Raw genomic sequence first — 72,089 nt, 5'->3', positions numbered from 1 at the left:
TAAGTGTCTTGCTTAACCTCGAGTGGGGGAATTACCCCTTAGGTATCGAGTCTTATGTGCTATTTGTGAAATGTGAAAAGCCGTGTACGCGAGGTGACGAGTACGTACTCGGGCTTATATGTGCAAATTTTATTGGTTAAAGTTTTAGGCATTCTTACGTATTAAGTTAGATAATTATTGGCATTAGTAAATCCTTTAATTATTATGCCTTGTTCCTCATTTGTAAGGTTTGTATTTTATATAATAATTTGGTGTTATTGTCACTTGGAGTTTATGTGAATTCCGTGTGTTTGTTGATTTGATATTTTTCTTACAATTAAATTCATGATGGAATCCTTATCTGCAGTATTTATTAAATAAGCTTAAATTGAGGAGTTAATATAATTATCAAGAATTTGGATTAATGAATGTGTTGCCCTATATTGAGTATTTTTCATCTCTATTGATTGTTTTGAGGTTTATTATACATTGTGTGGAGCCTTGGGCTATTTGTTGAGAAATTTATTGATTCTGCTACATACTTGGAATTTGGTTGTGGTCTGTGAAAAATTGTAATATGCATTATTGTATTTTGTTGTGGTTTAAACACTCTCCTTGATGTTATTTATGCTTCCTAACTTGCTTGTTAATGATATACATGTGCTTGGTAAGGAAGAGTATAAAGCACGAAGGGTGATGCCTTGCCATTTGAGAGTGTAAAGCACGAAGGGTGATGACGTGCCATTTGAGAGTGTAAAGCACGAAGAGTGATGCCGTGCCATTGAGAGTGTAAAGCACGAAGGGTGATGCCGTGCTATTTCATTTATATTATCAGGTGAGGATGAGAGTAAAATCACGAAGGGTGATGCCGTGTAATTATTTTTATATTATCATATATTCATGGCACGAAGGGTGTTTCCGTGTAGGCGAGGATGTGGGACATACATTATATTGTGATATCGTTTTGTTGTGTATACATTCATGCCTTTATCTTGAGATGTTATTGTGCACCTATGCTTTCTATATGACTTGTAGTTGTTGTTGCTTTCTGTGTGCCTCCACTTTATTTCTTTTATTGTTATTGGCATTTCTCCCACCTAGTTGGTACTGTTGTATGTATGCACGGTGAGAAAGATATAAATGCACAAAGGGTGTTGCCGTGCCAATTGACTTGATCTACGCACACACACACACACACACACACACACACACACACACACACATATATATATATATATATATATATATATATATATATATATATATATATATATATATATATATATATAGACAAGTGCACGAAGGTATTGTCGTGCCATTTGAGGCGATATGTTGAAGATATTTCTCATGTCAGGAAAGTTAAATGGAGTGTCACATGGTGACTTTTATTTGAAAGAATTATATTAGAAGAATATTTATTTGAAAGAATTATATTAAAAGCATATTTATTTGAAAAAATTATATTAGAAGAATACTTATTTGAAAGAATTATATTAGAGAGATATTTACTTGAAGAAGTATATCTGAAAGATATTTACTTGAAAGAAGTATATTTGAAAGCTATTTACCTGAAAGAATTATATTCGAAAGATATTTATTTGAAAGAATTTTAATGGAGGGATATTTATTTGAAGGAAGTATATTCGAAATATATTTATTGAAACAGATTATATTCTAGAGACTTTTATTGAAAAACTTATAGATAAAAGATGTATATTGAAAGGACTTGGTTAATTGGTTGTACCTGTATTTATTATTCGTTTGATTAATATTTATAGTGTTCTTGTTGCCTTGCTGTTTAAATCACTAGTTGATTGGTGTTGCTATCACTGCAATTTATTTTTTTATCATTTTGTATATCATATTGTACAGGTTATTAGACTAGTGAGTGTCTTGACTGTACCTCGTCTCTACTCTACTGAGGTTAGTCTTGATACTTACTGGGTACCGACCGTGGTGTACTCATACTACACTTCTGCATATTTTTGTGTAGAGCCAGGTATTGGGGATATCAGACTCAGACAAAGTTAGAGTGGGATCGCAAGAATTCAAGGTAGAGCTGCTTGGTCATCGCAGTTCCTTGGAGTCTTTCCATTTTATTTTACTGTTATTTATTATTCAAACAGTATTGATTATTAGATCCTTGAGATCATTTCATATATTCAGTTAGAGTTCGTGACTCAGTACTACCAGTCTTGGGAGGTTGTTATATTCATATTTGTTCCGCTGTTGGTTTTGATTACCTATTTAATTCATACATATAAAAAAATGGCTTCGAAATGTAATGAAAATCGGCTTACCTAGTCTTGAAGACTAGGTGCCATCACGATACCTGTGGTGGGATTTTGGATCGTGACAAGTTGGTATCAAAGCTCTTGGTTCATAGGTTCTACGAGTCACAAACGAGTCTAGTAGAGTCTTGCGGATCGGTATGGAGACGTATGTACTTATCTTCGAGAGGCTACAGGGCTAGTAGGAAACATTTTCACTTCTTTCATTCCCTATCGTGCGGCATTTATTCAGCTTGAAGCATATATCTTATGTTCTTTCGCATCCACTCGTGTATGAAATTGCGCACTCGTTATCAACTATGTGCTAACGGTTCGTGATATTACAGATGGGTTATAAGGGAGCCAGGGTTGCTCAACCATTGTTACAACGTGTCGTCCAGATCGAGGATGCGAAAGTATTGAGAAATCATTCAGTTGTGCACAATGGGGTGCAGCAGGTTTTTGTAATGACCCGACCGGTCATTTCGAGAGTTATGACCCCGTTTTCTCCATTCCTACTTCTTTTTGGTGTTATTCATGAGACACTTAGTCTCATAATTGAAAAAACAAAATTGAGTTAGAAAAGTGGGCTGGATATGGACCTATGTGTAAACGACCTCGGCTTTGAATTTTGATGATTCCAATAGCTCCGTATGGTAATTTTGGGCTTAGGAGCGTGTCCGGAATATTTTTTGGAAAACCGTAGAGGAATTAGGCTTGAAATGCCGAAAGTTTTATTTTTGAGAAAGTTTGACGGGGGGTTGACTTTTGATATCGGGGTCGGAATCCGATTCTGAAAATTGGAATACCTCTGTTATGTCATTTAGGACTTGTGTGCAAAATTTGAGGCCAATCGGACGTGATTTGATAAGTTCCGGAGTTAATTGTAGAAATTAGAAATTTCAAAGTTCATTAGGCTTGAATTGGGGTGTAATTCATGATTTTAGCGTTGTTTGAGGTGATTTGAGGATTTGACTAAGTTCGTATGATATTTTAGGACTTGTTGGTATATTTGGTTGAGGTTCCGAGGGCCTCGGATGAGTTTCGGATGGTTAACGGATCAAAAATTGAACTGGAACAGCTCCTGCAATTTCCTTCTGTTGGAAATTGCTTCTGTCCAGAAATCGAGCCCAGATCGAGCTCAAGGTCGAGGGCCAAGATCGAAGCCTAGATCGAGCTCAGGGTCGAGGGCCACGATCGAAGCCATGATCGAGCCTAGAGTCGAGGGCCACGATCGAAGGCATGATCGAGCCCAGGGTCGAGGGTCACGGTCGAAGGCAGGGTCGAGGACCTCGATCGAAGGCCAAGATCGAGGCAGAACCGAGGTTGTCTGGGCAGAATTATAAAAACAGGGACTTCGTCCCATTTGCCATTTTTGAAAAATTAGAGCTTGAGGAGAGACGATTTTTGATATATTTTCAAGGAAAACTTGAGGTAAGTCCCTTGTGATCATTTCTACTCCATAATATTGAATTATCATCGAATAATCCGACTAGATTACATGATTTAGAGGTGTAAATCGGAGATTGGAGCTTAGAAATTTGGAAATAAGATTTGCAGATTTGAGGGTCGAGTTGAGGTTGGATTTTGGTAAAATTGGTATGGGTAGACTCGTGGTTGAATGGGCTTTCGAATTTTATAACTTTTGTCGGGTTCCGAGACGTGGGCCCCACAGGCGATGTTTGAGCCAATTTCGGATTTTGGTCTAATTTTGAAGCTTTTCTTGTGGAATCCATTCCATTAGCGTATATTGATGGTATTATACTGATTGTGAATAGATTTGGATCATTTGGAGGCAGAGTCCAGAGGCAAGAGCATTGCGGGGTAGAGATTTGACCGGTTTGAGGTAAGTAACGATTGTAAATCTAGTCTTGAGGGTATGAAACCCCGAATTTTGTATCATTCTACTATTTTTAGTGACGAACATGCTAGGTGACGGGTGTGTGGGCATGCACTGTTGGGGATTTGTGACTTGGTCTGCCCCGTAGCAACTGTAAAGTTGCATACTTTGTTGAAACCATTGATACTTATATGTTTTAGAAAGATTTTATGTAAATTGGGCTGAATGCCATGTTTGGGCCTTGCACCAATGCTATTTGGACCCTTAGGGACTGTTTCTTACCATACTCAGTCATGTTTATACTTGTTTACCACATAACTCAATTTTATGACTCTATTTTAATGCATATAAATATTTTGGGATGAATGCCATGTTTTACTGAAATGCCCTAGTGGACTGATTTGTGAGGATGAGTGTGGATCGGGGCTGCCCTCCTACAGCATACTTTATGACTGAGTGAGGCCGAGGGCTTGATTTGTGAGGATGAGTGTGGATCGGGGCTGCCCGCCTGCAGCATACTTTATTATTATCGCACGTGAGTTGTCCGTGCAGATTATAGCGCTTGGGCTGAAAGAGCCCCTCTAGAGTCTGTACACACCCCTAGTGAGCGCAGGTACCTACTGAGTGTGAGTGCCGAGTGCTGAGTGCTGAGTGACTGGGGGCAAGAGTGATTGTGAGGTATGCCCGAGTGGCAAGAGTGATTGTGAGGTATGCCCGAGTGGCACGAGTGACTGTGAGGTTTGCCCGAGGGGCTGTATATGAGTGATGTTTTGCCCGAGGGGCTGTTTATGATTTCATCATTTTTGCTCACCTTTGCATTGAGCCTTTATTTGAAAAACTGTTGGAAAAATGTCTTTAAATGATTTCTACTGGAACTGGGTTTAAAAGAGATATTTGATTCAAATCCTGATTTTTTTTAAAAGCATGTGGTATTTAACTGAGATTTCCTGATATGAACATTATATGCTTTATTATTCGTCACTACTACTCAGTCTTTATTTATTTTTGTTACTTACTGAGTTGGCGTACTCACGTTACTCCCTGAACCTTGTGTGCACCTCCAGGTGTAGCTGGACACGGTAGCAGTTATTGAGTGTTCTGGTTGCAGATTTTCTTGGAGATAGCAAGGTAGCTGTTTGGCGATCGCAACCCCTGCTCTTCTCCCTCTTATCTTCCTCTAGTTGTATTTAGCTATTTTTCGGGCTGAGTTAGCCTTGATATTGTTAGACAGATTATAGTATATGCTCATGACTAGTGACACCCCGATGTCGGGCTTTTCTTTTTCGCACTTCTGTTTTTCTTTGATTTGAACTCTTTAAATGGAGGTTTTATGTTAAATAACCTTGAAATATTCTTTGAAATGAAAATATCGGTTTGTTTTGGAAATGATTCGGCTTTCCTAGTTCCACGATAGGCGCCATCACGACAGGGGTTAGTTTTGGGTTGTGACAGATTGGTATCAGAGCCTAGGTTACATAGGTCTCACGAGTCATGAGCAGGTTTAGTAGAGTCTTACGGATTGGTATGGAGACGTATGTACTTATCTTCAGGAGGCTGCAGAACCTTTAGGAAACTCCACATTCTTGAATTCTTGTCGTGCGAATCTGTTGCTTCTAGTAACTAAACATATGTTCTTTCATTCTCTCACAAATGGTGAGGACTCGTGCTACCGATCAGGAGGGCCAGCTACCAGTACCACCAGCCAGGGCCGTGAGAGGCCGAGGCCGTGGTAGAGGCCATGGTAGGGGCAGAGGTGCAGCCCATACAGCAGTTGGGGCAGTACCTACAGATCTACCGGTTGTCCCAGATCAGGACCAAGTTCCAGTTGTTGATGCACCAGCTCAGGCACCACCTGTGCCTATTGTGATTCCAGGCCTTCAGGAGGCCCTAGCTCAGATTCTGACAGCGTGTACTGGCCTTTCTTAGGCGGTCTCTATTTCGACGGCCGCAACCACTTCTCAGGCTAGGGGAGGCACTTAGACTCCCGTCGCTCGCACACCCGAGCAGGTTATTCAGGGACTTCAGACACCAGAGGCACCACCAGCCCAACCGGTTACTGTTGCTCAGGATTATGTGGTTCCTGTTATGCCTGAGGATGATCAGCGTAGGTTGGAGAGGTTTGGGAGACTTCAGCCACCACCTTTCAGTGGCACAGAGAGAGAGGATGCTCAAGACTTTTTGGACAGGTGTAAGAGGATACTCCGTACTGCTGGTATTTTGGAGACTTGTGGGGTCTCATTCACTACCTTTCAATTTTCTGGGGCAGCATTCAGATGGTGGGAGAGTTACGAGAGGCGTAGGCCTATTGGCGCAACACCCCTTACTTGGCAGTAGTTCTCCATGGTCTTTTTGGAGAAGTTCGTGCCTCGATCCCACAGAGAGGAGCTGTGTAGACAGTTTGAGCGGCTCCGCCAAGGTGATATGTCTGTGACGCAGTATGAGATGTGGTTCTCCGAGTTGGCCCGTCATGCTATCTGGTTGGTTCCCACGGACAGAGAGAGGATCATGAGGTTTATTGATGGCCTCACTTATCAGCTACAATTGCTCATGACCAGGGAGTGGGTTTCGGGTGCTACCTTTGATGAGGTTGTTGATATTGCTCGGCAGATTGAGATGGTTCGCGGTCAGGAGAGGGTTGAGCGGGAGGCCTCGTGGTCAGGGTGGATTCAGCGGTGCTCCTTTTGGGGGTCAGTTCCAGCATGGTAGAGGTCGTCATTTCGGACAGGCTCAGTCAGCTCGGCCATTTCATCGGGGTGCATCATCTGGCCATGGTTCTCACAGTTCTCATCAGGGCCACTCATCACTTAGTGCCCTTCCAGTTTAGAGTTCGTCCCATGCTCCACCTGTTCAGGGCTCTTCCATGCCAGGTTCTTCTACCAGTCATCCTGGTGCTAGGGGTTCCCTTCAGTTTCCGCCGCCAGCACCAGGGAGTTATTTTGAGTGTGGGGAGCTTGGGCATATATGGAGGCAGTGTCCTCACCATCATGGAGGTCTATCTCAGCAGAGGAGTCAGCCTCCGACTACAGCACCAGCTACCTCACTACCCGCCCAGTCAGCTCGGGGTGGAGGTCAGTCAGCTAGGGGTCGCCCTAGAGAGGGAGGCAGATCAGGGGGTGGTCAGGCCCGTTTCTATGCTCTCCCTGCCAGACCAGATGCTATTGCTTTAGATGCTGTGATTACAGGTATTGTCTCAGTTTGCCACAGATATGCCTTAGTATTATTTGACCCTAGGCCTGGATATGCCCCGTGAGTCCTTAGTTTTATCTCTACATGTATCTACTTCTGTGGGCGATACTATTATTGTGGACCGCGTATATCGGTCATGTGTGGTGACTATTGGGGGTCTGGAGACCCGAGTAGATCTATTATTGCTCAGTATGGTTGACTTTGATGTGATATTGGGTATGGATTGGTTATCTCCATGTCATGCTGTTCTAGATTGTCACGCTAAGACGGTGACGTTGGCTATGCCGGGAATTCCGTGGGTTGAGCGGAGCGGTTCTATAGATTATGTACCAAGTAAGGTGATTTCATATTTGAAGGCTCAGTGTATGGTTGAGAAGGGGTGCCTATCTTATTTGGCTTTTGTGAGGGATGTTAGTGCAGAGACTCCTGTCTTTTATTCTACTCTGGTGGTACGTGATTTTTCGGATGTGTTTCCTGCAGACCTACCGGGCATGCCGCCTGACAGGGATATTGACTTTGGTATTGATTTGGTGTCGGGCACTCAACCCATTTCTATTCCACCGTATCGTATGGCACCGGCGGAGTTGAAGGAATTGAAAGAACAACTTCAGGAACTCCTTGATAAGGGGTTTATTCGGCCTAGTGTGTCACCTTGGGGTTCACCGGTTCTATTTGTGAAAAAGAAGGATGGTTCCATGAGAATGTGTATTGATTACAGGCAGTTGAACAAGGTCACAGTCAAGAACAAGTATCCTTTGCCTCGAATTGATGATTTATTCGACCAGCTTCAGGGAGCGAGGGTGTTCTCCAAGATTGATTTAAGGTCCGGTTATTACCAGCTGAAGATTCGGGATTCAGATATTCTCAAGACAGCTTTCAGAACCCGATATGGCCATTATGAGTTCTTGGTGATGTCTTTTGGGCTGACCAATGCCCCGGCAGCGTTCATGCATCTGATAAACAGTGTATTCCAGCCCTATTTGGACTCATTTGTCATTTTATTCATTGACGACATCCTGGTGTACTCTCGTAGCCAGGAAGAGCACGCTCAGCATTTGAGGGTTGTATTACAGATATTGAGGGAGGAGAAGCTTTATGCAAAGTTCTCTAAATGTGAGTTTTGGCTTAGTTCAGTAGCATTCTTGGGGCATGTGGTGTCCAGTGAGGTTATTCAGGTGGATCCGAAGAAGATAGAGGCGGTGTTGAGTTGGCCCAGGCCGTCCTCAGCCACGGAGATTAGGAGCTTTCTTGGTTTGGCGGGTTACTACCGTCGCTTTGTGGGGGGATTTTCATCTATCGCATCACCCTTGACCAAATTGACCCAAAAGGGTGCTCCATTCAGGTGGTCGGATGAATGTGAGGAGAGCTTTCAGAAGCTCAAGACTGCTTTGACCATAGCTCCAGTGTTAGTTTTGCCATCAGCTTCAGGTTCTTACACCGTGTATTGTGATGCCTCGAGGATAGGCATTGGTTGTGTTTTGATGCAGGAGGGTAGGGTGATTGCCTATGCCTCGCGCCAGCTGAAGACCCATGAGAAGAACTATCCTATCCATGATCTTGAGTTAGCAACCATTGTTCACGCCTTGAAGATTTGGCGTCATTATTTGTATGGGGTTCATTGTGAGATCTATAGTGATCACCGGAGTCTACAGTATCTGTTAAAGCAGAAGGATCTTAATTTGCGTCAGCGGAGATGGTTGGAGCTTCTTAAGGACTATGATATCACTATTTTGTACCATCCGGGGAAGGCCAATGTGGTGGCTGATGCTTTGAGTCGCCGGGCAGAGAGTTTGGGGAGTTTAGCATATCTTCCAGTAGCAGAGAGACCTTTGGCATTAGATGTTCAGACCTTAGCATGCCAGTTTGTCAGATTGGATATTTCGGAGCCTAGTCGGGTATTGGCTTGTGTGGTCTCCAGGTCTTCTCTTTATGATCGTATCAGGGAGTGTCAGTATGATGACCCTCACTTGCTCATTCTTCAGGACAGGTTTTGGAGAGGTGATGCTCGGGATGTGACTATTGGTGATGACGGGATGCTGAGAATGCAGGGCCGGATATGTGTGCCTAATGTAGATGGGCTTCGAGAGCTGATTCTTGAGGAGGCCTACAGCTCGCGGTATTCTATCCATCCGGGTGCCGGGAAGATGTACAAGGATTTGAGGCAGCACTATTGGTGGAGGCAGATGAAGAAGGATATAGTTGGGTTTGTGGCTCGGTGTCTAAACTATCAGCAGGTTAAGTATGAGCATCAGAGACCGGGTGGCGTGCTTTAGAGGTTAGATATCCCATAGTGGAAGTGGGAGCGGATCACTATGGACTTTGTAGTTGGGCTCCCATGGACTTCGAGGAAGTTCGACGCTTTTTGGGTTATTGTGGATCGGCTGACCAAGTCCGCGCACTTCATTCCATTTGGTACTACTTACTGTTCAGAGCGGTTGGCTGAAATTTACATCCGAGAGATCGTTCGCCTGCATGGTGTCCCAGTTTCCATCATTTCAGATAGGGGTACTCAGTTCACATCGCAGTTTTGGAGGGTCGTGCAGCGAGAGCTGGGTACTCAGGTTGAGTTAAGCACATCTTTTCACCCTCAGATGGACGGGCAATCCGAGCGCACTATTCAGATATTGGAGGACATGTTGCATGCTTGTGTCATTGACTTTGGGGGTTCATGGGACCAGTTTCTGCCACTCGTGGAGTTTGCATATAACAACAGTTATCAGTCGAGTATTCAGATGGCTCCGTACGAGGCTTTGTATGGGAGGAGGTGTAGATCTCTGGTTGGATGGTTTGAGACAGGTGAGGCTAGGCTCTTAGGTACAAACTTGGTCCAGGATACATTAGATAAGGTGAAATTGATTCAGGAGCGGCTTCGCACGGCGCAGTCTAGGCAGAAGAGCTACGCGGATAGGAAGGTCCATGATATGTCTTTTATGGTTGGGGAGAAGGTTTTGCTAAAGGTATCACCCGTCAAGGGTGTTATGAAGTTTGGGAAGAGAGGCAAGTTGAGTCCCCGGTTCATTGGGCCTTTTGAGGTGCTTCAGAGGATAGGAGAGGTGGCTTATAAGCTTGCCTTGCCACCCAGCTTATCGAGTGTGCATCCAGTGTTTCATGTTTCCATGCTCCAGAAGTATATTGGAGATTCGTCCCATGTTTTGGATTTCAGCATGGTTCAGTTGGAGGGTGATATGACTTATGATGTGGAGCTGGTGGCTATTTTGGATCAGCAGGTTCGAAAGTTGAGGTCAAAGGATATAACTTCAGTGAAGGTGCAATGGAGAGGTCAGCCTGTGGAGGAGGCCACCTGGGAGACCGAGCGGGAGATGCAGAGCAGATATCCACGCCTATTCGAGACTCCAGGTATGTTTCTAGACCCGTTCGAGGACGAATGGATGTTTAAGAGGGGGAGGATGTAACGACCCAGCCGGTTGATTCGAGAGTTATGACCCTGTTTTCCCCATTCCTACTTCTTTTTGGTGTTATTCAGCTATATTATGTTATATCGGGTTAGTGGGTTCGAGTCCGGAAGGAAATCAGAGTTAAATGAGATACTTAGTCTCATAATTGAAAAAAAAATTGAGTTAGAAAAGTGGACTGGATATGGACCTATGTGTAAACGACCTCGAATTTGAATTTTGATGATTCCAATAGCACTGTATGGTGATTTTGGGCTTAGGAGCGTGTCCGGAAAATTTTTATGAAGTCCGTAGAGGAATTAGGCTTGAAATGCCGAAAGTTTTATTTTTGAGAAGTTTGACCTGGGGGTTGACTTTTTGATATCGGGGTCGGAATCCGATTCTGAAAATTGGAATACCTCTGTTATGTCATTTAGGACTTGTGTGCAAAATTTGAGGTCAATTGGACGTGATTTGATAATTTTCAGAGTTGTTTGTAAAAATTAGAAATTTCAAAGTTCATTAGGCTTGAATTGGGGTGTAATTCATGGTTTTAGCGTTGTTTGAGGTGATTTGAGGACTCGACTAAGTTCGTATGATGTTTTAGGACTTGTTGGTATATTTGGTTGAGGTCCCGAGGGCCTCGGGTGAGTTTCGGATGGTTAACGGATCAAAAATTGAACTAGAACAGCTCCTGCAATTTCCTTCTGTTGGAAATTGCTTCTGTCCAGAAATCGAGCCCAGATTTGAGCCCAGATCGAGCTCAAGGTCGAGGGCCAAGATCGAAGCCTAGATCGAGCTCAGGGTCGAGGGCCAAGATCGAAGCCATGATCGAGCCCAGAGTCGAGGGCCACGATCGAAGGCATGATCGAGCCCAGGGTCGAGGGTCACGGTCGAAAGCCGGGTCGAGGACCTCGATTGAAGGCCAAGATCGAGGCGAAACCGAAGTTGTCTGGGCAGAATTATAAAAACAGGGACTTCGTCTCATTTGCCATTTTTGACAAATTGGAGCTTGAGGAGAGGCGATTTTTGATATATTTTCAAGGAAAACTTAAGGTAAGTCCCTTGTGATCATTTCTACTCCATAATATTGAATTATCATCGAATACTACGACTAGATTACACGATTTTGAGGTGTAAATCGGAGATTGGAACTTAGAAATTTGGAATTAAGATTTGTAGATTTGAGGGTCGAGTTGAGGTCGGTTTTGGTAAAATTGGTATGGGTAGACTCGTGGTTGAATGGGCTTACGGATTTTGTAACTTTTGTCAGGTTCCGAGACGTGGGCCCCACAGGCGATGTTTGAGCCAATTTCGGATTTTGGTCTAATTTTGACGCTTTTCTTGTGGAATTCATTCCATTAGCATATATTGATGGTATTATACTGATTGTGAATAGATTTGGATCATTTGGAGGCAGAGTCCAGAGGCAAGAGCATTGCGGGGTAGAGATTTGACCGGTTTGAGGTAAGTAACGATTGTAAATCTAGTCCTGAGGGTATGAAACCCCGGATTTTGTATCATTCTACTATTTTTAGTGACGAACATGCTAGGTGACGGGCGTGTGGGCATGCACTGTTGGGGATTTGTGACTTGGTCTGCCTCGTAGCAACTGTAAAGTTGCATACTTTGTTGAAACCATTGATACTTATATGTTTTAGAAAGATTTTATGTAAATTGGGCTGAATGCCATGTTTGGGCCTTGCGCCAATGCTATTTGGACCCTTAGGGACTGTTTCTTACCATCCTCTCACTGTTTTCGATTGAAAATCTATACTCAGTCATGTTTATACTTGTTTACCGCATAACTCAGGTTTATAACTCTATTTTGATGCATATAAATGTTTTGGGCCGAATGCCCTGTTTTACTGAAATGCCCGAGTGGCCTGATTTGTGAGGATGAGTGTGGATCAGGGCTTCCCACCTGCAGCATACTTTATGACTGAGTGAGGCCGAGGGCCTGATTTGTGAGGATGAGTGTGGATCGGGGCTGCCCGCCTACAGCATACTTTATTATTATCGCACGTGAGTTGTCCATGTAGATTATAGCGCTTGGGCTGAAGGATCCCCTCCGGAGTCTGTACACACCCCCAGTAAGCGCAGGTACCTACTGAGTGCGAGTGCCGAGTGCTGAGTGACTGGGAGGCAAGAGTGATTGTGAGGTATGCCCGAGTGGCAAGAGTGATTTTGAGGTATGCCCGAGTGGCAAGAGTGATTGTGAGGTATGCCCGAGTGGCACGAGTGACTGTGAGGTTTGCCCGAGGGGCTGTATATGAGTGATGTTTTGCCCGAGGGGCTGTTTATGATTTCATCATTTTTGCTCACCTTTGCATTGAGCCTTTGTTTGAAAAACTGTTGGAAAAATGTCTTTAAATGATTTCCACTGGAACTGGGTTTAAACGAGATATTTGATTCAAATCCTGATTTTTTTTAAGAGCATGTGGTATTTTACTGAGATTTCCTGATATGAACGTTATATGTTTTATTGTTCGTCACTACTGCTCAGTCTTTATTTATTTTTGTTACTTACTGAGTTGGCATACTCACGTTACTCCCTGCACCTTGTGTGCACATCCAGGTGTAGCTGGACACAGTAGCGGTTATTGAGTATTCTGGTTGCAGATTTTCTTGGAGATAGCAAGGTAGCTATTTGGCGATCGCAGCCCCTGCTCTTCTCCCTCTTAACTTTCTCTAGTTGTATTTAGCTATTTTCCAGGCTGAGCTAGCCTTGATATTGTTAGACAGATTGTAGTATATGCTCATGACTAGTGACACCCCGATGTCGGGCTTTTCTTTTCCGCACTTCTGTTTTCTTTGATTTGAACTCTTTAAATGGAGGTTTTATGTTAAATAACCTTGAAATTTTCTTTGAAATAAAAATATCGATTTGTTTTAGAAATGAGTTGGCTTTCCTAGTTCCCCGATAGGCGCCATCACGACAGGGGTTAGTTTTGGGTCGTGACAGTTCTGACATCTGGTTGATAAGTATGATTTTAAGAAAGTTTAATTAACTGCCTAATCGTCACAATCGTGGCAGGGTCACGAGGTGGATGTAGATCTGAAATAGTTGGTGGTATTAGAGACTATGTAGTTCGTATGGGATTTCTATTCAGCGAAGGGTACATACGCAGCCAAGGCACTGGAGGAAACGTGTTTAACTGTCACGAGGATGACATGCGCCAAATAAATGGCTTGAGGTGTCTTATGACCGGTGTCCTACGAGCGATGAAAGGTTCTCCGAAACTTGTATATGATTAAGAGTTGAGATTTGTATGGGATGATGCTCGGGCTTCCGGTATTCCTACGTTCTTAATAATTCTACATTTCAGTACCAGCGGGGTCACAGAAACAATTTCAGAATATTCGGGGTGCTACAGTAAGTTCTTTTAATGCACCATCGGCACGGGGTTCTTACAGTGGTAATTCCAGTTATCCGGCAGAGATTCAGTTTGAGCAGCCGTGCCCACAGAGGGGTTGTTACGAGAGTGGTGGTACTAGACATATCAGGAGAAATTGTCCTAGACTTGGGAGGGGTAGATTTCATCAGAACACTCGGGCTACAAGCTATATTCCAGTTAATACTCCACGTGCATAGTCAGTTAGATGTGGAGGACAGGCAGGTAGAGCGCGCCTAAGAGGTGGAGGCCCGACCCATTTATATAATCGCTATGATTTGGGCTGAGGCCGACACACCAGATAGTGTCGTTAAAGGTACAATCTTGATTTTTTTGTTATAAAATTATATTTTTCCTTAATTTAATTCGGTTCTGAATATTTAGGTGAGCCCTCATATCATGCTCCGCTTATGGGTGAGCTTCGTAATTGTGTGGCCCACTTATATGTTTATCCCTGCTGGGAGATTTGAAGATGTCAGCCGTTTCTGTCATTATTATTTTTGTGCACCATTGAGGACTATAAGTCCGAAAGTAATTTTTATTATTCACTATAGTGGGTTTTATGTGTTTCGGAATAATTGATTCCATTTTGTTTTTTTTTTCATGAATTTTGTGCCCTACCGGTATGAGAGTTCATTATGTGTTTACGAAATTTATTAAAAAGAAGAAAGAAAGGAAATTGAAAATTTCAATTGGCACAATGTACAAAATACTTGTGATTCGAAGTTGAGGATGAGATCCTCACATTTTTATATGATGTAAAATATTTATACCGGGCTACAAGCCACGGTGGAGGTTATATAAGGTTGAGTTCCTTGTGGTGAAATATTTATGAGTTTAAAATTCTCCCTTTGTTAAGTTTAATTTGTACTATAGTACTAATAGGGAGTTATGCCTGATAGGCTTATACGATAATTCCTTTATGTATTTCTGTGCCATAATTGTGCTGTAATTATTGAGTTTTAGTCTACGATGCGAGTGCCCAAGTGGCGTTAAATATGACTCGTTAAGTTGGGTAAATAGTTATGAGGTTTACATGCCTCACATTCTATTGTCAGTGTTGTGAAAATTTAAAACGAGGTGTTGGTAAATATGAGATTAATTGATGATGCTGAAATTAATTATGAACAACTTTTAAGACCAGAGATGTGGTGATGGGCATACATATGGTGTGCTTCAGGTCCTGATATAATTATAATAATGCAATACTTGTAATGCTGAGATTAGTGTTATTGATATAGACCTTGTGGTGTTTTGTTGGGTTGTGGATACGTTGTTAGGAGTTGTTTTGGTGTTACTCTGACAGGTGAATAGGCCCATTTACAGGGGAGACTCTGCCAAAATTTCTGAAAAAAATTTGGGAGTCAGAAAAATTTGGGAGATTGTTATGTGCGAAAGAAGAGAAAAGTTATGTTATGTGTTTGAGGGCGGACTCTACTTCTCATTCAAGGGTGAATGATACTAAGCGGCGGAGAATGTAACACCCCGGAGTACTTTAACACTATCAAGAAAGTTGATGTGTGCATAGGCACGAGTTGCTATAGCCAGTTGAGACTAATATCGTGCGTCGAAGTAAAAATCAGGCATTTTGGAAATGATTGGAGAGTTAGGGATTTTGCTTTAAAGCTTATAAGAATGGAGAAAAGAAATAATCTCAATTGAGATGGTGTTGTCGGACCCGTGTTAAATTGCAGGAACATAGAATCACCCACAAATATGTGTGTAAGAATACACTCAGTAATTTAAAGTCCTCAAAACGATTCTTAGCACGTTCGAGGACGAACGTTTGTTTAAGAGGTGGAGAATGTAACGACCCGACTTGTCGTTTTAAGAATTAACGCCATGTTCAGCGACTTAAGGTCTTGAGCAGCTTCGTATTTTGTGTATTGACTTGCGTGCGTGGTTGAATTCAGTTACCGGATGATTCGGGGTGATTTGGGACACTTGGTCCCTAAAACGGAAGCTTAAGTCTTAGAATTTTGACCATAGTCAGAAATGTATTAAGACGACTCCAGAATGGAGTTCCCTCGGTTCCGTTAGCTCCGTTGGGTGATTTTGGACTTAGGAACGTGTCCGAAAATTTATTTGGAGGTCCGTAGTGGAATTAAGCTTGAAATGGAGAAAGTTGAATTTTTGGAAAGTTTGACCGAAGGTTTGACTTTTTGATATCGGGGTCGGAATCCGATTCTGGAAATTTGAATAGCTTCGTTATGTCAATTATGTCTTGTGTGTAAAATTTGAAGTCATTCCAGATTGATTTAATGTGCTTCGGCACAAGATATAGAATTTAAAAGTTCAAAGTTCATAGATTTTGATTTGAGGTGTGATTCGTCGTTTTTATGTTGTTCGATGTGATTTGAGGCCTCGAGCAGGTCCGTGTTATATTATGGGACTGGATGGTGTGATTGGACGGGGTCCCGAGGGGCTCGGGTGAGATTCGGGATGGTTTCGGGGTGGTTTCAGACCATTTCTAGGCCATTTTTAGCTACTGGTTTTTGGCTACAGCAGTGTGCTATGCGATAGCGGGTAAATGGATGCGATAGCGATGAGTAAAATGGGAAAAATTGGCCTGTGCTTCGCGATCACGGATGAACTTTCGCGATCACGTAGAGGAAACTTTTGCTGCACTGACCCGACTTTGGAATCTTATATCTCGCAATCTATAAGGAATTTGAAGATAATCCAAAAATGAAAGTTATAGCCCTTTGTGTCTTGTTTTCAAAAACCCAAACCATTTGGCATTGGAGTTGGGTAAAAATAGTTATTGTTGGTACACTACATGCTATCCGGGAAGATGTTTGGAAATCGCGAAGAAGAGATTTGTGTTGCACAGGGCTGAGTTTGGCAGCTTATATTTCAAAATTTATAAGGAATTGGGAAATGACCAAAACATGAAAGTTGTAGATCTTGATGTGTAATTTTTAGAATGATAAACCTTTTTTTATTTGGATTTTTTACAAAACGTTATGACCATTATACTAGAGGTTGTCCGAAAGTTTGTTGGAAAACATTTTTTTCGCAATCGCGGGAGAATGGCCGCGATCGCATAGAGTAAAAAAAATGCTAGAATAATTTTATGCTTCGCGATCGCGGGAGTTTGGCCGCGATCGCATAGAGGAAATGACTGGGCAACTGATTTAAGTTCTAAAAATGGGACTTCTTCCCATTTTCCATCTTTAACGATTTGGAGCTCGGGGAGAGGCGATTTTCGGGAGATTTTTAAGGTAAACATCGGGGTAAGAGTTCTTAACTCAATTTTGGTTAAATTACCCGAGTCTATTATTGTTTTTATTATTAAATTAGTGTTTTGGGTTGAAAATGGTAGAAATTTAAAGACTTTAAATTGAAGATTTGGAGGTCGATTCGTTATCGGAATTTGATAAAATTGGTATGGTTGAACTAGTATCGGAATGGGTATTCGAATTTCGTAAAATTTCCATCGGGTTCTGAGAGGCGGGCCCCGTGTTGACTTTTGTTGATATTTTGGAATAAATTTTTAAGTGGACGTATTATTATCTGGAATGATTTCCGATAAATTTTAATGAAATTATACAATTGAATTGGATAGATTTGAGCTGTCCGGAGGTCAAATTCAAGCAAGAAGGCGATTTTGGAATATTGGCATAACTTCAATAAGGTAACTGTCTTGCTTAACCTCGAGTGGGGGAATTACCCCTTAGGCATCGAGTCTTATGTGCTATTTGTGAAATGTGAAAAGTCGTGTACGCGAGGTGACGAATACGTACTCAGGCTTATATGTGCAAATTTTATTGGTTAAAGTTTTAGGCATTCTTACGTATTAAGTTAGATAATTGTTGGCATTAGTAAATCCTTTAATTATTACGCCTTGTTCCTCATTTGTAAGGTTTGTATTTTATATAATAATTTGGTTTTATTGTCACTTGGAGTTTATGTGAATTCCGTTTGTTTGTTGATTTGATATTTTTCTTGGAATTAAATTCATGATGGAATCCTTATCTGCAATATTTATTAAATAAGCTTAAATTGAGGAGTTAATATAATTATCAAAAATTTGGATTAATGAAGGCGTTGCCCTATATTGAGTATTTTTCATCTCCGTTGATTGTTTTGAGGTTTATTATACGTTGTGTGGAGCCTTAGGCTATTTGTTGAGAAATTTATTGATTCTGCTACATACTCGGAATTTGGTTGTGGTCAGTGAAAAATTGTGATATGAATTGTTGTATATTTTGGTGGTTTAAACACTCTCCTTGATGTTATTTATGCTTCCTACCTTGCTTGTTAATGATATACATGTGCTTAGTAAGGAAGAGTGTAAAGCACAAAGGGTGATGCCGTGCCATTTGAGAGTGTAAAGCACAAAGGGTTATGCCGTGCCATTTGAGAGTGTAAAGCACGAAGGGTGATGGGTTCATAGGTTCTATGAGTCACGAACGAGTCTAGTAGAGTCTTGCGGATCGATATGGAGACGTATATACTTATCTTCGAAAGGCTACAGGGCTAGTAGGAAAAATTTTCACTTCTTTCATTCCCTATCGTGCGGCATTTATTCAGCTTGAATCATATATCTTATGTTCTTTCGCATCCACTCGTGTATGAAATTGCGCACTCGGTATCAACTATGCACTAACGGTTCATGATATTACAGATGGGTTATAAGGGTGCCAGGGTTGCTCAACCATTATTACAACGTGTCGTTCAGATCGAGGATGCAGAAGGGTACATACGCAGCCAAGGCACTGGAGAAAACGAGTTTAACTGTCACGAGGATGACATGCGCCAAAAAAATGTCTTGATGTGATGACCCAAAATGTCATCTTTAAATTTAATAAGTAATTCTGTGTTCTAAGACCTCTAAAAGCACTAATTATCATTCCTCAATTTGTGTGCACAGTCCATAAAATTTTTCGGAAAGTTTTTATGTGAAAAATAGATTAAAATGTGAAATAGAGCCTTAAAACTCAATTGAATTGACTTTGGTCAACATTTTGAGCAAACGAATCCGGATCAGTGTTTTGACAGTTCTAGTAGCTCCTTATCGTGATTTGGTACTTGGGCGTATGCCCGGAATTTAATTTGGACGTCCCTAGCTCAAGTTATGACCATTTAACGGAAACTAGTAATTCAAAGGCTAAAGATTTCCAAGCTTGACCACGGGGTTGACTTTTTGATATCGAAGCCGGAATCCGATTCTAGAAATTTGAATAGCTTAGTTATGTCATTTATGACTTGTGTGCCAAATTTGAAGTCATTCCGGATTCATTTAATATGTTTTGGCACAAGATTTGCAAATTTGAAAGTTTAAAACTGAAAAGTTCGAATCGGGGTGTGAATCATAATTTCAGCATTGTTTGATGTGATATTAGGCCCCGAGTAAGTCCGTATTATGTTACAGGACTTGTTGGTATATTCGGACGGGGTCCCGAGTACCCCGAGTGTGATTCGAATTGAAATCGGAACAAGAATTGGATTTAAGGAAAAATCGAATATTTGGCCTTCTGATGTAATCGCACCTGCAAATTTTGGACCGCAGGTGCGAGCTCGTAGAAATGAGCCTTCCATCGCAGATGCTCCTGGGCGTGGCTGGGCAAAAGTCTGCAGGTGCGAAAACCTGCACGCACCCGCGCGTCCGCAGAAGCGGATACGATAATCGCAGAAGCGGAGGTCAGCGCAGGTGTGCATTTTTCCTCCGCAGATGCGAGGCCTCGCCTGGCAGCCCCTTTTCGTAGATGCAAGATTTTCTCACAAATGCGATCTCACAAATGCGAGCCCAGGCACCGCAGGTGCGAAAATGCCTGGGCAGTGTATAAATCGAAGAGTCCGATATTATTTTCACATTTTGGTCGTTTTGAGCTCGGTTAGGGCGAACCTTTGGGCGATTTTCACGGGAAACATTGGGGTAAGTGTTCCTTATCCTATATTGATTATATCTCATGATTCCATACTCGTTTATATCATGAATCCGTGATTTAGGGAAGAAAAATCAGATTTTTCTAAAATCTTTCAAAAACGAAAAATATAGATTTGAAGGTCCATTTGACGTCAGAATTGGATAATTTTTGTATGGTTGGACTCGTCTCGGAATGAGTGTTCGGATTTTGTAAGTTTTATCGATATTTGAGATGTGGGTCCCACTGCCAAATATTTTAATAAATTTTGGATTTTTATCCGGAAAATTTGTAAATTCTTATGGAATTAATTCCTATGATTCGTATTGAGTATATTGAATTGTTTATGAATAGATTTGAAGCTTTTGGAGACAAATTTAAAAGGAAAAGTTGTGGTCGAGTAATTGATTGGAATTTGCAAAGCGAGGCAAGTGTCGTGGTTAACCTTGACTTGAGGGAATAGAACCCTTAAATTATTTGTTATGTGAATTGCATATGAACGACGTATAGGCAAGGTGACGAGTATCTATACGTCATCGAATTAATTGTTTGCATAATTATTTAAAAATCATAAATTATTTTAAATCATGAATGAATTATTATAATAATTGTTTCACTCATAATTCCTTGTCAAATATTAATTCTTGAATTCCTGTAATAATTGCTACATGCTTATTTGAATTATGTGCATTAATTGCTACTTGACATTTAGTATATTAAACATTAAACTGCCTATTTTCTCCCTGATTTCCATAATAAATTGTTATTTTTCATTATTGTTTCATAATTAAATCATAATTATTGTATGCTTGTTGTCTTAAAATTTTATATTAATTGTTGCATTTATTGGGAAAATTTCTTCTATAAGAATTGGTAAATGAATATATTGGAGGAGCGGGTTACACGCCGCAACAGAATTGATCGAAATGAATATATATGAGGATCAGGTTGCACGCCGCAACAGACTTATTAAAAGTCCATATTGGAGGATTGGGTTGCACGCCACAACAGACTTATTTAAAAGTCGATATATATAAATATATTGGGGGATCGGGTTGCACGCCGCAACAGACTTGATTAAAATGAATATATTGGAGGAGCGGGTTGCACGCCGCAACAGAATGGAATATGAATATATTGTGAGAGCGGATTGCATGTTGCAACGAAAATTGATGGAAATGATAATTGGTTATGACTGCTGGGTTGGCTTCAATTATTATAAATGAGTTATCTGATTTATTTGTATTATTTGTTGTTGTTACTAATATTGCGTACAGGTTAATGTAAGTGACCCGCCTTAGCCTCGTCACTACTTCGTCGAGGTTAGGCTCAGCACTTACCAGTACATGGGGTCGGTTGTACTGATACTACACTCTGCACTTCTTGTACAGATTTCGGAGTTGGTCCCAGCGGCGTACCATAGACTTGCTCGGATTTCAGCTACTAGAGGAGACTTGAGGTATAACTGCACGGCGTCCGCAGTTTCTTAAGTCCCCATCTATTTTACTTTAGCTGTGTGTTTATTTTCAGATAACTTTATCTTATTCAGCCCCTTATTTGTATTATTTTAGAAGCTCGTGCACTTGTGACACCAATTCTAGGATGGTATTTAGACACCGTTGTTTTTATGGATTATTCACTATATTTTAGAATTTACTTCCGCAATTGTTCTTTGTTATTAATAAATTTAATTATTTTTTAAAAATGGATAATATTATTCTAACGTTGGCTTGCCTAGCAACTGAAATGTTAGGTGCCATCACGGTCCGAAGGTGGGAATTTCGGGTCGTGACAGTTGGTATCAGAGCACTACATTACATAGGTCTCACGAGTCCCGAGCAAGCTTAGTAGAGTCTGAAGGATCGGTACGGAGACGTCTGTACTTATCTCTCAGAGGCTATAAAGTTTAGGAATAATATCACTTGTTTCTTATTCTCTAGTGCGAATTTATTCTATCATCGATTATTGAATCATTCTACTCTTATTCTCTCGCAGATGATGAGAACACATAATACCTCTACCGATGGACAGGGACCAGAGCCCCCGGTGGCAACTATGGCCAGGGGTAGAGGTCGAGGCCGAGGTCGTGCTAGAGGCCGAGTCAGAGGCAGAGGTAAAGCTCAGTCCAGAGCTCGAGCAGCTGCACTTGTTATAGAACCTCAGGTGGATCTTCAGGAGGAAGTTCCAGTTCAGAATGTACCAGTTGGACCAGTTCAGGTCCCGGAAGGATTCATAGCCACTCCAGTACTTCAGGACGCTCTAGTTTGTTTGGTAAGTCTTATGGAGGGCGTGGCCCAGAATGGTACATTTCCAGTGGCACCAGCCATCTCACAGGCTGGGGGAGGAGCATAAACTTCCACTACTCCCGCTCCGGAGCAGATGGCTCCCCAGAATCAGGCTCCAGCAGCCCCGCTAGTTGGGGTAGTTCAGCCAGTTGTTGCAGCACAGACTGGTGATAGGTTCACCATGTCTTTTGAGGCCTTATTGATACTGGATAAGTTTACTAAGCTCTTTCCAGTTCACTTCAGTGGTACACCTTCTGAGGACCCACAGGATTATCTTGAACGCTGCTATGAGGTGTTGCGGAACATAGGTATAGTTGAGACCAATGGGGTTGATTTTGTTGTATTTCAGATGACGGGTTCTGCCAAGAGGTGGTGTAGAGATTATACATTGACCCGACCATTCGGATCACCTGTACTTACCTGGGAGCAGTTCTCTCAGCTATTTCTGGAGAAGTTCCTCCCTATCACACTAAGAGAGGAATTCCGCAAGCAATTTGAGCGTCTACAGTAGGGCAATATGACTGTTACTCAGTATGAGTCCCGTTTTGTGGATTTGGCCCGTCATGCTCTCCTTTTACTACCTACGGAGGGAGAGAGAGTGAGGAGGTTTATTGAGAGACTCACTCACCCTATCAGACTTCAGATGGCCAAGGAGATCGAAAGTGAGATTTCTTTTCAGGCGGCGGCTAATGTAGCAAGGAGGATCGAGATGGTTCTTGCACAGGAGAGAGGGCAGAGGTCTGATAAGAGGCCTCGTCAGTTTGGTGGTTTCGGTGGTGCCTCGTCTGAAGGCAGCGGTAATTTTGGTAGGGGTCATCCTCCCAGACCATTTCATTCAACACTTCATGCATCTACCGGTGCTTCAGGGAGTCATGGTCCTATTATGCCTTACTATGGACAGCCATCATTTAGTGCACATTCAGCTCCTATCAGTGCACCACCACTCCAGAGTTACTATAGCGGTTATCCGGCCCATCTGGGTCAGCTTCAGCTTCAGCAGCAACGGCACCAGGATGGGTGTTATGAATGTGGGAACATTGGTCACATCAGGAGGTATTGCCCTAGATTGGCGAGTAACAGATCTCGGCAAGATTCTCGTGCTATCATACCGGCATTGGTTGCTTCACCACCTGCTCAACCAGCTAGAGGTAGGATTCAGACAGCTAGAGGTGGAGGTCAGGCCATTAGAGGTTGAGGTCAGACCGTTAGAGGTGGAGGCCAGCCAGTTAGAGGTTGTTCTAGGGACGCAGTTTAGAGTAGTGGGGCCCAGCCCCGATTTTATGCTTTTCCAGCTAGACCTAAGGCCGAGTCATCTGATGCTTTGATCACAGGTATTATTCCAGTTTGCCATAGAGATGCTTTAGTTCTATTTGATCCACGATCTACTTATTCCTATGTGTCCTCCTATTTTGCTTCATATTTGGTTGCGCCTTGTGATTCTCTGAGTGCTTCTGTGTGTGTATCTACACCGGTGGGAGACTCTGTTATAGTAGATCATGTCTATCATTCGTGTGTGGTTACTATTGGTAATCTTGAGACTAGTGTGGATCTTCAACTTCTTGATATGGTAGATTTTGATGTCATCTTGGGTATGGATTGGTTGTCCCCTTATCATGCTATATTAGATTGTCATGCCAAGACAGTGACCCTAGCTATACCGGGGTTACCTCAGTTAAAGTGGAAAGGAACTCTTGGTCATTCTGCCAACAGAGTTATTTCTTATATGAAAGTTTGTCGTATGGTAGAGAAAGGGTATCTAGCCTATTTGGCTTATATTCGCGATCCCAGTGCGGATGTTCCTTCTATGGACTCAGTACCAGTTGTTCGTGAATTTCCAGAAGTATTTCCTGTGGATTTGCCGGGGATGCCACCCGACAGAGATATTGACTTTTGTATTGATTTGGCTCCGGGCACTCAGCCCATTTCTATTCCACCATACCATATGGCCCTGCCAGAGTTGAAAGAATTGAAAGAGCAGTTACAAGACTTTCTTGATCAGGGATTCATTAGACCCAGTGCCTCGCCCTGGGGTGCACCAGTATTATTTGTAAAGAAGAAAGATGGCTCTATGCGTATGTGTATAGATTATCGGCAGTTGAACAAGGCCACTATGAAAAAAAAATATCTGCTGCCAAGAGTTGATGATTTATTTGATCAGCTTCAGGGTGCCAAAGTATTTTTGAAGATCGATTTGAGGTCTGGTTACCATCAGTTGAAGATTAGGGCATCTAATATCCCTAAAACAGCTTTTTGGACTCGGTATGGGCATTACAAATTCCTAGTGATGTCATTTGGGTTGACAAATGCCCCAGAAACATTAGTGGATTTGATGAATCGGGTGTTCAAGCCTTATTTGGATTCTTTTGTGGTTGTATTCATTGATGATATCTTGATTTACTCCAGCAGTTGAGAGGAACATGATCAGGATCTTCGGAGTGTGCTTCAGACTTTGAAGAATAACCAGTTATATGCCAAATTTTCAAAATGTGAGTTTTGGTTAGACTCAGTTGCCTTTTTGGGGCATGTTGTATCAGCAGAAGGCATAAAGGTGGATCCTAAGAAGCTGTTCAGAATTGGCCTAGACCTACTTCAGTTATAGAAATCCGGAGTTTCCTGGGTTTAGCAGGTTATTATCGTTGGTTCGTGGAAGGATTTTGATCTATAGCAAGCCCATTGACCAGACTGACCCAGAAAGGTGTCCCATTCAGATGGTCAGACGAGTGTGAGTTAAGTTTTCAGAAACTCAGGACTGCTTTGACTACGGCGCCAGTGTTGGTATTGCCCACAGGTTCAGGATCGTATATGGTATATTGTGATGCATCTCACATTGGGCTTGGTGCAGTATTAATGCAAGATGGTAGGGTGATTGCATATGCGTCACGGCAGTTGAAGGTTCACGAAAAGAATTATCCTATTCATGACTTAGAACTGGCAGCCATTGTTCATGCGTTGAAGATTTGGAGGCATTACCTCTACGGTTTCTTGTGTGAGGTATTTACTGATCATCGTAGCCTTCAGTGCCTGTTCAAACAAAAAGATCTTAATTCGAGGCAGAGAAGATGGTTGGAGTTGTTGAAAGACTATGATATTACCGTTTTGTATCACCCCGGAAAGGCCAATGTGGTGACCGATGCTTTGAGTAGAAAGGCTATAAGTATGGGCAGTCTTGCATATATTCCAGTTGGTGAGAGGCCATTAGCTGCAGATGTTCAGACTTTGGCTAATCAGCTCGTGAGGTTAGATATTTTAGAACCCAGTCGGGTTCTAGCTTGCATAGTCGCTCGGTCTTCTTTATATAAGTGCATTAGAGAGAGGCAGTATGATGATCCTCATTTACTTGTCCTTAAGGACACGGTGCGGGATGATGATGCCAAACAGGTTGTTGTAGGGGAAGATGGAGTTCTGCGAATGCAAGGTCGTATTTGTGTGCCTAATATGGATGGACTTCGTGAATTAATTCTTGAAGAGGCACGCAGTTCCAGGTATTCTATTCATTCAGGTACCGCCAAAATGTATCAAGATTTGCGGCAACATTATTGGTGGAGGAGAATGAAAAAGGATATAGTTGCATATGTAGCTCGGTGTCTGAATTGTCAGCAAGTTAAATACGAGCATCAGAGACCTGGTGGTTTGCTTCAGAAGTTAGAAATTCCTGAGTGGAAGTGGGAGCGTATCACTATGGATTTTGTTGTTGGGCTCCCACGGACTCAGAGAAAATTTGACGCAGTTTGGGTCATTGTGGACAGGTTAACCAAATCAGCACATTTCATTCCAGTGACAGTTACCTATTCTTCAGAAAGGTTAGCTGAAATTTACATTCATGAGATTGTCCGCCTTTACGGTGTGCCCGTGTCTATTATTTCAGATCGAGGTACGCAGTTTACCTCATATTTCTGGAGGGCTGTACAATGTGAGTTAGGCATGTGGGTGGAGTTGAGTACAACATTTCATCCACAGACAGACGGACAGTCACACTATTCAGATATTGGAAGATATGCTTTGTGCTTGTGTTATAGACTTTGGAGGTTCTTGGGATCATTTCTTGCCACTTGCAGAGTTTTTTTATAATAATAGCTACCAGTCGAGCATTCAGATGGATCCATATGAGGCATTATACGGAAGGCGATACTGATCGCCAGTTGGTTGGTTTGAACCGGGTGAGGCTCGGTTGTTGGGTACCGATTTGGTACAGGATGCCTTAGATAAGGTCAAGATTATTCAGGATCGACTTCGCACAGCTCAGTCTAGGCAAAAGAGTTATGCCGACCGTAAAGTTCGTGATATTGCATTTATGGTTGGAGAAAGAATATTGCTCCGGGTTTCACCTATGAAAGGTGTAATGAGGTTCGGAAAGAAGGGCAAGTTGAGCCCTAGGTATATCGGACCCTTTGAAATTCTTGAAAGGGTGGGTGAAGTAGCCTACAGGCTTGCATTACCACCTAGTTTATCAGCGGTTCATCCGGTGTTCCATGTGTCTATGCTCCGGAAATATCATGGTGATCCGTCCCATGTGTTAGATTTCAACTCAGTCCAATTGGACAAAGATTTGACTTACGAGGAGGAGCCGGTGGCTATTCTAGCCCGGCAGGTCCGACAGTTGAGGTCTAAGAGTTATCCTTCAGTTCGAGTGCAATGGACAGGTCAGCCGGTAGAAGCATCTACCTGGGAGTCCGAGTCGGACATGCAGAGTATATATCCACACTTATTCACCAGCTCAGGTACTTTTTCTAACTCCGTTTTAGTACGAACGTTTGTTTTAGAGGTGGAGAATGTGATGACCCAAAATGTCAACTTTAAATTTAATAAGTAATTCTGTGTTCTAAGACCTCGAAAAGCACTAATTATCATTCCTCGACTTACGTGCGCAGTCCGTAAAATTTTCCGAAAAGTTTTTATGTGAAAAATGGATTAAAATGCGAAATAGAGCCTAAAACTCAATTGAGTTGACTTTGGTCAACATTTTGAGCAAACGGACCCGGATCAGTATTTTGGCAGTTCAGGTAGCTCTGTATCGTGATTTGGGACTTAGGCGTATGCTCGGAATTTAATTTGGAGGTCCCTAGCTCAAGTTATGACCATTTAACGGAAATTAGTAATTCAAAGGCTAAAGATTTCCAAGTTTGATCACGGGGTTGACTTTTTGATATCGGAGCCGGAATCCGATTATGGAAATTTGAATAGCTTAGTTATGTCATTTATGACTTGTGTGCCAAATTTGAAGTCATTCCGGATTCATTTAATATGTTTTGGCACAAGATTAGCAAATTTAAAAGTTTAAAACTCAAAAGGTCGAATCGGGGTGTGAATTATATTTTCAGGGTCATTTAACGTGATATTAGACCCTGATTAAGTCCATATTATATTACGGGACTTGTTGGTATATTCGAATGGGGTCCCGAGTACCCCGAGTGTAATTTGAATCGAAATCGGAACAAGAATTGGACTTAAGGAAAAATATAGTATTTGGCCTTCTGGTGTAATCGCACCTGCGGATTTTGGACCGCGGGTGCGAGCTTGCAGAAGCTAGCCTTCCATCTTATATGTGCCCAGGCGTGGCTGGGCAAAAGTCTGCAGGTGCAAAAACCTGCACGCCCGCGCGTCTACAGAAGAGACACGATAATCGCAGAAATGGAGGTTAGCGCAGGTGCGCATTTTTCCTCCGCAGATACGAGGCCTCGCCTGGCAGCCCCTTTTCACAGATGCAAGATTTTCTCGCAAATGCGAGCCCAGGCACCGCAGATGCGGAAATGCCTGGGCAGTGAATAAATCGAAGAGTCCGATATTATTTTCACATTTTGGTCGTTTTGAGCTCGGTTAAGGCGAATTTTGGGCGATTTCCACGAGAAACATTGGGGTAAGTGTTCCTTATCCTATATTGATTATATTTCATGATTCCATACTTGTTTATATCATGAATCCGTGAATTAGGGAAGAAAAATCAGATTTTTCTAAAATCTTTCAAAAACGAAAATTTTAGATTTGAAGGTCCATTTGACATCAGAATTGGATAATTTTTGTATGGTTGGACTCGTCTCTGAATGGGTGTTCGGATTTCGTAAGTTTTTTCCGAGATTTGGGACATGGGTCCCACTGCCAAATATTTTAATGAATTTAGAATTTTTATCCGGAAAATTTTTAAATTCGTATGGAATTAATTCCTATGATTCGTATTGAGTATATTGAATTATTTATGAATAGATTTGAAGCTTTTGGAGATAAATTTAAAAGGAAAAGTTGTGGTCGAGTAATTGATTGGAATTTGCAAAGCGAAGTAAGTGTCGTGGTTAACCTTGACTTGAGGGAATAGAATCCTTAAATTATTTGTTATGTGAATTGCATATGAACGACGTATAGGCAAGGTGACGAGTGTCTATACGTCGTCAAATTAATTGTTTGCATAATTATTTGAAAATCATAAATCATTTTAAATCATGAATGAATTATTATATTAATTGTTTCACTCATAATTCCTTGTCAAATATTAATTCTTGAATTCCTTTAATAATTGTTACATGCTTATTTGAATTATGTGCATTAATTGCTACTTGACATTTAGTATATTAAATATTAAACTGCCTATTTTCTCCTTGATTTCCATAATAAATTGTTATTTGTCATTGTTTGTTTCATAATTAAATCATAATTATTGTATGCTTGTTGTCTTAAAATTTAATATTAATTATTGCATTTATTGGGAAAATTTCTTTTATAAGTATTGGTAAATGAAAATATTGGAGGAGCGGGTTTCACGCCTCCACAGAATTGATCGAAATGAATATATATGAGGATCGGGTTGCACGCCGCAACAGACTTATTAAAAGTCCATATTGGAGGATTGGGTTGCACTCCGCAACAGACTTATTTAAAAGTCGATATATATAAATATATTGGGGGATCGAGTTGCACGCCGCAACAGACTTGATTAAAATGAATATATTGGAGGAGCGGGTTGCACGCCGCAACAGAATGGAATATGAATATATTATGAGAGCGGGTTGCACGCTGCAACGGAAATTGATGGAAATGATAATTGGTTATGACTGCTGGGTTGGCTTCAATTATTATAAATGAGTTATCTGATTTATTTGTATTATTTGTTGTTGTTACTAATATTGCGTACAGGTTAATGTAAGTGACCCATCTTAGCCTCGTCACTATTTTATCGAGGTTAGGCTCAGCACTTACCAGTACATGGGGTCGGTTGTACTGATACTACACTCTGCACTTCTTGTGCAGATTTCGGAGTTGGTCCCAGCGGCGTACCATAGACTTGCTCGGATTTCAGCTACTAGAAGAGACTTGAGGTATAATTGTACGGCGTCCACAGTTTCTGAAGTCTCCATCTACTTTACATTAGTTGTGTGTTTATTTTCAGACAACTTTATCTTATTCAGCCCCGTATTTGTATAATTCTAGAAGCTCGTGCACTTGTGACACCAATTCTGGGATTGTATTTAGACACCGTTGTTTTTATGGATTATTCATTATATTTCAGAATTTTTTTTCGCAATTGTTCTTTGTTATTAATAAATTTAAATTTTTTTTAAAATGGATAATATTATTCTAGCGTTGACTTGCCTAGCTAGTGAAATGTTTGGCGCTATCACAATCCGAAGGTGGGAATTTCGGGTCGTGACACTTGAGGTGTCTATGACCGGTGTCCTACGAGCGATGAAAGGTTCTCTGAAACTTGTATATGATTAAGAGATGAGATTTGTATGGGATGATACTGGGGCTTGCGGTATTCCTGCGTTCTTAATAATTCTAGATTTCAGTACCAGCGGGGTCACAGAAATAATTTCAGAATATTCGGGGTGCTACAGTAAGTTGTTTTAATGCACCACCGGCACGGGGTTCTTACAGTGGTTATTCCAGCTATCCGGCAGAGATTCAGTATGAGAAGCTGCGCCCGCAGAGGGGTTGTTACGAGGGTGGTGATATTAGACACATCAAGAGAAATTGTCCTAGACTTAAGAGGGGTAGATTTCATCAGAACACTCGGGCTACAAGCTTTATTCCAGTTAATACTCCACGTGCATAGTCAGTTAGAGGTGGAGGACAGGCGGGTAGAGGGAGCCTAAGAGGTGGAGGCCCGACCCATTGATATAATCACTATGATTTGGGCAAAGGCCGACACACCAGATGGTGTCGTAACAGGTACGATCCTGATTTTTTTGTTATAAAAGGATATTTTCCCTTAATTTAATTCGGTTCTGAATATCGAGGTGAGTCCTCCTATCATGCTCCGCTTATGGGTGAGCTTCGTAATTATGTGACCCACTTATATGTTTATCCCTGTTGGGAGATTTGAAGATGTGAGCCGTGTCTATCATTTTTATTTTTGTGCACCATTGAGGGCTATAAGTCCGAAAGTAATTTTTATTATTCACTACAGTGGGTTTTATGTGTTTCAGAATAATTGATTCTAATTTTTTTTCATGAATTTTGTGCCCTACCGGTATAAGGGTTCATTATGTGTTTACGGAATTTATTGAAAAGAAGAAAGAAAGAAAATTAAAAATTTCAATTGGCACAATGTGCAAAATACTTGTGAAATATTTATGAGTTTAAAATTCTCCCTTTGTGAAGTTTAATTTGTACTATAGTACTAATAGTGAGTTATGCCTGATAGGCTTATATGATAATTCCTTTATGTGTTTCTGTGCCATTATTGTGCTGTAATTATTGAGTTTTAGCCTACGATGTGAGTGCCTAGGTGGCGTTAAATGTGACTCGTTAAGTCGGGTAAATAGTTATGAGGTCTGTATGCCTCACATTCTGTTGTCAGTGTTGTAAAAATTCGAAACGAGGTGTTAGTTAATATGAGATTAATTGATGATGCTGGAATTAATTATGAACAATTTTTAAGACCAGAGATGTGGTGATGGGCATACATATGATGTGCTTCATGTCCTGACATCATTATCATAATGCAATGCTTGTAATGGTGAGATTAGTGTTATTTATATATACCTTGTGGTGTTTTGTTGGGTTATGGATGTATTGTTAGGAGTTGTTTTGGTGTTACTCTGGCAGGTGGATAGGCCCATTTACAGGGGAGACTCTGCCGAAATTTCTGAAAAAACTTTGGGAGTTAGAAAAATTTGATGTGTTTCGGCACAAGATATAGAATTTGAAAGTTCAAAGTTCATAGATTTTGATTTGAGGTGTGATTCATCGTTTTGATGTTGTTCGATGTGATTTGAGGCCTCGAGCAGGTCTGTGTTATGTTATGGGACTGGATGGTGTGATTGGACGGGGTCCCGAGGGGCTCGGCTGAGTTTCGGGGTGGTTTCGGGCCATTTTTAGCTGTTGGTTTTTGGCTACAGCAGTGTGCTATGCGATAGCGGGTAAATGGACGCGATAGCGATGAGTAGAATGGGAAAATTGGCATGTGCTTCGCGATCGCGTAGAGGAAACTTCTGCTGCATTGATCCGAATTTGGAAGCTTATATCTCGCAATCTATTAGGAATTTAGAGATGATCCAAAAATGAAAGTTGTAGCTTTTTGTGTCTAGTTTTCATAAAAGTAAACCATTTGACATTTGGATTTGTGTACAAATAGTTATGATTGGTACACTACATGCTGTCTGGGAAGATGTTTGGAAATCGCGAAGAAGAAATTTGTGTTGCACATGGCTGACTTTGGCAGCTTATATCTCGAAATCTATAAGGAATTGGAAAATGACCAAAACATGAAAGTTGTAGATCTTGATGTGTAGTTTTTAGAAATATATAGTCTTTTTGCATATGCAGACACAAGTTCCGCATCTGCGGACTCGCATTTGCGAGACAAGGGATGCATTTTCAATGCCAGGCTTCTAGGTGAAGTTCCGCATCTGCGGACATTCCTATCACATTTGCGACTGCACAGAAGCGTTGATGGAGCCGCAGAAGCGAGAGGTTCCGCATTTGCGATCCTCCTTTTGCAGAAGCGATCGTGCACCTGTGCGATTCATCTCTGCAGAAGAGAAGCAACAGCCCAACGCCTAAGTCGCAGAAGCGACTGCGCACCTGCGGTCACCATTTCGCAGGTGCGATTACACCAGGTTCTGCCAAGAACTAGCTTCTTTCAACATGCTCTAAACGATCCGAATTTCGTCCAAAACTCACCTGAGCCACTCGGAACACCGTCCAATTATACCAACCAGCCCTGTAACATAACGCAGACCTACTCGAGGTCTCAAATCACGTCAAACAACATCAAAACTACAAATTACAACTCGATTCGGACTTAATGAATTCATGAAAATTTAAATTATAAAACTCACCCCGAAACACGTCAAAATAGTCCGGAATGACCTAAATTTTTGCATGTAAGTCCCTAACGACATAACAGAGCTATTCTAACTTTCGGAATTGAAATCCGAACCGGATGTCAATAAAAGTCAATTTGTGGTCAAACTTTGAAATCTTTAAGCTTTCAAACTTCTAATTTTCTATAAATGGCGATAACTCAAGCTAGAGTCATCCAAATTAAATTCCGGGCATACGCCTAAACCCAAATTACGATACGGACCTACCGAAATCGTCAAGACACTGATCCAGGTCTGTTTGCTCAAAATATTGACCGAAGTCAACTTAAGTGAGTTTTAAAGCACTATTTCACATTCTTATCCATTTTTTCACATAAAGGTTTTTCGGAAAAATATACTGACTGTGCACGCAAGTCGAGGAGTGCTGAATGGTGCTATTCGAGATCTTAGAGCATAAAATTAAATGTTAAATTTAAAGATGACCTATCGGGTCATCACATACTCCACCTCTAAAACAAACGTTCGTCCTCGAACGGAATTAGAAAACGCCTGGGCTGGTGAAAAGGTCTGGATATCTACTCCGCATGTCTGACTCAGACTCCCAGGTAGATGCTTCAATCAGCTGACCTCTCCATTGCACTCGAACTGATGGATAACTCTTAGACCTCAACTGTCGGACATGCCGGGCTAGAATAGCTACTGGCTCTTCCTCATAAGTCAAATCTTTGTCCAATTGGACTGAGCTGAAATCTAACACATGGGACGGATCATCGTGATATTTTCGGAGCATAGACACATGGAACACCGGATGAACTGCTGATAAACTAGGTGGTATTGCAAGCCTTTAAGCTACTTCACCCACCCTTTCAAGAATTTCAAAGGGTCTGATATACCTAAGGCTCAACTTTTCCTTCTTTCCGAACTTTATTACACCCTTCATAGGTGAAACTCGGAGCACTGCTCTTTCTCCAACCATGAATGCAAAATCACAAACTTTACGGTCGGCATAACTCTTTTGCCTAGACTAAGCTGTGCGAAGTCGATCCTACATAATCTTGACCTTATCCAAGGCATCCTGTACCAAATCGGTACCCGACAACTGAGCCTCTCCCCGTTCAAACCAGCCAACTGGCGAACGGCATCGCCTCCCATATAATGATTCATATGGAGCCATCTGAATGCTCGACTGGTAGTTGTTATTATAGGCAAACTCCGCAAATGGCAAGAACTGATCCCAAAAACCTCCAAAGTCTATAACACAAGTGTCAAGCATATCTTAAAATATCTGAATAGTGCACTCTAACTGTTCGTCTGTCTATGGATGAAATGATGTACTCAACTCAACCCGCGTGCCTAACTCACATTGTACATCCTACCAGAAGTTCTAGGTAAACTGCGTACCTCGATATGAAATAATAGACACGGGCACACCGTGAAGGCAGACAATCTCGCGGATGTAAATCTCAGCTAACCACTCTGAAGAATAGGTAACTGCCACTGGAATGAAATGTGCTGACTTGGTCAACCTGTCCACAATGACCCATACAACATCGAACTTCCTCTGAGTCCGTGGGAGTCTAACAATAAAATCCATAGTGATACTCTCCCACTTCCGCTCAGGAATTTCTAACTTCTGAAGCAAACCACCAGGTCTCTGATGCTCGTACTTGACTTGCTGACAATTCAGACACCGAGCTACATATGCAACTATATCATTTTTTATTCTTCTTCACCAATAATGTTGTCACAAATCTTGATATATTTTGGTGGTACCCAGATGAATAGAATACCAGGAATTGTGGGCCACTTCAAGAATTAATTCACGAAGTCCATCCACATTAGGCACACAAATATGACCCTGCATCCGCAGAACTGCATCTTCCCCTACAGCAACCTGTTTGGCACCACCGTTCCACACCGTGTCCTTAAGGACAAGCAAATGAGGATCATCATACTATCGCTCTCTAATATGTTCATACAAGGAAGACCTAGCGACTGTGCAAGCTAGAACCTGACTGGACTTTGAAACATCTAACCTCACGAACTGATTAGCCAAAGTCTGAACATTTGCCGCTAACGGCCTCTCACCAACATGAATATACACAAGGCTGCCCATACTCACAGCCTTTCTACCAAAAGCATCGGCCACCACATTGGCCCTTCCGGGGTGATACAAAATGGTGATGTCATAGTCTTTCAACAGCTCCAACTATCTACTTTGCCTCAAATTAAGATCTTTTTGTTTGAACAGATACTGTAAACTACGATGATCAGTGAATACCTCACACGAGACACCGTAAAGGTAGTGCCTTCAAATCTTCAGCGCATGAACAATGGCTGCCAATTCAAAGTCATGATCAGGGTAATTCTTCTCACGAACTTTCAATTGCCGCGACGCATATGCAATCACTCTGCCATCTTGCATTAATACTTCACCAAGCCCAATGCGAGATGTATCACAATACACCGTATAAGATCCTAAACCTGTAGGCAATACCAATACTGGCGCCATAGTCTAAGCAGTCTTGAGCTTCTGAAAGCTCAACTCACACTCGTATGACCATCTGAATGGGGCACCCTTCTAGGTCAATTTGGTCAATAGGGATGCTATGGATGAAAACCCCTCCACGAACCGACGATAATAACCTGCAAAACCCAAGAAACTCCGGGTCTCTGTAGTTGAAGTAGGTCTAGGCCAATTCTGAACTGCCTCAATCTTCTTAGGATCCACTTTTATGCCTTCTACCGATACAACATGTCCCAAAAATGCAACTGAGTCTAACCAAAATTCACAATTTGAAAATTTGGCATATAACTGATTATTCTTCAAAGTCTAAAGCATAATCCAAAGATGCTGCTCATGCTCCTCTCTACTGCTAGAGTAAATCAAGATATCATCAATGAATACAACCACAAAAGAATCCAAATAGGGCTTGAATACCCGGTTCATCAAATCCATAAATGTTGCTGGGGCATTTGTCAGCCCAAATGACATCACTAGGAATTTGTAATGCCCATACCGATTCCGAAAAGCTATCTTAGGGACATCAGATGCCCTAATCTTCAACTGATGGTAACCATACCTCAAATTGATCTTTGAAAACACTTTGGCACCCTGAAGCTGATCGGATAAGTCATCAATTCTTGGCAATAAATACTTGTTCTTGATAGTAGCCTTGTTCAACTACCGATAATCTATACACATCTGCATTGAACCATCCTTCTTATTTACAAATAACACTGGTGCACCCCAGGGCGAGACACCAGGTCTAATGAATCACTAATCAAGCAAATCTTGTAACTGCTCCTTTAATTCCTTTAGCTCCAGCGGGGCCATACGGTATGGTGGAATAGAAATGGGCTGGGTGCCCAGAGCCAAATCAATACAGAAGTCAATATCTCTATCGGGTGGCATCCCCGAAAAATCTGCAGGAAATACATCTTGAAACTCATGGACAACTGGGAATGAATCCATAGAAGGGACATCTGCACTTGGATCACGGATATAAGCCAAATAAGGTAAAAACCCTTTCTCGACCATATACCGAGCTTTCACGTAAGAGATAACCTTGCTGCTAGAATAGCAAGAGTCCTTTTCCATTCTACTCGAGGTAACCCCAACATGGATAATGTCAACGCCTTGGTGTGAACACAATCTAATATAGCATGATAAGGTAGCAGCCAATCCATTCCCAATATAACATCCAAATCTACCATATCAAGAAGTAGAAGATCCACGCTAGTCTCAAGACTCCCAATAGCAACCACACACGAACGATAGACATGATCTACAACGATAGAATCTCCTACCAACATGGACACGTGCACAGAAGCACTCAAAGAATCATGAGGCACAACCAAATATGAAGAAAAGTAGGAGGACACATAGGAATAAGTACATCCTCGATCAAATAGAACTGAAGCATCTCTATGGCAAACTGGAACAATACCTGTGATCATGACATCGGATGACTCGGCCTCAGGAATATCTAGAAAAGCATAAAATCGGGGCTGGGCCCCACCACTCGAAACTACATCTCTAGGGCGGCCTCTAACTGGCTAGCTTCCACCTCTAACGACCTGACCTCCACCTTTAGCTGTCTGACCCCTGCCCCTAGTTGGCTGGGCGGTGGAGCAACCGGTGCCGGTATGATGGCATGAGAATCCTGCTAAGATCTGTTGCTTGACAACCTAGGGCAATACCTCCTGATGTGACCAATGTTCCCACACTCATAACACCCATCCTGCTTGCGTGGCTGCTAAAGTTGAAGCTAACCCGAACGGGCCGGATAACCGTTATAGTGACTCTGGAGCGATGGTGCACTGATAGGAGCTGAATGTGCACTAAATGTTGGCTGCCCAAAATAAGGCATAATAGGACCATGACTCCCTGAAGCACCGTGAGATGCCTGAAGCGCTGAATAAAATGGCTTGGGAGGATGGCCCATACCCTAACTACCCCTGCCTCTAGATGAGGCGCCTCTGAAATTACCGGAATGACGGGGCCTCTTATCTGACATTGGCCCTCTCTCTTGAGCACGAACTAACTCGATCCGCCTAGAAATATTCATAACTGTCTGGAAGGAAATATCACTCCCTATCTCCTTGGCCATCTGAAGCCTGTTAGTATAAGTGAGTCCATCAATGAATCTCCTCACTCTCTCCTTTTCAGTAGGAAGCAAGACGATGGCATGACGTGCTAAGTCCACAAATCAGGTCTCATACTGGGTAACAATCATACTATCCTGCTGGAGACGCTCAAACTACCTGCGGTATTCCTCTCTCAGTGTAATAGGAATAAACTCCTCCAAAAATAGCTGTGAGAACTGCTCCCAGGTAAGTGCAGGCGAATTCGCTGGTCTAGCAAGTACATAATCTCTCCACCACCTCTTGGTGGAACCAGTCATTTAAAACACAGCAAAATCAACCTCGTTGCTTTCAACTATTCCCATATTCCACAGCACCTTATGACAGCGGTCAAGATAATCTTGTGGGTCCTCAGAAGGTGTACCATTGAAGTGAACTGGAAAGAGCATAGTAAACTTGTCCAATCTCAATAAGGCCTCAGAAGACATGGCGGGCCTATCACCGGCCTATGCCGCAACAACTGGCCGAACTACCCCAACTGGTGGGACTACTGGAGCCTGATACTGGGGAGCTATCTGCTCAGAAGCGTGAGTAGTGGCAGTTTGTGCTCCTCCCCTAGCCTGTGAGACGGCTGGTGCCACTGAAAATGTATCATTTTGGGCCACACTCTCTATTAGGCTCACCAAATAGACTAGAGCATCCTGAAGTACTGGAGTAGCTATGAATCCTTCCGGGACCTGAACTGGTCCAACATGTACAGTCTGAGCTGGAACCTCCGCTTCCAAATCCTCCTGAGGTTCTACCACAGGTGCTGCTACTCGAGCTCTATACTGAGCTCTACCTCTGCCTCTACCTCGACCTCTAGCACGACCTCGGCCTCGGCCTCTACCCCTGGTCATAGTTGCCACTGGGGTCTCTGGCACGTGTCCGGCGGTAGATGTAGTACGCGTTCTCGCCATCTACAAGAGAACAAGAATAGAATAGTTCAATCATCGATGATAGAATAAAATCACACGACAGAATAAGAAAGAAGTGATATTGTTCCTAAACTTCATATCTCTAGAAGATAAGTACAAACATCTCTGTACTAATCATTTAGGCTCTACTAAGCTTGCTTGTGACTCGTGAGACCTAAGTAACCTACTGCCCTAATACCAACTTATCACGACCCGAAATTCTCACCTTCGGGACAGTGATGGCGCCTAACATTTCACTTGCTAAGCAAGCCAACGTTAGAATAATTTTAACCATTTTTAACAATTCATTTAAATTAGATAGTAAAGAAACCAAACAACTAGAAAAACAAATGTCTGAATTAAAGTAAACAAACCAAAATGATAACGATGTCTAAATACCATCCCATAACTGAAGTCACAAGTGCACGAGCTTCTAGAATAATACAAACAAGGGTCTGAATAAAAATAAAGTTGTCTGAAAGAAAGCACACAGCTAAGATAAAGTAGAAAAGGACTTCAGAGCTGCGAACATCGTGCAGCTATACCTCAATTCTCCTATGATAGCTGAATCCGAGCAAATCTATAGTACGCCACTGGACCAATTATGATATTTGCACAAGAAGTTCAGAGTGTAGTATGAGTACAACTGACCCCATGTACTTTGTAAGTGCCGAGCCTAACCTCGACGAAGTAGTGATGAGGCTAAGGTAGGTCGCTTACATTAACCTGTACGCAAAATAATAATAATAATAATAATAATAATAATAATAATAATAATAATAATAATAATAATAATAATAATAATAATAATAATAATAATAATAATAATAATAATAATAATAATAATAATAATAATAATAATAATAATAATAATAATAATAATAATAATAATAATAATAATAATAATAATAATAATAATAATAATAATAATAATAATAATAATAATAATAATAATAATAATAATAATAACAGGAATAGAGGTAAAACAGGTAAATCATATCCATAATCGAGGTCAATTCGACAGTCACAATCAATTATTTCTTTTATCATTCTATTGCGGCATACAACCCGTTCCCAAAATATAATCCTTCAATTAAATTCGGTTGCGGCGTGCAACCCGCTCCAATGATATAAACTTAAAATAAAATCCGTTGCGGCGTGAAACCTTATAAGTGGGGATTTTGACTACTTATTAGCGCCTTTTAGCTTTCGTTTTAGTCCAAAAGCGTTTAATTGTGTTCCCGAAATTTGATGAAATATGCTTAATTGTAGGAATATTGGAAAATAAGCCTCCAAGATAAAATCCAACTCAAGAAGGAGTGATCTGAACTCAAGGACAAAAACAGACACATAAGCTTAAAGTGCGGACCACAAAATATCATCTGCGGCCGCAGATTATGTAGAAGAACTTATCAGCGATCTGTGAGAAGTGCGGTCCGCACATGAAATGTGCGGCTGCAGAAGCTAGGCAAGAGCAAAAGCTCAGAGAACCTGCATATCAAGTTCAACAGATGTGCGGACCGCACAATTTGTGCGGTCGCAGAAGATCAGCTACGCAACCGGAGTTGCATTTGTGTGGTCCGCAAAAGAGCCATGCGCGGCCGCACTCAGAAATGTGCGGACCGCAGAAAGAGAGAGATGCGGCCGTGGTTAAAAATTGTGCAGCCGAAAGATTCCAATCCTATTAGGTTGAAGCAAAGTGCGGACCGCACATGGAATTGTGCGGCCGCAGAACCTCCGAAAGGGCATTTTTGTCCAAAAATTCCAACTCTGTATAAATATAAGAGTTTCATTTTTTTAGGTCAAGTTTTGACATCATCAGCTACAGTAGCCGTTTTTCTTTACTCTCTTTAGTAGTTTTTGCCATTTTGAGCTTTTTAATCATAAATTTCTTTATTTTAGTTATCAATATGGGTTTAATTATCATTTCTTCTTCTATTTCTTATGCCTAGTTCATGAATAGCTAGATTTTCACTAGGGTTGTGACCCAACCCTAGAGTATAAACTTAATGGGTGTTTGGTTTATTGCTTGTTTATGGTTGGGTATTTATTATTTAGCCTTGTTCGTGCTTTTAGTTGTAGAATTAATGGTTGCAAATATTAGTTCATGCCTATTTGACTTGGTCTCTACTTAAGAAAGAGAGACTTAGTCTAGAAAAATTTGGCTAACAAGAAATTAGGGTGAATCAAGAGATTGATAGTCCTAATTAAAGGGTTGAATCTAGAGACAGTAAAACCCGACTTGAGCTTTGTATCAACCGTTTTGTTCAACACCTATTTGGACTTGAGAAAGCCAAATTGGGCAAAATCACTCTCTGACCGAGAGGTATTGAGTGGGTACTCAAGGGTTGATAGCTATAATACACCCCGACCAATAAAACAAGCTTTAAAGTTTACAAACCGTTAGGCAAATACCTAGGTGAAGGTCATACCCCTAGGCCTTTTATAGTATTTGAAAAACAACAACAAAACGGCCTTTTACAATATTTGAAAAACAACAACAACAAAACAATTTCTTAGTTTCATTACTTAATCTTGCAATCTTAAATTGGAATAGACATAGAACAAGCATCAATTTATGGAAGTGTAATTTGAGATAGTTCATAGTTCATACTCATACACTGCAACTTATACTCCTAAATCCCACGTATAGCTCCCTGTGGAATTCGACCCCGAATCTTTGTTGGGTATTACTATTGCAATCGACCGTTTCATAATCTTGAATTGAGGTGTGAACTTGGACGAGAACAATTTTTGGCACCGTTGTTGGGGAGCATAAAAATGGATTTAGCTATATATTTGGTTTTGTGTGTGAATTGTCTTCTTTTCCTTCCTTGTTAGTGATTTGTGTGAATCAATTGTAGGTACCATAATGGCAAACAACAATGATCAACTCGGAAACATGCCTTTGGGGGATGTGGACGTATGATTAGAGATGAGGTAACTGAAGTTGTCCTGAATTTCTTTGATACTAATAAGCTTTACCAACCGATAAATTGCACATCCATCACCTTGGTGCCTAAAGTTAAAAAAAATCCTTCCTCAGTAAAACAATATAGACATATATCCTGCTGCTCCACAATCTATAAGATCATATCCAAAATGGTCACTAACAGACTACAGGGAGTCTTGGACAGCCTCATTGATAAGAGTCAGGTTGCGTTTGTACCTAGTAGAGTCATCACTGATATTATTATCCTTAGTCATGAACTAGTGAAAGGATGTGGAAGGAAAGGGGTGTCGCCAAGATGCATGATCAAAATTGACATGCAAAAAGCTTATGACTCTATAGAATGGGTGTTCCTAGAACAAGTTCTAAATGTTCTGAATTTCCCGAAAATATTTGTTAGATGGATCATGGTGTGTATATCGATAGTCTCATACTCTGTAGTCATACTCAATTATTGTATAAGCAATTTCAGCAATTCTCCTTGGCATCTGGACTAATAGCCAACCAAGGGAAGAGCTGTCTATTTTGAAGGTGTACCAAGCCAGATTCAGCAACAAATTATACAAGAATTAGGCTTCTCTAGGGGATCTCTGCCCTTCAGGTACCTGGGAGTTCCATTGAGCTCAAAAAGACGAGCAATTGGACAATGTCAACCATTAATAGAGAGGATGATAGGGAGAGTAACTTCATGGACATAAAAGATGATGTCTTATACAGGGAGATTGCAGTTGGTCAGAAGTGTACTCATAGCCATTCAACAGTTTTGGTCCCAAATTTTCATCTTGCCAAAGAAGGTGATTCAGAGGATTGAACAAGTATGCAGAAGATTTTTGTGGAATGGGAATAATGAATGCTCAAAGAAGTCTCTAATAGCATGGTACAAAATTTGTTTACCAAAATCAGCAGGTGGCCTCAACATAGTAGACATCTATACATGGAATAAAGCTGCCATACTTCAGCACTATTGGAACTTATGCAAGAAGAAGGATAGTCTATGGATACAATGGGTGCATATCTACTATACTAAGGGTAATGAAGTGTGGGAAAGCACTGCACCACAAGCATCTTGGCTGATTTAGAAGATCCTAAACGCTAAGCAGTATCTGAAGAGTGCAGGAGTAACTATAGAGGAATTTCTGAATGGTGAGACATATGCTATAAAGACAATATATAATAAGCTGAGAGATAACTATCCTAAAGTGCAATGGAGGAAATTGACATGCAACAACCAGGGCAGCCCCAAATGGTTATTCATTCTATACCTTGCAATACAAGACAGACTATATACAAAGATGAGACTGAAAAAATGGGATATGGGATATGACACAACATGTCCATTATGTGATAGTGATGAAGAAGATGTGCAACACCTGTTCTTTAAATGCCCATCCACATATCAGATCTGGAAGCAACTACTCAAGTGGCAGGGAATCCAACGACAAGCTATGGGATAGAAGGAAGAAATTGAGTGGGCTCAAAAGCATGCCTATGGTTACAATACCAAAGCAGAGATATACCATATGATTCATGCAGGAAGTGTATACTATACCTGGTTAGAAAGGAACAGCAAAATATTCCAACAAAGAACCAGACCAGCAGCAACTATAGTGAGGCAGATCATTCAAGACATACATTGCAGAGGAAGAACGAGGAAGAAATTGGCACTACTGTTGAAGAAGCTTGATTACTATCCTAGTTAGTTTGGTTAGTAGACAAAGCATAGGTTACAACTTTCTATTTTCTTGCATGGATGTAGGTGAAGTATGCTAAAGTTGGGGCTGCTGTCCAACTTTAGAGGTTTTTGAGCACTCTGTAAATACTTCCTTGGTAATAAGAAGTTATAATTACCAAAAAACAAAATATTCAATTTTTGATTAGTATTATTTAGAAAAAAATAAATTTAAATATTTATAATAAAAGAATCCAATTAAAATATAAATGTCACGTCCCGAACCTGGTCCTGAACGTAACATGGCACCCGGTGCTTGACTATATATGCCCAAGCGAACCAACTGGTTGGCTGAATCAACATGTAATATCATAACATACTGAATGCGAAAGATAAACTAACACATGCTGATATACTGAAAGTCTGAATGATATAAATCAAGAGTGAAAATACTAATATAAGTCTGAAACATATATGTAGCCAACATTAGCTTAACATGAAACAACTGCGACTATGTCTAACTGTTACTCTAGTCTATGAAGCCTCTAATGAAGTACTGAAAACACTGACTATCTGTAAATACTGAAAGACTACAAAGTAATGATAATACCCCGAAAGAATTCGGGCTCACCAAATAACCAGTACGAGAATCCTAACGCTCTGAATCGTCAACTTGTAAATCATTACATGCATCGTGAGATGTAGGCCCCGGGCAAAAGGGACGTCAGTACATTTGAATTGCACTACTATGTAAAGCAACTGAAAGAAAAAACTGTAAATGCTGAAACTGAAACTAAACTAATAACTGATAACTCGTAACTGAACTGATAACTGATAACTGAACTGAACAAAGGAAGTAAGGATATGAATACTTCATCTTCTGAATGATGAACCACCTGTTTATCTGAATAAATAAATTGCGGTCTCATGCCCAATATATATGTGCACAAGTTGCGGTCTCGGGCCCAAGTATACGTATACATAACTGAGGCCTTAGGCCCAAAGATGCATAAAGTAAAATTGCGGTCTCAGGCCCAAAGATGCAGCATAAGCTACGACATCATGCCTAAATACAGATGTTCAACATTCAGGGATTTAAAATCAGGAACTGAGAATCATATTGCACTACATGATACTTAATACTGAACCATACTGAGTTACATGATACTGGAATGCTGAATAGAACTAGATTGAGACATGTATTCATGAACTGATGTTTCAACTGTTTATGACATGCTGAGTAATCTAGACTGAGACCCATGGGCATCAAACACAAGTCTATATTGATTTTGCATTGAGCTCACATTGTTTGAAATGAAAGTCATGAACGAATTACGAAGCTAGAGAATAGAAGTTTTGCAACTATTCAAGGAACTAAGCTTAACTATATTTCTGAGGCAATTAGTAATGTTGTAAAAGAAACGTAGTGTAGAGAGAATCATTAATATTCCCAAACATGGAGAGTTGGCCTCACATACCTTAACTTCCTGCTCTTGAGCATAATACAACATTCGCCAACCCTTTCAACTTTAATATATAGCAATACAAGTCAAAGGGATTCCATATTAGCAATAATACTCATATTATGGTCACTTGGGCATTTTATCAAACACTTGATAGGCATACAGATTCATAGCCCTTATTAATGATATTTCTACACCCAACAACTCATTCTCTTGCTCCTAGATAATTCTAAAATCTCAAATTATTATAATCAATATCATTCTTCATCACCCATAAGATAAACAACACCCTTAATCAATTCTCAATAATCAAACACTCAAACCTATAATCGTTCATGCTTTTTTATCAAACCCATCAACTCATATATCATGAACTTAGAGTCTAAAATCATTAATCTAATGCTATAATCAATTAGAGGGTGAATATATTACCTTTTTGACGTTCAAACCTCTTGAATTTGAGTTCTAGGGTTTCCTCTATTAACAATGATGTCCCAATCGAACATCTAATGATTTGGAGGGTTTACCCATGTTAATAAGGTGTTGGAGAATTAAAATTAACTTATATATCATTAGAACCTACCTTGGATGATGGAGGAACCTTGGAAGAAGTTAGGTTCTTGAGAGCTTCTCTTTCTAGAGCAAGTTTCGTGTTTTGGGGTGTGGGATTGAGGTAGGGCTTTTAAAATGACTTCCTGGGTGCGCTTCCATGCAGTTGAAGGCCCAACCACACACCTGAATGCACAGCAAGGGCAGTAGCACTGCCACAAGTGCGCTTCCGCGCACGGGACAACTGGGCGCGCATCTGGGAGTGCGTATTGTGCATTGTTCAGTAAAACATGCATAACGTTTTACAAAGAGATCTGTTCGGGCTCCACAATATATCATTGGAAAGATATTTCAAAGGGATACAACTTTCATGTTTTGCGTTTGCTCAAATTCTTAACATAATTTCATGAAATCAGGATTAAAGAAAGATCTTCCATGAACTAAGTCGATTTTATCGGATCTTATACACCTCACTCTCCGTCTTGATTGCAAAACGACTATTTCCAAACATAATCATCTCAATAAGACTTCACATGTCTAAATTATCAAATTAATGTTCATTTAACGCATCCACACCTAGTCCAAATTTACGGAGTGTTACAATAAAACGTAAATTAAGAATATCAATCAATATAAAATACAGCTATTCCAAAGCAATAACATTGAGTGTTTGGTATTACTTATTGTTTACATGATAATTTAAATATATCAAAATATATCATTCAATATAGATTTAAAATATACTCGTAGGAATAGGAGAAAGAGAATAAAAATATAATTAAAATAAAAAAGAGAGGAAATGTATAGTAGAAAAAAAAACAAAGTAAAATATTAATTTATTGAGGGATAATTTGGAAAATATAAATTTATTGTAAGGTTATTATTATCTTGAACAAATTAATTTTTCGCTTCTGCTTCTGCTTCTGCTTCTTGGAAGAAGCTAGAATTTGTAGCTTCTCCCCAAAAGCAGAAAAACTGCTTCTGCTGCTGCTCAAAAGTACTTTCTTCATTTTGGCCAAACACCTTAAATTTTTCTAATCGTATTCTTTTACCAAAAAAGTACTTTTGGCTTCATTAAACTTGTCCAAACAGGCTCTTAGGCGAATCTAAGTCATTATGATTTGATGAAAGAGTTCTTTTTTATATATGAACAAAAATAAATAACTCGAACCAAATAAATAAAAAACCAAATGAATATACATCTCGTGCTTACAAAGGCAGAGTCGGAATTTAAAATTTATGGGTTTAAGATTCGAACCCTTTTAAATTACTGGGTTCTAAATTAATAATTTGTATATATTAAATGAATTCCTTAAGGCAAATATAATGTCTAGACCAAGGTTAATGAGTTCGGCTGAATTTGTACCTTCGTCTCTAGCTCCGCCCTGCCGACTTAGACTCTATATAATGAGTGATACTAATTCTCTATTGGTGTAGATGATGATTTTGGTATTACTTGGTTAATGGAGAAAGAAGAAAGACAAGATAACAATCATGTACCTCATAACCTTACTCTTGAAGTTGCCATGCTCAATAACTACTTATGATGCTTGTACGTCCTTGTGATGACCCAATATGTTATCTTTAATTTTAAGCATTCACTTCTGTGTTCTGAGACCTCAAATAGCACTATTCAGCTTTCCTCAACTTGTGTGCGCAGTTCGTATAATTTTTCGGGAAGCTAAATTGATAAAATGTGAATTTGTACTTTAAAACTCACTTAAGTTGACTTTGGTCAATATTTTTAGTCAACGGACCCAGATCAGTGTTTTGACAGTCCCGGTGGGTCCGTATCTTGATTTGGGACTTGGGCGTATGCTCGAAATTTAATTTGGAGGTCCCTACCTTGAGTTATCGCCAATTATTGAAAATTAGGAGTTTGAAAGCCTAAAGAGATTCCAAGTTTGACTAATGTTTGACTTTGTTGATACCGGGTCTATATTTTGGTTCCTGAACTCAGTATAGGTCCATTACTATATTTATGACTTGTCTGCCAAATTTGGTACCAAACGGAAGTGATTTGACGTGATTCGGACGTCCGGTTGTTAAAATATAAATTCTTAAGTTCATTGAAAATTTCATTTGGTTTGACGTCCGATTCATAATTCTAGGTATTATTTTGGTGTTTTGATCGCGCGAACGAGTTGTATGAGATTTTTGGACTTGTGTGCATGTACAATTTGGAGCCCCGAGGGCTCGGGTGAGTTTTGGATAGCCGACGGACCTTTTGAACTTTGGAAAAATCTGGTTTTTCTGTTGCAACTGTCATCTGGTGCATTGTGCTTCGCGATCGCGAAGCCATTCCCGCGATCGCGAAGAGATAATTGCGAGTCGTGATTTTTACTCTTCGCGTTCGTGAAGATTGACACGCGATCGCGGAAGTTTGGCCCCCAGTGCATCGCGAACGCGTATAGTTGATCGCGTCCGTGAAGAGGAAATGAGGAAGAAGCCGAGGCACTCAAATTTGTGCTTTGCGATCGCATGAAGCAGTCCGCGATAGCGAAGGTCTAAAAAGTTATGCTTCGCGTACGCATATGGGATGTCGCATTCGCGTAGTGCAAATTGGGAGCCTGTGCAATTTGTGCTTCGCTATCGTGAAACCATTCCCGCGATCGTGAAGAGTAAACTGGACCTGGGAAAAATTGTTCTACGCGATCGCGAAGGGATTTCTGCTATCGCGATGAGAAAATCCCTGGGCAGCAGAACTTAAGTTCTGGAAATGGGATTTCGTCCTATTTTTCATTTTCCACGATTTAGAGCTCATTTTGGGCGATTTTCAGAGGGGTTTTTCACAAGTTCGAACTGGGTAACTGTTCCTTATCCTATATTGATTATATTTTAAAAATCCATGTCTATATTTTTATTTCGGATTTAGATGGAAGAAATTAGAATTTTTGTAAATTATTCCAAAAATGTAAAATAAAGATTTGAAAGGCAATCTGATGTCGGAATTCGATAATTTTAGTATGGTTGAACTCGTATCGGAACGGGTGTTCGGATTTCATGATTTTTTATTGGGTTCCAAAAAGTGGGCCCCACGTTGACTTTTGGTTGACTTTTCCGAATATGACTTAAGTTATGTCTCTTTTGAAATGGGAATAATTTTTAAAGCTCAAATTGAATTGTTGGTAAATAATTTGCTAGGTTTGATTGGTTTGGAGAATCATTCGAAAGGAAAAGCCGTGGTCGAGTGATCACTTGAAATTGCAAAACAAGGTAAGTGTCGTGGTTACCCATGACTTGAGGGAATAGAACCCTTGAATTATTTGTTACGTGAATTTCATGTGTAACGACGTATAGGCGAGGTGACGAGTGCCTATACGTCCTCAAATTGATTGTTTGCATATTTATCTGAAAATCATAAATTATTTTAAATCATGAATTAATTATTGCATTAATTATTTCTCTCATATTCCTTGTCCAATATTATGTCTTGAATTCATGTTATTATTGCTACTTGCTTATTTGACTTATGCGTCTTAATTGCTACTTGACATATAGAATATTAAATATTAAATTGTCTATTCTCTCCCTGATTTCCAATATTAATTGCTACTTGTCATTACTTGTTTCCTAAGATAAACCATAATTATTGTATGTTTTGTTACGTAATAATTTCTTATAAATGTGTTATTTATTGGAGCAATTTTACATTTAAGTGTGGTTAAATTATATTGTTGGATTGGGTTGCACGCTGCAACGGATTTTATTTTAAGTTTATATTGTTAGAGCGGGTTGCATGCTGCAACGGAAATTAATTGAAAGATTATATTGTTGGAGCGGGTTGCACGCCGTAACAGAAATTAATTGAAAGATTATATTGTTGGATCGGGTTGCACGCCGCAACGGATTTTATTTTAAGTTTATATTGTTGGAGCGGGTTGCAAGCCGCAACGGAAATTAATTGAATGATTATATTGTGGGAACGGGTTGCAAGCCGCAACGAAATGATTAAAGAAATAATTGGCTATGACTGCTGAATTGACTTCAGTTATTGATATGATTTTTGTCTTACCTCTATTCCTATTATTATTATTATTATTATTATTATTGCATACAGGTTAATGTATGTGACCTGCCTTAGCCTCGTCACTACTTCGTCGAGGTTAGGCTCGGCACTTACAGAGTACATGGGGTCGGTTATACTCATACTACACTCTGCACTTCTTGTGCAGATACAGGAGTTGGTCCCAGACTCCCAGCGGCGTACTTTAGATTTGCTCGGATTCAACTATCAGAGGAGACTTGAGGTATAGTTGCACGGCGTTCGCGGCTCTGAAGTCCCCTTCTGCTTTATCTTAGTTGTGCTTTCTTTCATACAACCTTTTTTTTATTCAGACCCTTGTTTGTATTATTCAAGAAGCTCGTGCACTTGTGACTCCAGTTTTGGGATGGTATTTAGACATCGTTATTATTCTGGTTTGTTCATTTGAATTCATATATTATTCCGGTTGTTGGATTCTTTACTATTTAATTAAGATGAATTGTTAAAAATGGTTAAAATTATTCTAACGTTGGCTTGCCTAGCAAGTGAAATGTTAGGCGCCATCATGGTCCCGTAGGTGAGAATTTCGGGTCGTGACAAGTTAGTATCAGAACACTAGCTTACTTAGGTCTCACAAGTCACGAGCAAGCTTAGTAGAGTCTGAAGGATCGGTACAGAGACATCTGTACTTATCTTCCAGAGGCTATGAAGTTTAGGAACAATATAACTTCTTTCTTATTCTATTGTGCGATTTTATTTTATCATCTATGATTGAACCATTCTATTCTTATTCTCTCGCAGATGGCGAGAACGCGTAATACATCTACCTACGGACAGGGGCCAGAGCCCCCGATGGCAACTATGACCAGGGGTAGAGGCCGAGGCCTAGGTAGAGATAGAGATAGAGCTCAGTCTAGAGCTCGAGCCGTAGCACCTTTTGTAGAACCTCAGGTGATTTGGGAGCGGAGGTTCCAGCTCAGACTGTACCAGTTGGACCAGTTCAGGTCCCGGAAGGATTCATAGCTACTCCAGTACTTCAGGACGCTCTAGTCTATTTGGTGAGCCTAATGGAGGGTGTGGCCCAGAATGGTACATTTCCAGTGGCACCAGTCGTCTCACAGGCTGGGGGAGGAGCACAAACTCCCACTACTCCCGCTCCAGAGTAGATAGCTCCCCAGTATTAGGCTCCAGCAGTCCTGCCAGTTGGGGTAGTTCAGCCAGTTGTTGCAACACAGGCCGATGATAGGCCTGCCATGTCTTCTGAGGCCTTATTAAGATTGGACAAGTTTACTAAGCTCTTTCCAGTTCACTTCAGTGTTACACCTTCTGAGGACCCACAGGATTATCTTGACCGCAACCATGAGGTGCTACGGAACATGGGAATAGTTGAAAGCAACGGGGTCAATTTTGTTGTGTTTCAGATGACTGGTTCCACAAGAGGTGGTGGAGAGATTATGTACTTGCTAGACCAGCGAATTCGCCTGCAATTACCTGGGAGCAGTTCTCACCGTTATTTTTGGAGAAGTTTATTCCTATTACACTGATAGAGGAATACCGCAGGTAGTTTGAGCGTCTCCAGCATGGTAGTATGACTATTACCTAGTATGAGACCCGATTTGTGGACTTAGCCTGTCATGCCATCGTCTTGCTTCCTACTGAAAAGTAGAGAGCGAGGAGATTCATTGATGGACTCACTTATACTATCAGGCTTCAGATGGCCAAGGAGACAGGGAGTGATATTTCCTTCCAGACAGCTGTGAATATTGCTAGGCGAATCGAGTTAGTTCATGCTCAGGAGAGAGGGCTAGTGTCAGATAAGATGCCCCGTCATTCCGGTAATTTCAGAGACGCCTCATCTGGAGGCAAGGGTACTTATGGTAGGGGTCATCATCCCAGACATTGTTTTCAGCACTTTAGGCATCTCATGGTGCTTCAGGGAGTCACGGTCCTATTATGCCTTACTCTGGGCAGCCAGCATTTAGTGCACATTCAGCTCCTATCAGTGCATCGCCGCTCCAAAGTCACTACAGTGTTTATCCGACTCGTTCGGGTCAGCTTCAGCTTCAGCAGCCACAGCAGCAGGATGGGTGTTATGAGTGTAGGAACATTGGTCACATCAGGAGATATTTCCCTAGGTTGTCGAGCAACATATCTCAGGGATTCCCATGCCATCATACCGGTACTGGTTGCTCCACCTCCTGCCCAGCCAGTTAAAGGCAGGGGTCAGACAACTAGAGGTAGAGTTCAGGCCGTTAAAGGTAGAGGCCAGCCAGTTAGAGGTCGTCCCAGGAATGCAATTCAGAGTGATAGGGCCTAGCCCCGATTTTATACTTTTCCAGCTAGGCCTGAGGCCGAGTCATCCGATGCCGTGATCATAGGTATTGTTCCAATTTGCCATAGAGATGCTTCAGTTCTATTTGATCCAGGATCTACTTATTCTTATGTGTCCTCTTACTTAGCTTCATATTTGGTTGTGCCTCGTGATTCTTTGAGTGCTTTTGTGCACGTGTCCATACCGGTGGGGGATTTTATCATTGTAGAGCATGTCTATCGTTCATGTGTGGTTACAATTGGGAGTCTTGAGACTAGCGTGGATCTTGTACTTCTTGATATGGTAGATTTTGATGTCATCTTGAGTATGAATTGACTGTCACAATATCATGCTATATTAGACTGTCATGCCAAAACGGTGACCTTAGCCATGCAGGGGTTACCTCGAATAGAGTGGAAAGGGACTCTTGGACATTTCACCAGCAAGGTTATTCCTTACGTGAAAGCTTGGCGTATGGTCGAGAAGGGGTGTCTAGCTTATTTGGCTCATATTCGCGATTCTAGTGCGGATGTTCCTTCAATGGATTCAGTCCCAGTTGTCCGTGAGTTTCCAGATGTATTTCCTGCAGATTTGTCGGGGATGCCACCCGACATAGATATCGACTTCTATATTGATTTGGCTCCGGGCACCCAGCCCATTTCTATTCCACCATACCGTATGGACCCACCGGAGCTAAAGGAATTGAAGGAGCAGTTACAATACTTGCTTGATCAGGGGTTCATTAGACCTAGCATCTCGCCCTGGGGTGCACCAGTGTTATTTGTAAAGAAGAAAGATGGTTCAATGTGGATGTGTATAGATTATCGGCAGTTGAACAAGGCTACTATCAAAAACAAGTATCCATTGCCAAGAATTGATGACTTATTCGATCAGCTTCAGGGTGCCAAGGGTTTTTCAAAGATCAATTTGAGGTCTGAATACCATCAGTTGAAGATTAGGACATCCGATGTCCCTAAGACAGCTTTTCGGACTCGGTATGGGCATTACGAACTCCTAGTGATGCCATTTGGGCTAACAAATGCCCTACCAGCACTTATGGATTTGATGAACCGGGTATTAAAATTAGTTTGTGGTGGTATTCATTGATGATATCTTGATTTAATCCAGCAGTCGAGAGGAGCATGAGAAGCATCTTCGGATTGTGCTTCAGACTTTGAAGAATAATCTGTAATATGCCAAATTTTCGAAATGTGAATTTGGGTTAGACTCAGTTGCCTTTTTGGGGCATGTTGTATTGGCATAAGGCATAAAAGTGGATCCTAAGAAGATTGAGGCAGTTCAGAATTGGCCTAGACCTGCTTCAGCTACAGAGATCCATAGTTTCCTGGGTTTGGCAGGTTATTATCACCGGTTTGTGGAGGGGTTTTCATCCACATCATCCCCACTGACCAAATTGACCTAGAAGGTTTCCCCATTCAGATGGTCAGACAAGTGTGAGTTGAGCTTTCAGAATCTCAAGACTGCTTTGACTACAACACCAGTGTTGGTATTACCCACAGGATCAGGATCTTATACGGTGTATTGTGATGCATCTCGCATTGGCCTTGGTGCAGTATTAATGCAAGATGGAAGAGTGATTGCATATGTGTCGCGGCAGTTAAAAGTTCATGAGAAACATTACCCTGATCATGACTTAGAATTGGTAGCCATTGTTCATGTGCTAAAGATTTGGAGACATTACCTTTACGGTGTCTCGTGTGAGGTATTCACTGATCATCGTAGTCTACAGTAACTGTTCAAACAAAAAGATCTCAATTTGAGGCAGAGAAGATGGTTAGAGCTATTGAAAGACTATGATATCACCATATTTATCACCTCGGAAAGGCCAATGTGGTGGTTGACACTTTGAGTAGAAAGGTTGTGAGTATGGGCAGCCTTGCATATATTCCGGATGGTGAGAGGACGTTAGCTTCAGATGTTCATACGTTGGCCAATCAGTTCGTGAGGTTAGATCTTTCAGAGTCCATTCGGATTCTAGCTTGCATAGTCGCTCGGTCTTCCTTATATGAGCGTATCAGGGAGCGATAGTATGATGATCCTCATTTTCTTGTTCTTAAGGACACGGTGCGGCATGGTGGTGCCAAGCAGGTTGTGGTGGGGGATGATGGAGTTCTGCGGATGCAGGGTCATATTTGTGTGCCTAATGTGGATGGGTTTCGTGAATTAATTCTTGAAGAGGCCAACAGTTCCCGGTATTCTATTCATCCGGGTGCCGCCAAAATGTATCAAGATTTTCGACAACATTATTGGTGAAGGAGAATAAAGAAGGATATAGTTGCATATGTAGTTCGGTGTTTAAATTGTCGGCAAGTCAAGTACGAGCATCAGAGACCCGATGGTCTTCTTCAGAAGTTAGAAATTCCTGAGTGGAAGTAGGAACGTATCACTATGGATTTTGTTGTTGGGCTTCCATGAACTCAGAGAAAGTTTGACGCATTATGGGTCATTTTGGACAGGTTGACCAAGTCATCACAATTCATTCTAGTAGCAGTTACCTATTCTTCAGAGCGGTTAGCGGAGATTTATATCCGCGAGATTGTCTGCCTTCACGGTATGCCCGTGTCTATTATTTCAGATAGAGGTACGCAGTTCACCTCGCACTTCTGGAGGGTTATACAGCATGAGTTAGGCACGCGGGTTGAGTTAAGTACAGCATTTTATCTACAAACAGACGGACAGTCAGAGCGCACTATTCATATATTGGAAGATATGATTCGCGCTTGTGTTATAGACTTTGGAGGTTCTTGGGATCAACTCTTGCCACTTGTGAAGTTTGCCTATAATAACAGCTACCACTCGAGCATTCAGATGGCTCCATATGAAGCATTATATGGAAGGCGATGTTGTTCTCCAGTTGGCTAGTTTGATCCGGGAGAGGCTCGGTTGTTGGGTACCGATTTGGTACAGGATGCCTTAGATAAGGTCAAGGTTATTAAGGATTGACTTCGCACAGCTCAGTCTAGGCAAAAGAGTTATGCCGACCGTAAATTTCGTGACGTTGCATTCATGGCAGGAGAAAGAGTATTGCTCCGGGTTTCACCTATGAAAGGTGTAATGAGATTCGGAAAGAAGGGCAAGTTGAGCCCTAGGTATATCGGACCCTTTGAAATTTTTGAAAGGGTGGGTGAAGTAGCCTACAGGCTTGCACTACCACCTAGTTTATTAGCAGTTCATCTGGTGTTCCATGTATCCATGCTCGAAAAATATCATGGTGATCTGTCCTATGTATTAGATTTCAGCTTAGTCCAATTGGACAAAGATTTGACTTATGAAGAGGAGTCGGTAGCTATTCTAGCCTGGCAGGTCCGATGGTTGAGGTCTAAGAATTATCCTTCAGTTCGGGTGTAATGGAGAGGTCAGTCGATTGAGGCAGCTACCTGGGAGTCCAAGTCGGACATGCGGAGTATATATCCACACCTTTTTACCAGCTCAGGTAATTTTCTAATTTCGTTCGAGGACGGACGTTTGTTTTAGAGGTGGAGAATGTGATTATCCAATATGTCATCTTTAATTTTAAACATTCACTTCTGTATTTTGAGACCTCAAATAGCACTATTCAGTTTTCCTCGACTTGCGTGCACAGTCCATATAATCTTTCGGGAAGCTTTTATGTGAAAATTGATAAAATGTGAATATGTGCTTTAAAACTCACTTAAGTTGACTTTGGTCAACATTTTTAGTAAACAAACCCGGATCAGTATTTCGACGGTCCAGGTGGGTCCATATCGTAATTTGGGACTTGGGCGTATGCTCGTAATTTAATTTGGAGGTCACTAGCTTGAGTTATCACTAATTATTGAAAATTAGAAGTTTGAAAGCCTAAAGAGTTTCCAAGTTTGACTAATGTTTGACTTTGTTGATATCGGGTCCGTATTTTGGTTCCGGAACTCAGTATAGGTAAATTACTATATTTATGACATATCTGCCAAATTTGATGCCAAACGGAAGTGATTTGACGTGATTCGAACGTCCGGTTGTTAAAAAAGAAATATTAAGTTCATTGAAAATTTCATTTGGTTTGACCTCCGATTTGTAGTTTTAGGTATTATTTTGGTGTTTTGATCGCGCGAGCGGGTTCGTATAAGGTGTTTGGACTTGTGTGCATGTACAGTTTGGAGCCCCAAGGGCTCGGGTGAGTTTTGGATAACCTACGGACCTTTTAAACTTTGGAAAATTCTGGTTTTTCTGCTGCAACTGTCATCTGGTGCATTGCGCTTCGCGATCGCGAAGCCATTCCCACGATTGCGAAAAGATAGTTATGAACCGTGATTTTTACTCTTCGCGTTCGCGAAGATAGACACGGGATCACGGAAGGTTGGCCCTCAGTGCATCGTGAACGCGTATAGTTGATCGCGTCCGCGAAGAGGAAATGAGGCAGAAGCTGGGGCACTCAAATTTGTGCTTCGCGATCGCATGAAGCAGTCCGCGATAACGAAGGTCTAAAAGGTTATGCTTCGCTCGCATATGGGATGTTGCGTTCGCGTAGTGCAAATTTGCAGCCTGTAAAATTTGTGCTTCGCATTCGCGAAGCCATTCCCGCGATCGCGAAGAGTAAACTGGATCTGTGCAGAAATTGTTCTACGTGATCGCGAAGGGATTTTCGCGATCGCGATGAGTAAATCCCTAGACAGCAGAACTTAAGTTCTGGAAATTGGATTTCGTCCCATTTTTCATTTTCCACGATTTAGAGCTTGGTTTGGGCGATTTTGAGAGGGATTTTTCACAAGTTCGAACTGGGTAAATGTTCCTTATCCTATATTGATTATATTTTATAAATCCATGTCTATATTCATCGTTTATTTCGGATTTAGATGGAAGAAATTAAAATTTTTGTTTATTTCTTCCAAAAATATAAAATGAAGATTTGAAAGACAATTTGATGTCGGAATTCGATAATTTTATTATGGTTGAACTCATATCGGAACAGGTGTCCAAATTTCATGATTTTTCGTCGGGTTCCGAAAAGTTGGCCCCACGTTGATTTTTCCAAAAATGACTTAAATTAAGTCTCTTTTGAATTGTGAATAATTTCTAAAGCTCAAATTGAATTATTTGTAAATAATTTGCTAGGTTTGATTGGTTTGGATAATAATTCGAAAGGAAAAGTCGCGGTCGAGTGATCACTTAAAATTGCAAAACAAGATAAGTGTCGTGGTTAACCTTGACTTGAGGGAATAGAACTCTTGAATTATTTGTTACGTGAATTTCATGTGTAACAACGTATAGGCGAGGTGACGAGTGTCTATACGTCGTCTAATTTATTGTTTGCATATTTATCTGAAAAATCATAAATTATTTTAAATCATGAATTAATTATTGTATTAATTATTTCTCTCATATTCCTTGTCCAATAGTATGTCTTGAATTCATGTTATAATTACTACATGCTTATTTGACTTATGTGTCTTAATTGCTACTTGATATTAGCATATTAAATATTAAATTGCATATTCTCTCCCTGATTTTCACAATTAATTGCTACTTGTCATTACTTATTTCCTAAAATAAACCATAATTATTGTATGTTTTGTTACCTAATAATTTCTTATTAAATGTGATATTTATTGGAGTAGTTTTACATTTAAGTGTGGTTAAATTATATTGTTGGATCGGGTTGCACGCCGCAACGGATTTTATTTTAAGTTTATATTGTTAGAGCGGGTTGCACGCCGCAACAGAAATTAATTAAAAGATTATATCGTTGGAGCGGGTTGCACGCCGCAACGAAAATTAATTAAAAGATTATATTGTTGGATCAAGTTGCACGCCGCAACGGATTTTATTTTAAGTTTATATTGTTGGAGCGGGTTGCACGCCGCAACGAAAATTAATTGAAGGATTATATTTTGGGAACGGATTGCACGCCGCAACGGAATGATAAAAGAAATAATTGGTTATGACTGCTGAATTGACTTCAGTTATTGATATGATTTTGTCTTACCTCTATTCATGTTATTATTATTATTACTGCGTACAGGTTAATGTAAGCGACATGCCTTAGCCTCGTCACTACTTCATCGAGGTTAGGCTCGGCACTTATAGAGTACATGGGGTCGGTTGTACTCATACTACACTCTGCACTTCTTGTGCAGATACCGGAGTTGGTCCCAGCGGCGTACTGTAGATTTTCTCGGATTCAACTATCAGAGGAGACTTGAGGTATAGTTGCACGGCATTCGCAGCTCTGAAGTCCCCTTCTACTTTATCTTAGCTGTGTGCTTTCTTTCAGATAGTTTTATTATATTCATACCCTTGTTTGTATTATTCTAGAAACTCGTGCACTTGTGACTCCAGTTCTGGGATGGTATTTAGACATCGTTATTATTTTGATTTGTTCATTTAAATTCAGATATTATTCTGGTTGTTGGTTTCTTTACTATTTAATTAAGATAAATTGTTAAAAATGGTTAAAATTATTCTAACATTGGCTTGCCTAGCAAGTAAAATGTTAGGCTCCATCACGGTCACAAAGGTAAAAATTTCGGGTCGTGACAGTCCTCCCTCCCCCCTCCCACACCCCACACCCATGATAAAGTGCTTGTACATATTTGTCATTCTTTCTTTTAGTGAAAAATGGAAAATAATTTTCAAGTATGTAATCTTTTTTAAGATCTAGAAAATCAAGATATGTACCGTGTACCCTTTTTTTATGACATTGTCAAATTTATATTTTTAGTCCTAGATTAAAAAATAATAATTATCCCTTTTTATATGGTGTTTTACACAATAATTAGTAATTGTATAATTTATTTAGCTCAATGAGCCGACAAGCATTGAGCTTTTGGAACTTATGCGTCTTAGGAGACGATCATTCTTTTGAATCGCTTCGCCGTAAAAGTTGTGTTGATATGTTGAGCATGCGTGAATACTATATTTTGATGGGTCCATCCCATGTGTAAGGAAGATATCTTCCTTTTGGCTTTGAATTGTCAAGCCAATTAAAAAAATAGTAAGGAAAATTTTATGGCAAATATTTCTTTGGTTTCACATTGAATATTTGACTCTTGCCAAACTCATGAGATCATTGATGACATCAATAAAGTAATGCTAAACACTATAAATAGGTGTATTTCTCTCATTGTAATACACACCAACAAAGAGAAAGAGTGAGGTTTTACAGACAAGGTATAAAAAAATAGTCTGTGAGAAAAATAGAGAGTAAGCGATATTGTAGTAAGGTGAGAATATCAAAAGAGGGTTATTTCTTTTGAGTATTGCAGTGGTTTTTAGATTATTTTACTCGGACCTACAAAGTATAAAATTCCTTGCTGTAGTGATATCAGTTGCTCCTCTCAGGGTCGTGGTTTTTTCCTTATTCAAAAGGGTTTTCCACGTAAAAATCTTGGTGTCGTTGTCACTCTTTTATTCTTGTTAATTACTGTATCTCGGTGCTAAGTTATTATTCCGCTTTTATTATTGTGAATATTATTTTTGTAGGGGGTTTATTCCCAACAACTGGTATCAGAGCACAGGTTCTGCTCATTCATAGAAATACTATTCACTGTCGGTAGTACTATACTCGGTGAAAAATAAAAATGTCTGGAGCAAAGTACGAGGTAGAAAAATTTAACGGAAATAGCAGTTTCTCAACATGGAAAAGAAGGATGAGAGATTTGCTCATCCAACATGGATTACACAAGATACTAGATGTTGATGCCAAAATGCCTGATACCATAAAAACTGAGGATTGGGCTGACTTGGATGAAAGGGCTGCTAGTGCAATCATGTTGCACTTATCAGATGATGTGGTAAATAACATCATTGATGAAGATATTGCATGTGGAATTTGGGCAAGGTTGAAAAGCCTATACATGTCCAAAACGCTAACAAATAAATTATACCTGAAGAAGCAGCTATATGCCCTACACATGGGTGAAGGTACGAATTTTTTGTCATATTTAAATGTGTTTAACGGACTAATCACACAGCTCGCCAATCTTGGAGTAAAAATCGAAGAAGAAGATAAAGCCATCTTGTTGTTAAACTCGTTGCCATCTTCGTACGATAATCTGGCAACAACCATCCTGCATGGTAAGACTACTATTGAGTTGAAAGATGTCACATCGGCTCTTTTACTCAATGAGAAGATGAGAAAGAAGCCAAAAAATTAAGGACATGCTCTCATCACAGAAGGTAGAGGCAGGAATTATCAAAGGAGTTCGAGCAACTATGGTAGATCCGGAGCTCGTGGGAAGTCTAAGTACCGATCTAAATCAAGAGTTAGAAATTGCTACAATTGTGATCAACCAGGTCACTTCAAAAGAGATTGCCCAAATCCAAGGAAGGGCAAAGGTGAAACTAGTGGCCAGAAGAATGACGACAACACGGCCGCCATGGTGCAAAATAATGATAATGTTGTCCTCTGTATAAACGAGAAAGAGGAATGCATGCACTTATCAAGTCCAGAGTCGGAATGGGTGGTTGATAGAGCAGCATCTTACCATGCCACACCGGTAAGAGATCTTTTTTGCAGATATATAGCAGGTGATTTCGGCCTTGTGAGAATGGGTAACACAAGTTACTCAAAGATTGCGGGGATTGGTGACATTTGTATCAAGACAAATGTCGGATGCACATTAGTTCTGAAGGACATGCGACATGTATCTGATTTGCGGATGAACTTGATCTCGGGAATTGCTTTAGACCGAGATGGATACGAGAACTATTTTGCAAATCAAAAGTGGAGACTCACTAAGGGATCATTGGTGATTGCAAAGGAAGTTACTCATGGCACGTTGTACAGGACAAATGCATAAATATGCCAAGGTGAATTGAACGCGGCACAAGATGAGATTTCTGCAGATTTGTGGCACAAAAGAATGGGTCATATGAGCGAGAAGGGATTGCATATTCTTGCCAATAAATCACTCATTTCTTATGACAAAGGTACAACGGTAAAACCCTGTGACTACTGTTTATTTGGTAAGCAGCATAGAGTCTCACTTCAGACATCGTCTGAAAGAAAATTGAATATACTTGATTTGGTATATTCTGATGTTTGTGGTCCAATGGAAATTGAATCGATGGGCAGTAACAAATATTTTGTTACTTTTATTGATGATTCTTCACGAAAATAATGGGTTTATATTTTGAAAATCAAAGATCAGGTGTTTTAAGTTTTCCAAAAGTTTAATGCTATGTGGAAAGGGAGATAGGCCAAAAGCTAAAACGTCTCCGAAGTGACAGTGGAGGTGAGTACACTTCAAGGGAATTTGAAGAGTACTGTTCAAACCATGGGATCAGACATAAAAAGACATTTTCTGGAACCCCACAACATAATGGCGTAGCCGAAAGGATGAACCGCACCATTATAGAGAAGGTGAGAAGCATGCTCAGAATGGCTAAACTGCCTAAGTCATTCTGGGGTGAAGCATTTCAGACAACCTGTTACCTGATCAATAAGAGTCCATCAGTTTCGTTGTCGTTTGACATCCCAGAGAGAGTTTGGACCAACAAAGAGGTGTCCTACTCGCATGTGAAGGTGTTCGGTTGCAAAGCTTTTGCACATGTACCAAAGGAGTAGAGAACAAAACTGGATGATAAATCTGTTCCTTGCATATTCATCGGATATGGAGATGAAGAATTCGGATATATATTGTGGGATCCCGTAAAGAAGAAGGTCATCAGAAGCAGAGATGTAGTCTTCCGAGAAAGTGAAATTGGAACTGCTGATGATATGTTAGAGAAGGCCAAAAATGGTATTATTCCTAACCTTGTTACTATTCCTTCTACTTCTAACAATCCCACAAGTGCAGAAAGTACGACCGACGAGGTTGCCGAGCAGGGGGAGCAACCTAGTAAGGTTATTGAGCAAGGGGAGCAACTTGATGATGATGTCGAGCAAGTGGATCACCCCACTCAGGGAGAAGAACAACCCCAACCTCTGAGAAGATTAGAAAGGCCAAGGGTAGAATCATGCAGGTACCCTTCTGCGGAGTATGTCCTCATCAGTGATGAGGGGGAGCCAGAAAGTCTTAAGGAGGTGATGTCCCATCCAGAAAAAAACCAATGGATAAAATTCATGCAAGAGGAGATAGAATCTCTACAGAAAAATGGCACGTACAAGCTGGTTGAACTTCCAAAGGGAAAAAGACCACTCAAATGCAAATGGGTCTTTAAACTCAAGAAAGATGAAAATGGCAAGCTGGTCAGATACAAAGCTCGATTGGTAGTAAAAGGCTTCAAGCAGAAGAAAGGTATTGATTTTGACAAAATTTTCTCACCTGTTGTCAAAAATGACTTCTATTCTAACAATCTTGAGCTTAGCAGCTAGCCTAGATCTTAAAGTGGAGCAGTTGGACGTGAAAACTGCATTTCTTCACGGAGATTTGGAAGAGGAGATCTATATGGAGCAGCCAGAAGGATTTGAAGTAGCTGAAAGGAAACACATGGTGTGCAAACTGAATAACAGTTTTTATGGGTTGAAGCAAGCACCAAGGCAGTGGTACAAGAAGTTTGACTCATTCATGAAAAGTCAAACTTACACAAAGACATATTCTTATCCATGTGTATACTTCAAAAGATTTTCTAAAAATAACTTTATTATATTGTTGTTATATGTGGATGATATTTTAATTGTAGGAAAAGACAAAGGGTTGATCGCAAAGTTTAAGGGAGATCTGTCCAAGTCATTTGATATGAAGGATTTGGGCCCAGCACAACAAATTTTAGGCATGAAGATAGTTCGAGAGCGAACAAGCAGAAAGTTGTGGCTGTCTCAGGAGAAGTACATTGAACGTATACTGGAACGCTTCAACATGAAGAATGCTAAGCCAGTCAGCACACCTCTTGCTAGTCATCTAAAGTTGAGCAAGAAGATATGTCCTACAACAGTGGAGGAGAAAGGGAACATGGCTAGAGTTCCTTATTCTTCAGTGATCGGAAGCTTGATGTATGCAATGGTATGCACCCGACCTGATATTGCTCATGCAGTTGGTGTTGTTAGCAGATTCCTTGAAAATCCTGGAAAGGAACATTGGGAAGCAGTAAAGTGGATACTCAGGTACCTGAGAGGTACCATGGGAGATTGTTTGTGCTTTGAAGGATCTGATCCAATCTTGAAGGGCTATACAGATATGGCAGGTGACATTGATAATAGAAAATCCACTACTGGATATTTGTTTATATTTTCAGGGGGAGCTATATCATGGCAGTCAAGGTTGCAGAAGTGTGTCGCACTCTCTACAACTAAAGCGGAGTATATTGCTGCTACTGAAGCTGGCAAGGAGATGATATGGTTGAAACGGTTCCTTCAAGAACTTGGCTTGCATCAAAAAGAGTATGTCGTCTATTGTGACAGTCAAGTGCAATAGACCTTAGCAAGAACTCCATGTACCATGCAACGACCAAACATATAGACGTGAGATATCACTGAATTCGAGAAATGATAGAGAATGAATCTCTAAAAGTCTTGAAGATTTCTATAAGTGAGAATCCCGCAGATATGCTGACCAAGGTGGTACCAAGAGACAAGTTCGAATTGTGCAAAGAACTTGTCGGCATGAACTCTATATGAAAAACTGGAGTTACCTCCTTCAGGTGCATGGGACTGGAGGGGGAGATTTGATGGGTCCATCCCATGTGTAAGGAAGACATCTTCCTTTTGGATTTGAATTGTCAAGCCAACTAAAGGAATAGTAAGGAAGATTTTATGGCAAATATTTCTTTGGTTTCACATAGAATATTTGACTCTTGCCAAACCCATGAGATCATTGATGACATTAATGAAGCAATGCTAAACACTATAAATAGGTGTCTTGCTCTCATTGTAATACACACCAACAAAGAGAAAGAGTGAGGTTTCACAGACAATGTATAAGAAAATAGTCTGTGAGAAAAATAGAGAGTAAGCGATATTGTAGTAAGGTGAGAATATCAAAAGAGGGTTATTTCTTTTGAGAGTTGTAGTGGTCTTTGGAGTATTTTACTCGGACCTACAAAGTGTAAAATTCCTTGCTATAGTGATATCAGTTGCTCCTCTCAGGGCCGTGGTTTTTTCCTTATTCAAAAGGGTTTTTCACGTAAAAATCTTGGTGTCATTGTCACTCTTTTATTCTTGTTAATTACCGTATTTCGGTGTTACGTTATTATTCCGCTTTTATTACTGTGAATATTATTTCTGTTGGGGGTTTGTTCCCAACATATTTCTCCCTTTTGACGATGTAAACTTTCCTTAAAGCTTTTAAATGATAATTTACGATGACATGATCAACTGATTATGCTAAAGATTTTGTACTTTACCTCTTTACTTGAGCTGGTATTTCTTCTAGGAAGTATTCTACGTACGATTTCAATTTATCTTTCTCCTTTGAATTATATTTGAATGCTAAATTAGTTTGTCGAATCATTTTACTTGTTACCTAATTTGCATCAATTACTTGATTTTTCGCTTCTTTCTTGACAATTATGGTTTAAGGTTAGTAGTAGATGGAGATGTCAAGGAATCAATCATTCCATTGCTTGATTTTGTGTCATTTTACTTATATAAATGATCTATCACATCCATCCTTTAGTTTGCTTTCACCATATTCATGTATCTTATTGGGACACGCGGGTTTTCCATGAATATGCTTGAAACTCATTCCGTAATCGATCAAATTTTATCTTAGATGTTTTAGGTGTAGGTTCTTTTATGTGCAATATTTTTTGTCTGATTGTTAACGAGCAACAACAATATACCCAGTGTATTTCTTTTGGATTGTTCATTTCTGTTAATAATTTTTTGTTGGTGACCCGTTAATTATTTTATTATCTAATTATTCATTTGCACATCTTGATGGGACTTATTTTATTATGATGATGCATTCAGGCAATCAGGCCACTTTACAAATTTTGTTTATATGTATTGCAAGATGGTTTGATGCTTGAAGATTTGTTATAAGCTTGCATGTTGTAATTGATATTACAAAACGATTGATCAAGAGTTCATTTAGCGAGTGTACTCATGCTTGCTATTGTGCTATCAGTCACGATCGTCTAGCTTTAAAATTGTAACAAATATTACGAAGAAAATAACTTTAAACGTGAACAAAACAAAACAAAAAAAAACAAAAAAAGGATGTGCAAGATAAGTCCTTTAAATATGAAGATGATAATCGTACTTTGATACTGTAATAGCCATAAATATGATAGCTAGTCATTCATTTCATAGTAACTGGAACATAGATTATTTTGGTATATCCTCTAAAAACAACAGCGAGTGCATACGCCTTTATCGCAAATGCAACAATTATTGCATTGTGGCAATCCAGCGCAAACTGAAATTCACGAAACAAAAGTATTGTTATATATAAAAAAAAATAAAGAAAATAAAAAAAGTTCATCATAAAAGGGTACGAACCTACCAGAAGCAAGCAAAATCTACAGATTTTGAATCAAGAATATGCATTTGTAATTATGATTATAAAATAATTATACTCATAAGAGAGACTCGAATCTATTAGTGTCAAATTGTAATTTCAAAAGGACAAAAAACTTATTTTGAAATCCCAACATCAAAAGTCAATTAAACATTCCAAATAGGAATGTGGTTTTAAATTGATTAGTGTCTCTGAAGATGTATCTACTCTTAAGTTATGTAAATTTTTAGTGTAAAATTACAAATATATTCTCAAACGACTTTAGGAATAAAAAATCCTAAAATAAATATAATTTTTGTTAAGACTAGATGTACCTTGAAGGTCCAGACGAGTGCTACGGCTCGCAGCAGAAAATTCTACTGATATTATTGGTAATGTTGCTTCTGGTGCGTATGATAACTCTGATACATATGATGGTTCTGGTGCAAATGACCGCTCTGGGGTGCCTTGAGTTAAAGCGAAAAAAGAACAAACATGACAATAAATATACATCCCATAATATTGGTTGATTTTGTCATCTTAAACAGCTACACTTGTTATGCCTGTAAATACTTTTCCTTTTTTTCCTTTTTTCCTTTCTATTGGAGTGCTTATAGATATTCGAGAACCCCTCCCCTTTATAGTAAAGATGGAACATGTTCTTCAAGTTACTAATGTTGATTTTTAAGTAAGTAGTTAAATAAAATATGGGCAATTCTAGGATATCCAATCCAATTATAAAAAATAATAGTATGCAAGTATGTAATCCCTCTTAAAATCTAGCAAATTTGAATATGAAATTGTTTTATGTATAAAGTAATATTCATTTCCTTTTGGGAGGATTTGGTTGAGATTTTCCAATTGTCACTTTATGTAGTTACTAAAAAGTAATCGGTAGTTGAATAATGCTTTTTACTCTACTTGATTTTTGCTTATTCTTATTTTTCCCTCTAGATTGATATGCAAAGGCAAATGTCAACTTAATTGACCAGATGACCACTAATACTACTGATTAGCCAATATTTGTTTTTTGCAGATTAGTGGATTGAACCAGATACAAAAATTGGATTTTTAGTCACACAAAAAAAGTTAATTTGGACAAATTACATTAGGACAAAAAAAAATTAGTGAACAAAGAAATATGTAAATCTATGAATGTTTATATGTATGCCTGTAATGTATGTAATGAAATGAATGTATTTATTTATTTTTGCATTCTTCAACTTTGATTATCCACATATTAACAGTTTTGAAAATACCCCAAACCTCCCCAGTAGTATATAATATATGAAAATTTGGCCAAGAAAATAAGAAAAAAATTAAAAAGTTTTGTATGTTGATAAAAAGGGTTCTTAAAAGAGTAGTGCATACATTCATTATTGTTGAATTTATAGTTATGAATTGTTAGCAAGTTCATCACAGGCTCTATCTCACAAGTGACAACTAGCAATGATCTAAGCGATTCTACACCTGTGCAAACTCTTGAAACCGATTCACTATTCGTGTTGTGGGTCTTAAGCCGAACCTATGAATTAACTAGCAACATTAAACAGTACAAATAACTAGTTCTTTCTGAACACACATTTGCTTTATGTGTAAAGTTACTTCATTTCCTAAGGGGTGACAAAATAAATATAGTAATTTTTCGGCAAAGGGGTGTCAAATTGACACCCCTTGCTTATAGGAGGCTCCGCCACTGCTTTGATACATGCACTCGACAATATATATGGTTTTATTTACCAAATGTGGCATGGAACACTAATACAATGTCACATTTATTAACAGTAAACGACACATCTTAAACTGTCTCACAAAGCTAGGTCGATCTGTAAACACGTTTTAACTTCTTGAATCATTTACACTCTGAATCACAATACTGCAGAATAGCATGCCAATACTTCTTGCACAGATTCTGTTTGAGCTGCAATTCCATTTGCTATTTGGTGCTGACTCCTTCCAAGCTATTCATGTGCAGGTGCTGTGATCTATCCAAAATGTCCAAAATGACTTCAATAGAAGATAGAATAAGAAGATATGCAGCAGATAACCTTCATGAGAAATATCTCTTCACTGGTTATGCAGCTGAAATTCTTCTCTGCTGGTGGTTCCACTAACCATTACTCTATTATAACGACAATAACAAACGAATCATATCATGTGTTACAGTGAAAAAGAAGTCTACTTTGTAAAGCAATAACTGAATTTGTTCATATATCTGGATCACCAAATAAGCATGCTTTACAGAGCACAAGTCTTGATGATCCTTTGCGTCCAGGTCTTTTGCCATCTTCTCTGTATCCGCTGCTTAGATTCATAAAATTATGTGCACGTAATTAAAATATGCAGATAAACCACAAATTACTGTCCCAGCAGAAATGTAGCATCCATGGAAAAGGAGAAAAAAGAAGTTAACCCACTTCAGTTAATTGGAATAGAACTTCCAAATTTCAGCCAAATTCACCAGAAACAAAAGCCTAAAATTGTTATGGATATAAGCCTGGGAGGGGGAGCAGAAAGAGGCGGCTAGAGCATAAACTGAAATCAAAAGGGTCAAACTACTAGTGAAGAAACAACCTTGGTCTCCAATTTATTCAGATAGGTGATGCAGCTACAGCTACATCCTTGCGTCAACCTTTTTCAGTAGATCATAATTATCCAGTGATCATTCTGTCAAGATTAAAACCACTAGAACCAGTTCCCGCCTGAGTTTGTATCGGTTGTTATACCACTGATTCCAGATCAGCCATAGAAACCGTTAAACCACTAGCATTTTCAGATTCAGAGAACATGATTTCATCTGTCAATTCTCTCAATTTCGAATAAATTTCACGGCAACGAGGATGTGATAGATCCTCTGCATTGAAAGCATGTACCTCGTTTTGAAGTTCTATCCAACTCCAACCAGGTACCTTACTGACACTCCTTTCCCTCATCAGCCTCTTAATATTAGCTATTTTATCCCACTTCTTAATTTGTCGGTACATGTCTGAGAGCAAAACATAAGTGCTATGCTCTCCCGGCTCCAATTCTAGCAAACGGCTAGCCACCTCACTTGCATATTCAGTATCACCAGATGACCGACAGACACCGAGTAGAGTTCTCAAAACCATCGCATCCGGATCAAATGGCATCCCTTTAACCAGCTCCTTTGCCTCCTCAAGACGTCCAGCCCGCCCAAGTAGATCAATTGCACAAGCATAGTGTTCCATTCTTGGAACAATTCCAAAATCAGCCTCCATAGATTTGAAAAAATGGCGACCTTCTTCAACGAGACCAATGTGACTACATGCAGTCAAGACTGCCACAAAAGTTATATGGTCTAGCTTCGCTTCACTTTGTTTCATTAGGAAGAAGAGGTCAAGAACAAGTTTACCTTGTCCATGTTGTGCATAAGCAAACATGATCGAGTTCCAAGATATTGAACTCTCTTTAGGAGAAACTTCAAAGGACTTCCAAGCATCTTCAATGATTCCACAATTGGAATACATAAGTATCAAAGCACTGCTAACATACTTATATGACTCGGAGCTCAGTTTTAGTGCCAAGGCATGAATTTGTTGACCGAATTGAAGAGTAGCCAAATCTGAGCAAGACCTAAGGGTGGCGGAAAAGGAATACTCATCCATCTCAAGGTGTTCCACCCTCATTTTCGAAAAAACTTTGAAAGCAATTTCACTCCAACCCTTTTGTGACAATCCGGTCAAAATGGAATTCCAAGAAACAGAATCCTTTACATCCAGGTTTCCAAATACTGACAGTGCATCATCCATATAGTTTGTGCATGATTTGGCATACATGGAAATCAATGCATTCGAGATTATAGTTACATTTTCCAGTCCTCTCTTAATAATCAAAGCATGCAAACACTTTCCTTGACTGTTATATCTATCCTCGAAACAACCACTTATTATACTAGTATAAGTATAAGAATCCATTTCCAACCCAAGCCTTTCCATGTCCAAGAATAGTTCAAATGCCTGCTTCTCCTCATCATGTTCTAAATAAGCTGCTAGCATTGAATTCCACGTTACCAAATCTCTGCAACTAATAGCACAGTCAAAAACAATTTGTGCACTTTCAATACTCCCACACTGGGAATATGCAGCGATTAGAGCATTGACCACTTTGACTTGACTACCTAAACCAAGATTTTCAACTTTTGCATGAACCTGCATTGTCAACTTGTAAAACCTTTCCTCATTAAGCAATGTTAAAAGCGGAGAGAACGTGCCATCATCAAGTTGCATACCCTCTCGTTCCATACCTCTCAACAACCAAAAACAATATTCTATATCACCCTTCCCTGCATACCCTGCTATTATAGCATTCCATGAGACATAATTACGTTCAGGCATGCGTTGGAACACTTTGTTTGCATCGTCAACTTTGCCACACTTAGCGTACATGTCCAACAGAGCACTGGCAGAATAAACATTCCCCACATAGCCCATTTTAACCACATCACAATGTACCTGTTGGCCTAAGGACAAGAAGCCATTAGAAGCAATACCCTTTAGTATGCTTCCAAAAGTATAGTCATTTAAGCAAAAGCCATGTTCTTTCATCAGATTAAGGAACAGCCAAGCACCATGAAACTTCCCAGAATTGACGTATCCAGAAACCATGATGTTCCAAGACGCAGTATCTTTGTGGGGAATTTCGTCGAACAGCTTGAGAGCAGTACCAATCTCCCTGCATTTTGTGTACCCGTTTAAGATGTTAGTGGCAGTGTATGTATCACTGATGCTTGCTAATTTGATGGCTCGACAATGGGCTGCCGCAAGTTTTGACAAGGATGCCGCTGATTCAGCGAGTGAGTGCAATAGCCTCATTCATGAGTAAACTAGTCCAGATGTTTGGGAGTCAGCAATTAACCTTCTCTAAGCTTTGTTATTTTTATTGAGCATCTTTAAAAAAGGAAAAAAAAAACATGAAAAAAGATGTACATAGTGAACCTATTGATAACTTCTAATGAGTTGCTTTTCTCTTTTTGCTAGAGGTTTATGTCGAGGGTATTCTTGGAAATTCATGTTTATGTGCTTTAAAGCTAAAAATAGCATGGGCTAGCCAATTTTCGGAATGGTAATTCAAAAATAGTCATCCTTTGCAAAGTCGTTGAAAAGTAGCCATTATTTTGCTGCAACACAGACCGGTCCAGCATAATAGACTGGAGATTGGTGTACTTGTGTATGAACATCCAGCATATTATGCTGGAACTCCAATACGCGGAAAGTTCCAGCATAATATACTGGAGATTGGAGCACCTGTGTATGAACTCCAGTATATTATGCTGGAATATTTTTCGAATTTTAAACAGTATTTTCGTTCAAATTTATCTTTACATAAAAAATAACTAAATTTCTATTATTTTTAAAATTGTGACTATTTTTCAATTAGCACTTGTAAATCTCGCTATTTTTGAATTTTTTCTCGCTTTAAAGGTGTTGTAAATGATAGCTTCATGTAAGAATTATTGCCTTCTTGGACAAAAAACTTGGATAACCTCTACTGAACGTGTAGGCCCACTTCAATTTCATTGCCACGTGCTCCATTTGCAGCATCTTCAAATTTTCGTTTTGGCCATGTAGGCCCCACATATTTTCAGTTGCTCTCCATTTGTTTTACTGGGTTGGTAATTATACCTTTTTATTTTTCTATGTATGTTACTCTTATATCGATACGAGCAGTATCTTATATCTGGCCTTTATATCTCGATTAGTAGGCTTCTCATATTAGAATGTGCTTTGTTTTCTTTTTCTTCTTGCCAGCGACGTCTTATGTGGCTTTACAAAATCTTCCTTCTTTAACTTTTTTGTGCTTTACCATTTCCATTCATATATGATATGAAATAACCTTATACTATTGAGATTATCACAATGAAGAAGAGACGAAGCTCGCACGGGAGCTTCCATTGAGATTCTCGAAAGTTCTGAGAGAGGAAAATATCTGAGAGTATAGAGAGAGAGTGAAATGAATTGTAAAACGGAACTCTACTTTTTCTTATTATTGCATTGTGTATATATATACACGTATGATAGTTATGGTATGACTACAAAATACAACTAACTATACAACTAACTACATATAACTATATGCTGACTCAGCACATTATAAATGATAGAAATAGTAATAATTAACTACATCTCAATACCCCCCTCCCCCCAAGTTGGATGGGAGGGCCTCACAGCCAACTTGCCAAGAACAGCTGAATGCTTAACTCTTGTGAGGGCTTTGGTAAGAATGTCAGCTAATTGATCAGTAGTGGCTACATGGTAGAGAGAGATCAGGCCCTCCTAGAGTTTGTTCCTTACAAAGTGACGTCTACTTCAATATGCTTTGTCCGTTCATGGAAAAAAGGATTGTGAGCAATGTGGATAGCACATTTGCTGTCACAGAAGACAGCAATGGGACTGGACTGTGGGATAGTAAACTCTTCAAAAAACTTGCTTAGCCGCACCAGTTCCCCAATAACTTTTTTGAGGAACCTGTATTCAGCTTCAGCTGAGGACAGTGAGATAGTCTCTTGTTTCTTGGACTTCTAGCTGATGGGATTATCCCACTAGAATAATATAACCAATGACAGATCTCCTAGAGTCAGGGCAGGCTGCCCATTCAGAGTCATAGCAGGCAGAGATGGAGCAACCATTAGAGAAAAATATCCCAAGTGTGGGATCCTTCTTGAGGTATCTGAGAAGATAGAACGCTGCAGTTAAGTGTGTATCTCTAGGTGCCTGTATGAACTGGCTAAGGAGTTGCACATTGTAGGCTATATCCAACCTGGTGTTAGTTAGGAAGTTTAGTTTGCCCACTAGTTTTTTGTAGTATGTGGGATCTGGGAGAAGAGTGCCTTCATCAGCCTTCAGTTTCAGAGTAGGATCAAGAGGGGAAGAAAAATTGTTATATGCAAAGCAACAATACTCCTTCAACAAATCCAAGGTAAACTTCCTTTGAGAGATGATAACACCATCTGGCTTGTAAAGAACCTCCAAACCCAAGAAATAGTGAAGTCTCCCTAAGTCCTTGATTCTGAACTGCTTGTCAAGAAATGTCTTTAAGTTGGTTATCTCCACTAAATCAGTACCAGTGATGATAACATCATCAACATACACCGCTACAAAGATAGTGGAGGATGAAGTTTTTTTGGAGAAGAGTGAATAGTCATTTTTCAGAATGTTTGTACCCCATTGACGACAGGGCTTCAGTCAGCTTGAAATACCACTGTCTGTTGGTTTGTTTCGGCTCATAAAAAGATTTGTTTAACTTGCAGACCATCTTGTGAGGGCCAGATTGATCAATCAGAAGACTTGGTAGCACCTCCATATACACATCTTCATATAAGTCACCATGAAGGAATGCATTGTTTACATCAAGTTGAAATATATCCCACCCTTTCTTCACAACAACAGTAACTAAAACTCTAATTGTTGTCATCTTGACAATAGGGAAAAAGGTTTCTGTATAGTCAACCTCTGCCTGTTGAGAATACCTTGTAATGACCCGATTGATCATTTTAAGCTATAGCAGGTCGTTCAGTGGTTTGAGACCTTGAGTAGCTTCACTTCATATTTTATAACTTGTATGTGTGGTCGGAATTGAATTTCGGGAGGTTCGGAGTTGATTCGGATAGAAAATTCTCAATTCTGAAGCTTTAAGTTGGAGATCATAGTTTGACTTTTGAGTAAACGACCTCGGAATCGTGATTTGAAGGTTCCAATAGGTTCGTATGATGATTTCGGACTTGGGCGTATGTTGGGGTTGAGTATCGGGTGGTCCGGGAGCATTTCAGCG

The 72,089-nt window shown here is 40.1% G+C and overlaps 1 protein-coding gene across 1 annotated transcript; it reads right to left on the bottom strand.

Moving 5' to 3' along the window:
* Window positions 1-66,015: 66,015 nt before the first annotated feature.
* Window positions 66,016-69,246, bottom strand: LOC104103976 (putative pentatricopeptide repeat-containing protein At3g25970). Its single transcript, XM_009611944.4, has 2 exons — window positions 66,876-69,246; window positions 66,016-66,602 (listed from the first exon to the last, which is right to left on the bottom strand). The coding sequence occupies exon 1, from the start codon at window positions 69,131-69,133 to the stop codon at window positions 67,022-67,024; it is 2,112 nt and encodes a 703-aa protein (XP_009610239.1). The 5' UTR covers window positions 69,134-69,246; the 3' UTR covers window positions 66,016-66,602; window positions 66,876-67,021.
* Window positions 69,247-72,089: the final 2,843 nt, after the last annotated feature.

The sequence above is a fragment of the Nicotiana tomentosiformis genome, chromosome 1, assembly GCF_000390325.3.
Source record: "Nicotiana tomentosiformis chromosome 1, ASM39032v3, whole genome shotgun sequence".
Classification (NCBI taxonomy): domain Eukaryota; kingdom Viridiplantae; phylum Streptophyta; class Magnoliopsida; order Solanales; family Solanaceae; genus Nicotiana; species Nicotiana tomentosiformis.
This window is presented reverse-complemented; position numbering and strand designations above follow the sequence as displayed.

Coding starts and splice junctions, on each gene's coding strand:
- LOC104103976 (XM_009611944.4), bottom strand. CDS start 69,133: ATGAGGCTATTGCACTCACTCGCTGAATCAGCGGCATCCTTGTCAAAA.